At 33.4% G+C, this 72,089-nt stretch overlaps 3 protein-coding genes and 1 pseudogene across 3 annotated transcripts; 3 read left to right on the forward strand and 1 right to left on the reverse strand.

Annotated features, from left to right (window-relative positions):
* Window positions 1–12,475: 12,475 nt before the first annotated feature.
* LOC128196598 (mediator of RNA polymerase II transcription subunit 15a-like) lies at window positions 12,476–16,967 on the forward strand. The gene is made up of 12 exons (XM_052878076.1): window positions 12,476–12,582; window positions 13,132–13,235; window positions 13,350–13,452; window positions 13,640–13,763; window positions 13,910–13,959; window positions 14,105–14,179; window positions 14,273–15,227; window positions 15,344–15,537; window positions 15,636–15,917; window positions 16,093–16,293; window positions 16,379–16,467; window positions 16,672–16,967. Exons 2-12 carry the CDS (start codon window positions 13,162–13,164, stop codon window positions 16,886–16,888), a joined length of 2,364 nt encoding a protein of 787 aa, XP_052734036.1. The 5' UTR covers window positions 12,476–12,582; window positions 13,132–13,161; the 3' UTR covers window positions 16,889–16,967.
* Window positions 16,968–29,789: 12,822 nt separating this feature from the next.
* On the forward strand, window positions 29,790–33,192 carry LOC108338927 (uncharacterized). The gene is made up of 2 exons (XM_017576001.2): window positions 29,790–29,946; window positions 31,177–33,192. The coding sequence occupies exon 2, from the start codon at window positions 31,198–31,200 to the stop codon at window positions 33,106–33,108; it is 1,911 nt and encodes a 636-aa protein (XP_017431490.1). The 5' UTR covers window positions 29,790–29,946; window positions 31,177–31,197; the 3' UTR covers window positions 33,109–33,192.
* Window positions 33,193–37,761: 4,569 nt separating this feature from the next.
* Window positions 37,762–41,566, forward strand: LOC108339133 (putative disease resistance RPP13-like protein 1; annotated as a pseudogene).
* A 5,534-nt stretch (window positions 41,567–47,100) lies between these two features.
* Window positions 47,101–50,387, reverse strand: LOC108339853 (cysteine-rich receptor-like protein kinase 10). The gene is made up of 7 exons (XM_017577071.2): window positions 49,495–50,387; window positions 49,160–49,291; window positions 48,893–49,062; window positions 48,598–48,808; window positions 47,965–48,202; window positions 47,670–47,820; window positions 47,101–47,505 (listed from the first exon to the last, which is right to left on the reverse strand). The coding sequence occupies exons 1-7, from the start codon at window positions 50,297–50,299 to the stop codon at window positions 47,197–47,199; spliced, it is 2,016 nt and encodes a 671-aa protein (XP_017432560.1). The 5' UTR covers window positions 50,300–50,387; the 3' UTR covers window positions 47,101–47,196.
* Window positions 50,388–72,089: the final 21,702 nt, after the last annotated feature.

The raw sequence follows: 72,089 nt of genomic DNA on the forward strand, positions 1-72,089 counted from the left end.
TTGTAGGGATAGTAATAAACTTTAACGTGAGATTGTAGAAATTTTAATAATTTAGAGAAATATATAAATTTGGTTAAATATTTTAATTAAAAGATAAAATGGTTTGTTACTTATATTTAAAGGGTTTAATTTATTTTAAAAGATATATTTGAATATTGTTATATACTATATATATTTACAAATTTAAAAATTATCTCAAGATATTATCAGATATAATAGATATTATATAATAATAATAATAATAATAATAATAAAATATATTATTTAGGAATTTATTAGAATCAATTAGAATAAAAATATTTTTAGTTTAATATATTATGAAAATATTGACTTATAGAATATGCCGGTCGAGACGTCTATGATTCACTATGGGACGTTGATTGGTTGAGTTAACCGATCGATTGCACGACAAGTTAGGAGGTATAATTGGAAGACATTAATGTTAGTTTTTTTATTCTAAACTTTTCCTTGTTTTGTACTCTTTCACACACTTCTTTTAATTTATTTTTAAACCTTTTTGTGTTGTTCTATCTTTGGGAAGCTTAATTTTAAGCCTTCCTTTTATGTTAATGTACTTTTGGCTTTGTATGTTGCGTTTTTTAATGTGTTTTTTGTAATGTATGTTTAAATTTGATTATTTTTTAGTGTTTTAGTGTAACTTGCATCTGTTTAGTTGTGTTTAGTCTCTTGTTAGAATGTTTGGTGTATTTTCATGTGTTTTTGGAATTTCTTAGTGTGCTTCAGTGTGAGTAAGTATACTTTGATGTGTTTTCAAGTGCTTAAATATGTTTTGACATGTTATGGTGTGCTTTAGGATGTTTTGGTGTGATCTTAAATGCTTAAATATGATTTGAATGCATATGTGCAGTTTTGAGTTGTAGAGTAAAAAGCTTTACAAATGTGCATTCAACTTACCATTCATGCATTCAATTTCACTCCTTATGGTTTAGACAAGTTTCTATGATGCAAACATGATATTCTAGATTGATTTGAGTGTGAATGAAGGTTAGATACCAAAAGTCCTAGTGTGAGAGGCTTAATTTTGTGCTGCAGAATTCTGCAGAATCAGGCTCGAGCGCCCTTTTTTGAGGGGCGCCCAAGCGCCCGTGGATCAAGACAGTTTTTTCTCACTTTTGGCTGAGTGGCGCTCAAGCGCCCATGCCACAGGGGCGCCCAAGCGACAGATCCTGGTTTAAGCACTATTTGTTTTCGTTTTTAGCTTTCATTGCTTTATTTCTTTGCTTTCTTTTGCACATTTCTTTTAGTGTGTTTTTGGACCTTTCTCTTCAACTGTTGACTTTGAGATACTAATTAACTTTGAACTTTCTTGTTACAGGATAATATCTTCCTTAGGAATTTAAGAGTTCAAAACCACCATTGGTGAACCTTTGAGGCATGCGTGAGTTGAGCAACCATATGACTTGAAGATTTTGCTGCTCGTGTAGCATGGCCTAGGGGCCAGGCCCCTACTGATGGGGGGGAGGTGGAGTAGTTGCGGAGCATAAGCTATTGGGAGGAGGAAGATGTTTCAGATGAAAGTGAAGCTAGTGTTCTATAGTTGTGAAGCTGCAAAGTGTCCAACTTGATCGGTTTTTCAGTTTTAATTTCAAGTTTTATTTGCTTTCAGTTTTTAAATTTGGATTTCTTTTTTACTTGCCTAGTGGATAGTTCTTGTGCAATTGGTTTGGTGATTTGAGTGAATAATGTGTTATGCTGAAATTGAATGCAAATCTCTTGTGCTTGCTCTTTATCCATGATAATTGTTTTGAAAATCGGATTGAGATTATGTGGTTGAGCTTTTTGAACAGAGATTGTGGTTGCTTGTATCTGTTTAGATAGATGCTTGGTTTTAATTATGATCAATATTCTTGGCATGATGTTTATCAAATTTTGGAACCCTGAGTAAACCTATGAGATGTTGTGGGTCAGAGTTTATTGCTGAATGCTATTACTTTGGAATCACAGTTGATTTTGCCTAAGTTTCTCTATTTGAACTATCTACTTGTTTGTTACAAATGATCAAGGCCATCTTGTTTTTCAACCTCTTCTACATTTTTGAGCCTAAAAGCCAATGTTAAACCTTTGAACCTTAAAAAGAAAACTTTCACATTCTTGAAACCTTAAGCTTATTGAAAAATTCTTAACCTCCTTACTTTGAGTTGAGATGAACATATATGTTAGGATGAGGAGAATGGTTTAAGTTTGGGGGAGTTCTTATTATCAAAAGGGAGCATTGAGAAAATAATAAGTTGAGTTAAAAAGAAAGAAAACAAAGAAAGGAGAAGAAGAAAAACAAAAAAAATGAATTCGATGAACAAGAGTTGGAAAATAAGTTGAGAAGTGGTTTATTCAATTTTGAAGGAAAAAGAGAGATTAATGCTATATCATGAAGTAAAATGTTTTCTCTCTTAGCTCAAGGTGCTTTGTTTTCTAGAAAAACCAATTTTTCTTCTTAACCCAACCACAGTACAAGCCTAAAAAAGTCCTTGTGATGCTAACTTCCTTGTGAATGTGTTTGATATTATTGAAACGAAAGGCAAAGTTGATTTGTGTAACACTGTGATAATTAACAGTAAGACATGCATCCTTATACACCATTTTGCTTGAGTGAAACACTTTCCTTGGTGAGGATTGGTTCCATGTATTCAATGAAAACAACTTCCCATGCCTATTGATCTATCATTTGCATCTATGTTTTGTTTTTAATTTGTGAGCACCATGACTGAAGTTTATCTTGTTGAGACCATGTTATCTCTTGAATGTAATTTCTAGGTTGAGCAAGCATAATTGATTTTGTTTATTTGATTTAAATTGTTTCTTGGATTGCTATATCATTGCATTTTAATTGTTTGCTAGGTGAACTACTTTTGCTTGAGGACAAGCAAAGTTGTAAGTTTGACGGAGTTTGATAATGCTAATTCTTACCATTATCTAAGCATCATTTTAGTAGCAAAATCAACTCTTTTCTAGCTTGTAACTTGCTTATTCCTCTTCTTTTATCTTGTTTTCTAAACAAATGTGTTTTAGGCTACATTGATGTAACTTTATCACTAATCCCATTATTTTGTAGCTAAAACTATGCTTGGAAGAATCTCCAACAATATAGAGAACTGAATCAACCACAAAAGCAAGCAAATATGTAGAAAAAACCAGAAAAAGAAGCAGTGTAGCAGAGTCAAGCCCGGGCCCCCTTCTTCCATGGGCGCTTGAGCGCCAGTGCACTAGCTGCTGATTTTGATTGACGCGGTCCCCGGGCGCCCACTCTTTAGGGGCGCTTGAGCGCCATTTTTGCTGACATGGTAGATTTGCTCTATTTAACTCAGAAACGCGAAGAGCTTTGGGTCTTTGGTTCTTTGGTTCTTTGGAGGTGCGATTCTACTGCTGGAGCTCATGGAGGGCGCGAAGAGCTTGTGGGAACATCTCCTTCTCTTCATTTGGGTATCCTTCTTCTGCCATTTACCATGTTCGTAAGCTTTAGGATTCTCAATGGAAATAGAGAGCCAAACCCATCTTGTTGGGGATAGATGTAGCCTTTGAATTCTTGTGTATTTGTTGAATGATTTAATTATATATATGCATTTTCTATCAATTGCTAGTATTCTTGATTCCAATCTTAAAGCTTGCATGTAATAGCAATATTCGTGACTTGATTTTAGGGTTTCATGGATTATGGGGACGTAAGATGGAACCTAGAACTGAAACAAGAGTCCTTGTGGTCATTGATTCTAGGGATGGAAGATGATTCACATGTTGTCTTAAGATCCTAGCTCATTAATGCGGGTTTGCTTGTTAGATTTTCCAAGAGATTGGAGTTTAATAGGGAAAACCTAGGCTCTTTCACTTAAGAGATTAGGGCTAGAGTGTTTTTGTGAATTGACTTTAGTTAATTGAGGGAGAGGAGCTGAAATTGGGTAAGCACAAGAGTGAAATAGGTGAAAATTAACCTTACCAATGTCATTTCATACAATTTCTAGTCTTGTCCATATCTAAGTGCCTTTAATGACAAAAGTACAACAATCATTGTATATTTGTGAATTTATCTCTTTGTACATGCTTGCAAATGAATGTTGTTCTATTGAGTCTAGATGAGTTGTTAATCACACAATTCTCTAGTATTACGAGTCTCTTGGGAAAACGATACTTGGTCTTACCATGGTTTATTACTTGAAACGATTTGGTGCACTTGCCGAAATCACTCCCAACAAATGCATGTGTATATGTATGAATGTGTTATATGTATTGTTAAGACTTTTGTGAAGGAATCTAATTTTACTAGGTGATATAAGTTCTTGATTTTTCAAGATTTTGCTGGGTGATAATTAATGTTAAGGCTTATAAGTTGATTGGTATCATGTGTTCTGATCATAGAATAGGGTACTTTGGCATGGTTGTATTTTAGGTTTTATGTCATAGTTATATTTTGTTTGTAATGGTTGATATCCTAAGAAATGTTTGTGAATAAATGTGATTGATGATGTAGTAGCAGTTGCCATCACAGAGCTTTTTGTTTTGGCCGAAATATCAGCATAAACAGTATTTAAACCCATGCTTAGAAGGGTTAAAAATTGATCATGTAGTCAATTCAGATGTTGTATAGCGCGACAAATGGAATAAGAGAATTGGAGAATTTATGATTGTGTGAAAAAACTAATTGATATTGAGGTTTACTTTATAATTAATTTAGAATTTTGGTTCATTTTTCTTGAATTGTAAAGTCTTATTGAATTTGGATTTCCGCAATGGTATTATGATTTTAAAAATTTTAAATTTTCAATCATAATTGTGGCATCTCGGGGTGTGGCTTTTTTGTATCAGAGTTAGGTTTTTGAAAAACTTTTAGGGCTTTTGGTGAGTGAGTTCGTCTAACTTTTGTTGTAAGACTTTAAGGCATGTGTAAGTGTATGATTGTCTGGGATGCATGTGTATATGTATGACTGTGTGGATTGCATGCGTATATATGAACGTGTGGATTGTTGTTAAGACTTTTGTGAAGGAATCTAATGTTGTATACGATTTGGTAATCCATGTGTGAATTGTTCTAGAACTAATTCAATTTATTGTGAGTATCTGTAGTTTGTTGTTTGCACAATGAGAATATATGTAGAGTCTTTTTGCTATCTATAGTTGTGAATAGATTGTAGTTTTTGTTTTGTATGATACATTGGGCAATTAGTTGTGATGTTCTTTTGATCTGTTCAAAAATTAATGTTGTTATTGTATTATGAAAATTTATGTGATTTTTTTTGGAGAGTATTTGAAGTTTTGAATGGTGTATGCTTCCTTATAAGTGCAATAATAAGGTTTTAGAAATAAGGTAGTCTTGTAACATTGGTGTTTTTGTTCAGAGGTTAGTGTTATTTAGTGCACACCTTTTTTTTAGAACATGATTGCTATGTTATAGAAAAAAAAGGTCTTTTACCTTTTATTAATTAGGTGCAACAAGTTAAAATAGGGGGTGTAAAAAGAAAAAGAATACAAATTAAACAATGTGGGTATTTTATTTCGTCTATATTGTACAAATTTCGGTATTATAAAAGTTGATTTTCGTGATGGTATTATAATTTTAAATATTTTAAATTTTACTTGTAATTGGGACATCCCAAAAATTGGGATGTTATAGTGATGATGAAGCTTTAGGGGAATGTTATGTTGATAGTCATGGTATTAGGTGATGTAGTTAGTATAGGTGTTGATGAACGGGTAGACTACGGTCTAGGTGTGTGATGTTCGAGGATCAAGCCATTTAAAATGATTGATTTGTTGTGTTGAGAGGATTAGGAATCCTATTGTTATTACTTCTATGTTTGGTGTGTTTGATTAGGGTTGATATAATCAGTAGGTATGTATCTTGTTATGTGTTTGATTATGGTTGGTATAAGGTTAAACCACTTTCGTAGTCCCTATTTATGTGGTTTTTTTCCAGTTAGATCCTCGTATTAACAGTTTCCCCAATTTAGTCCTTAAAAGTGAAAAATTGACTCAATTGGGTCTCTACCGTTAAATTGGGTTAAGTTTTTTATGACCTGGCACCTTGACATGGTAAGTTTTTAATATGTGGTAATTACTGAAGGCTTTCGCCCTTCGGTAATTACCGAGGGTCTTTTCTCTTCGGTAATTACCGAAGGAGAAGGCCCTTGGTAATTACCGAAGGGGAAAAGTTGTTGATAATAGTTACTGACAACAAATTTACCGACATATAAGTAGTTGTTGCTAAGCCGTTGGTAATATGGCATTACCGATGGAATTTGGTTGTTTCCGATGGACGACGATCATCGGTAATGCCCTTCTTTTTTGTAGTACGAATCTGATACCAATTAATCAAAAACATCAGTCAAATGAACAATGCAGTTTGTAAGGGTCATATTCTGCCCTTATAAAAAATTATAGTATAAGCTTCGATTTCAAGCGAAACAATATCAACCGTAGAAGGCAACCCAAACATAATAGTTAAAATGGGAATACAATGTTAGACTCTAATGTTGTTGTGCCTAATGTGAAATAAGGACACAAAATCATGATAATGATGAAAATAATGATTACTATGTTTACTAATGTTATAGATTCAAAAAGAGAGAGCATTATACTAATGTTTACTAATTTTGACATTATTATTTGTAATTCTAACAAAGAAAATTACATAGTGGATGCAGACCACAATTTTAACAACCTGACATGGTCATTTGTATCCTTTTAATCTTTTAATAAATATGATATCTACTACAACAACTCTTTTAAGCTGTTTTAACTATAGAGTTCTTCACTTCCTAGTGTATTCACTTATTTTGTAACACTATAAAGCAAAATTGCAAGTGTTACACACTCAACCATTCCTATCCCAAAGTCTAGTTCTTCCTTAAACACCCTAATTTTCTCCCTTTTGTTGCACGAAATAACAACCATGCCTGTGAAATAAGGAGAAGTTCGATCCACTTGGGAGAACCTTTAATTCTCATTTCTAGAGTGAAAATTTTAGATTGTATTTAGGTAGTTGAAACCCTGGGGCTCCATCCACCAAGCCATCAAAGCTAAGGAGCGGATACGCGTCTTTTGGGCATGTCTTAATCAAATCAGTGAAGTTTGTGCACATCACTGCTCATTTGACTTTTTTACCATTATATACTACATTGTCTAGCCAAGTAGTATACTTTACTTCATGGATGAAACCAACTTCCATCAATTTTGACACCTCTTCATCCACAACATGCCTCTATTCTTTGCTCCCAACCTTCTCTTCTTCTAAGCAATTGGGCGGGCTTCCCTAAAGAGGGACAATTTGTGTGACATTATGCTGAGATGGATTCCCGGCATGTTAGATGTCGTCCATGCGAATAAATCGCTATTCACCCTCAATACTTTGTCAATCTCTCTCGCATCATCTTCATCGAGATCGCTCCTAATGGAGGTACTGTGTTCTATCGTCCTACCCAACACGAACGACTATATTTCACCAAGTGGTTCCATCCGATCGTTTGTATTGGTCCTTGGATCCAGGTCTATCATTGCTACCTCTGACCTTCTTATCTTCTGCCATGGAACCCAGGGCAGCACTTTTAATCTGATTGCGTACCATTCTCGAGCTACCTTCTGATTAGCTCGAACTATGCAAATGCTAGCATCCTCCGATGGATACTTCATCGTCAAGTGAGGGGTCAAAACTATCGCTCCAAAGGCATCAGATAGGGTCGGCCAAGTAGAACATTGTACGAGGTGTTAGCCTCTACAAGCAAGAATCTCACCTTTAACTCCTTCGCTCCCCGCTCGCTCCCAAGAACTGTCCTCAAATCAACATACCCTCTAGTATCTACTCGTTCTCCCGCAAATGCCAAAATTTGCTCATTATAATGGACCCCCAAGTCCTCAGACAAGTCCATTTGTTGAAAGGTTTTCCAATAGAGGATGTTAGCTGAACTCCCCTGATCAATGAGAACCTTTCCCACACTATAACGAGCTATCACTGTCGTTATTACCATGGGATCATCATGGTCAACGTCAATAATTAGATATGAATATTTATTAACAACAAATTGAAGACATTAATAATTAGGGACGACGAATATTTATTAAGAGATTTTTTGTTATTTGTAATTACCATTTATTTTCAATTTGTTAGTAAAATTTATTAACAATCCTTTTACTTACATATGTTTAACTTCAAGTAATTTGTGAAAAAAAAATTGCTAGGTTTCTTTGCTATGTTATTTAGTGCACACCTTTTTTTTAGAACATGATTGCTATGTTATAGAAAAAAAAAGGTCTTTTGCCTTTTATTAATTAGGTGCAACAAGTTAAAATAGGGGGTGTAAAGAGAAAAGGAATACAAATTAAACAATGTGGGAATATAATAAAAAGATATTATATAAATATTTTTAAAGATTTAGTTGTTGATATCTTAAAAAGTAGTTAAAAGAAAATAGGAGATATAATTTTAAGATTAGAAAAGATATTATTATTAGAAAAGGTTATTATTAGATATTGTTAGATATTCTAAAAGATATTATTGGATATTCTTATATAATTAATTAAAATATATATATATATATATATATATTGAGATATTATTATATATAATTAGATATTATGGGTAGATAATAATAATATATATTATTGATAGACTTATCATAATTAATTAGAAAAAAGATATTAAAATAGAAGATATTAGGGACTTGTCTAAGCCATAAGGAATGAAATTGAATGCATGAATGGTAAGTTGAATGGACATTTGTAAAGCTTTTTACTCTACAACTCAAAACTGCACATATGCATTCAAATCATATTTAAGCATTTAAGATCACACCAAAACATCCTAAAGCACACCATAACATGTCAAAACATATGTAAGCACTTGAAAACACATCAAAGTATACTTACTCACACCAAAGCACGCTAAGAAATTCCAAAAACACATGAAAATACACCAAACATTCTAACAAGAGACTAAACACAACTAAACAGATGCAAGTTACACTAAAACACTAAAAAATAATCAAATTTAAACATACATCACAAAAAACACATTAAAAAACGCAACATACAAAGCCAAAAGTACATTAACATAAAAGGAAGGCTTAAAATTAAGTTTCCCAAAGGTAGAACAACACAAAAAGGTTTAAAAACAAATTAAAAGAAGTGTGTGAAAGAGTACAAAACAAGGAAAAGTTTAGAATAAAAAAACTAACATTAATGTCTTCCAATTATACCTCCTAACTTGTCGTGCAATCGATCGGTTAACTCAACCAATCAACGTCCCATAGTGAATCATAGACGTCTCGACCGGCATATTCTATAAGTCAATATTTTCATAATATATTAAACTAAAAATATTTTTATTCTAATTGATTCTAATAAATTCCTAAATAATATATTTTATTATTATTATTATTATATAATATCTATTATATCTGATAATATCTTGAGATAATTTTTAAATTTGTAAATATATATAGTATATAACAATATTCAAATATATCTTTTAAAATAAATTAAACCCTTTAAATATAAGTAACAAACCATTTTATCTTTTAATTAAAATATTTAACCAAATTTATATATTTCTCTAAATTATTAAAATTTCTACAATCTCACGTTAAAGTTTATTACTATCCCTACAATTTATACATGTATAATATTTTAAATGAGCTTGGATGTAAATAATTTTACAAACTACTTTTTTATATTTGGATTTAATATAATATAATAAAATAAAGACATTCTTATTTTGTAAGTGTATATAATTTTGTTTCCTTTAATTTTATCATTTAAGTATCTACTTCTTAAACTTAAATAACCAGTCATAATAAAAAAAAACATCTGCATCATTAAATAATTATCTATATTAAAATGATAAAATTGATTTATCTTTAAAATTATCTTTTCACAAAAGATATTTTATAATTTAATAATACTCTATATTTTGATAATTTTTATAATAATAAATATTTTCACAAAAGATATGTTATGTAATATATCGCTTTGGGGACGCAGTGCCTATTTTCTGAGTGGCACGGTTGCATAAGAGACGTGACACACCATATTGCATGCTTTACAAATTACAGAACTGTTATTTCACTCTGTGTCAATAGTCCATTAACAAAGGTATGGTTTTTGAATTTAATTTTACTAGGTGATATAAGTTCTTTATTTTTCAAGATTTTGCTGGGTGATAATTAATGTTAAGGGTTATAAGTTGATTGGTATCATGTGTTGTGATCATAGAATAGGGTACTTTGGCATGGTTGTATTTTAGGTTTTATGTCACAGTTATATTCTGTTTGTAATGGTTGACATCCTAAGAATATTTTGTGAATAAATGTGATTGATGATATAATAGCAGTTGCCATCACATAGCTTTTTGTTTTGGCCGAAATATAAGCATAAACAGTATTTAAACCCATGCTTAGAAGGGTTAAGAATGAATGATGTAGTCGGTTCAGATGTTGTATAGCGCGGAAAATGGAATAAGAGAATTGGAGAATTTATGATTGTTTGAAAAAACTATTTTATATAGAGTTTTACTTTATAATTAATTTGGAGTTTTGGTTCATTTTTCTTGAATTGTACATACTTATTGAATTTGGATTTTCGCAACGATATTATGATTTTAAAAATTTTAAATTTTCAATCGTAATTGTGGCATCCTGGGATGTGACTTTTTTGTATTAGAGTCAGATTTTTGAAAAAACTTTTAGGACTTTTGATGAGTGAGTTCGTCTAACTTTTGTTGTAAGACTTTAAGGCATGTGTAAGTGTATGATTGTATGGAATACATGTGTATGTATATGTATGACTGTGTGGATTGCATGTGTATATATGAATGTGTGGATTGGTTTTAAGACTTTTGTGAAGGAATCTAATGTTGTATACGATTTGGTAATCCATGTGTGAATTGTTCTAGAACTAATTCAATTTATTGTGAATCTATGTAGTTTGTTGTTTGCACGATGAGAATATTTGTAGAGTCTTTCTTGCTATCTATAGTTGAGAATAGATTGTAGTTTTTGTTTTGTATGATACATTGGGCAATTTGTTGTGATGTTCTTTTGATCTGTTAAAAAATTAATGTTGTTATTGTATTATGAAAATTTGTAATTATTTTTGGAGAGTACTTCAAGTTTTGAATGGTGTATGTTTCCTTATAAGTGCAATTTTCGGGGTCAAAAATTCTTTAGAGAAGAAGTCTTAGAAATAAGGTAGTCTTGTAACTTTGGTGTTTTTGTTCAGAGGTTAGTGTTATTTAGTGCACACCTTTTTTTTAGAACATGATTGCTATGTTATAGAAAAAAAAAAGGTCTTTTGCCTTTTATTAATTAGGTGCAACAAGTTAAAATAGGGGGTGTAAAGAGAAAAGGAATACAAATTAACCAATGTGGGAATATAATAAAAAGATATTATATAAATATTTTTAAAGATTTAGTTGTTGATATCTTAAAAAGTAGTTAAAAGAAAATAGGAGATATAATTTTAAGATTAGAAAAGATATTATTATTAGAAAAGATATTATTAGATATTGTTAGATATTCTAAAAGATATTATTGGATATTCTTATATAATTAATTAAAAAAAAATATATATATATATAGATATATATATATATATATATATTGAGATATTATTATATATAATTAGATATTATGGGTAGATAATAATAATATATATTATTGATAGACTTATCATAATTAATTAGAAAAAAAAATATTAAAATAGAAGATATTAGAGACTTATCATAATTAATTAAGTTAAAGATAAATTTAATTTATGTTATCTATATCTTTTATCTTAGTTGGTTGTTATTTCTCCTTATGGGCTTTTATTATAAATATAGTCTTATGGACTTTTATTATAAATAGAGTCTTATGGGCCTTTATTATAAATAGAGTTATGTGTATATTCTACATAAGAAAAATTAATCTCATATATAGTTGTCATTATATTAGACACCTACTAACTATATAGAAATTCTGGCTATTAGGAAAATAAAGAGAGAGAGAGAAACGTTCTTAGAGAGAAGAAAAGGATTGACCGTAAAAAAACCCTTAGTGCAAAGGGAGATTTCTTATGATCCTTGAGAGTGTAGATAAAGCCTTAGTATTGGCTAAGGTAAGGAGAACTTATATTCTTGATTTGTTACGTTCTTGATTTGTTATGTTATTGATTTGTTAAGGTCTTGATTTGTTGTATAATATTTTTTTCATTAAATTTATTATTTAAGTAATTATTTTTTAAACTTAAATAACTAGTTATAATAAAAGAATCATCTCCATCATTAAATAATTATCTATATTAAAATGATAAAACTGATTTATCTTTAAAATTATCTTTTCACAAAAGATTTTTTATAATTTAATAATACTCTTTATTTTAATAATTTTTATAATAATAAATATTTTAGCTAAGAGAAAAAAAGTGACACAAGACTCACGCTTCCTCTTTAATATATAAAGAAAAACTTTCTGTCATGTAATATATCGCTTTGGGGACGCAGAGACTATTTTCTGAGTGGCCATAAGATACGTGACATACCATATTGGATGCATTATAAATTACAGAAGTGTTATTTCACTCCGTGTCAATAGTCCATTAACAAAGGTATGGTTTTTGAATTTAATTTTTCTAGGTGATATAATTGATTTTTCAAGATTTTGCTGGGTGATGATTACTGTTAAGACTTATAAGTGGATTGGTCTGTGATCATAGAATAGGATATTCTGGCGTGGTTGTATTTTAGGTTTTAAATTACAGTTACATTTTCTTTGTAATGGTTGACATCCTAAGAAACTTTTGTGAATAAATGTGATGGATGATGTAGTAGCAGTTGCCGCCTTTTGTTTTGGCCGAAATATCGGCATAAACAGTATTTAAACCCATGCTTAGAGGGGTTAAGAATTGAAGCGTGGTTGGGAAATTTCAGTGGGTATTTGCACTAGTGAGACGTGATCCAGAAGTTTATCTGGTATTTGTAAGTGAGTATTGGGTTGGATTGGCTTAGCCATCCAAATACCATATTGCTTTTGATGAATGCTGATGCCCTGAGCCATTGCGTATGCTAAGACTGTTGTAGAAAATACTAGACATTTCACATTATAAATGTTCCACCAATTCCTGTTTTCTAATGCATTTTATTTTATGGCTTTTCAGGGATATAGAGTACCTTTTGCCTGTGTTATTATGGACACCAACACCAATATGAAAACTCAAAGATGGAAATTGCCAGAGTTTCGTAAACGTTTTATGAAACAATGGTAAGATGCATACCAATACCAGAATATTATTGTAATTTCTCGTGTTACATTCAATTATTTTAGCCCTGTCTTGTGTGTCACGTTAACTGATTATCAAGTTGTTAATTGTTGTAGCTTGGAAGGTGTAGTGAATCAAAGTGATGAACCTTCGACATCTGGGCTTGTTCGACAACTGGAAAGATTTGAGCTGAAACTGAATGGTGCTGCGGACAATGAGGTATATATTTTGGGATTGTGGGAACAAAGTTACAATTTTTGTTATCTGGAAAGAATTCACTTTCAAATTGATAATTTCTTCATTGCATCTCATTCTCAACAAATTTATGTATTCTAATTCCATGTGAAGAATTCGTTTTGAAAACTATAATAGTCTTATCGAGTTCGTGATCTGCATCTATTTGCAGGCTGAGTACTGTCATTGGTTATCTAAAAAGACAAAGGAACTATTTTCACAACCACCAATGAATGCTGAATCCAAACCTTGTCTCTCAAACTCTAATGCCTCAGGGGAAGTCTTCCCTGCTCAAGGTATTGAGATGTGCAAAGCTTGTTCTCTTTGATGCTCCCATGGAAACTTTTCATGACCTACTCCCATCAACTCCCAATAATATACTTGCACCAACATGTGTGATTTTTTCTAGGTTTAATGATCATGTTTACCTATTCTATTTCAGAAACTGGAAAATCTGCAAATACGGATTGGAAGGAGCAGGTTTACCAAGAGGTAATGAAGAAGTTGTTTCTCTTCACTTTCTTTTCCTTCTACCTTGATATTGAATGCATATTCCATCATTTTTTTTAAATTTTCTAACGTGCACTGCAAAAGATATACATTTTTTGTAACTGTATATTGGTCCTTTTAATTGCAGATTCAAAAGATGAATAGTGCCTATTTTTCAAAAGTTTATGTCTCTTATCTAGAGATGAATAAGGCGCTTCAACAGGTTGGTGATTGATTCAAGCAAACTATGATCCTAGATTTACACATTTTTTTCTTGTTATCACTAATCTTTTATATTTATGTTAAATTTCTTCAGCTTGCGTCTTTTCCTCAAGGATCAAATACAAATCTTTTGGAAAAACTGATAAAGAAAATGAAACAAACAGAATGTGTTTTGGCACTCTTCAAATTGAAGAAATGCCAAATAACCACCGATACCAAGAAGATTCTAGATGAAGCAGAAAAGTTTGTAGAATCTAATTTTTCCCCAAAGAATGTTTCTTCCCATCATCAAGGTCCATCACATTCTGGTATTTCTCCATTGAAAATAATTGAAACGAAACCATCACAACAAGCATGGGAAACACAGAACTACTATATAAGGAAGGATGTTTCTGGGGAAAACAAGCCCTGCTTAAAAGAGAAGCAAGTGAAAATAATGGAAACGAAACCATCAACTCAAGTATTGGGAACACAGAATTTTCATATATGGAAGGATGTTTCTCAGCAAACCAAGCCGCAGCAAGCGAAAATAATAGAAACGAAATCATCAGCTCAAGTATTGGGAGCACAGAATTTTTATATATGGAAGGATGTTTCTCAGCAAACCAAGCCGCAGCAAGAAAAAATAATAGAAACCAATCCACCAACTCAAGTATTGGGAACACAGAATTTTCAAATATGGAAGGATGTTTCTCAGCAAATCAAGCCGCAGCAAGAGAAAATAATAGAAACGAAAACATCAACTCAAGTATTGGGCACACAGAATTCTCAGCAAGCGAAAATAATAGAAACGAATCCATTACCCCAACCATTGGGAACACAGAATTCCTGTATATGGAAGGATGTCTCTCATCAAAACAAGCCATGCTTAAAGGAGCAGCAATTAAAAATAGTAGAAGCGAAACCATCAACACAACAATTGGGACCACAGAACTCTAGTATATTGAACCTTGTTTCTCAGCAAAACAAGCCATGCTTAAAAGAGCAGCAAGTGGAAAAACAATATAGGAATTTCCCACAGCATGTAGATCAAGTGTCTAACATGAAAGGTACATCTATTAATTCAGGTTTTTTTTTAATCAGCTAGAGTTGTACATTTTTATGCTATATTTTCCATGTTATCTGTGCTTACTGGCAAATGTTTTTTACAATTTTTCAAACTCAGGTCCTGACAATGCCGTACAGAAGCAAGCCCAAGGTTCAGAGAAAGCAAGTGAAGCATTGAGGGTCAGTGTAAACAGTCTGGAGACTTCAGCTTCACCCTTGACAGAAAACTGCAATAAGCTTAAAGAATTTTCTGATAAATCTACGCTGAATTTTGATGAGCCAAGTGATGAAGTGAAGCGCATTCTTAAAGTGGTTGGTCTAAAACTTCTGGTTTCCATGCTTCTTATTTGCATTTCTTTAAATCATAAAAAGTGGTTGTCCTAAATTCTATTATTGTGATATACTTCTAGTTAGCCGTCATATCACCTGAAGCATTGAGCGCATCAGTTAATGAAATGAGAGACGCAGTCTATTTGAATGATGTGATGGCAACTTCAGAGTTCTTAGATGAACCACGAGAGATGGTTCAACAACAAAACCAACCGGACCTCATTGCACAAACTGGGAAAAGTGAGGCATTTTCACAAGCTGGTAGGAAAAGGTCTCGAAGCCACAGTTTCAACCAGTTGTCTGATGCTGAGGAACCTGACTGGACTTCAGTCGCATATAAAAAAAAGAAGCCAAGAATTTTGGTAATATACCTTCATTCTAGTTTTTTTCCACTAATTTTTTTTTCACAAATGCACTCTACTGAATAATAATATATCATTATTTTGTTTAGTAAATTCTGCAACTCTAAATGCACTACTTAGGTATCTGTTTCTTAATTTCTGCATTCCTTAACATTAGCATTGGTAACTCTAGCAGGAAAATTCTTCTCTTTTAGAAGAATTAAAGGAGATCAACCATCGATTGGTAGACAGTGTGATTGTTGTTGGAGAAAATGTCAGCTTTCTTAAAGCGCCGGGAGTAGCGGCTGAGGATAGTGAAGGGTTGGTTATCGAATTCCTTTTCAATGCAGTATCGTTCAATATGAACGTAGAATCTCATACTTTTGCAGATAAAAAGGTGAATACTTTATATTCTGTTATGAACTTTGCACACATTGATTTTTTGTGTTCTGTTATATTAACCATGAATATTTGTCATGCAGTCAATAATCAAACCATTAAGGTTGTTCGTTCCTACAAATTATCCAACTTCTTTGCCTGTTATTGTAGACAAAGAGCTGTCAGAAGTCAGGTTAGATATTAAGATGATTTTCTTCTATTTATATTCTTAAGCAGTTATTCATTATCAAGTCATGTTTGTAAAATTATGACTATGAAACTATTTGAATGTCAGAAATATTGGATCCTATAAATATTAAGTTTCATATTTCATCAACAAGAATTTTATCTCGATAGTTTAAATCTCCCTTGATTCCTTTTTATTCAACTTCAACAGTACTGAATGCCAGAAAGACCTATCAACAATAGCAAAATCAAAGCTGATTCGCTTTCTGAGATGCTTGGATCGGACATGGTCACTTGAGGATATAGCAATGTCATGGGAACGTTGTGCCAGAGAAACAGTTCTTGAGTGTGCAAAAACCTTTGGAGGAGAAACTTTTAGCTCAATATATGGAGAGTGGGAAAATTATCAAACTGAAGTCATGTCTTGAATAGATCAATCATATACTTTTTTATTTTGCAAGGCATGTCTTTAACAGCTCCACAGTAGAATATAGCTTTAGAGTCAAGTTGATACAAAACAATCAGTTTTGTCCGAATTTGATAATATGTATATACAAATTTTTTGACTGATTATTTCTGATAAACTCTTCCTTCAATTACTTTTTTTGCATTCACAAGATTCAAATAGCATAAAATCTTGCTTTAATAAGATGCAGTCCGGTACCACTCAGTCTAATACACAACTTTTCAAAGAAATTTTCTAAAAATCAATTGGTATATGGAAGATATTTGTTGTTTATAATTGCCAACAAGACTTAGGAGCCAAGATTAATTTATTAGAAGATTTAAAGTTTAAATAATTTGCCTATGGATGTCTTTCAAAGACAGTGTGCAAACCAACACAGTTTAAAATAATTTTGTTAACATTATAATATTGTACATGTTCTCTCATGTATTTTGAAGTTGTTATAAGAAAATTGCTAATTAACGACAACAAAATCTATTGGTGGTAGGGTACTAAGAGCATATGAGAGGAAAAAGAAAGAGTAAAGTTAATAATAGTTAGTTAGTAGGGATGGGAGTCTATATAAGAGGGTGAGGAACTCTTGTAAGAGTTTGGTTTTTGTTAATTCATTTACATAGACAGGACATTTTATATCCTTTGGAGGGGAGTACTCCCTTGGAGGTTTGGTGTGTACATTGTTACAGAAGAAATATACAATTTTCTTTCTTCTTTTACAGAACTGATTTGAGGACAGTTCTGGGGAGCGAGCGGGGAGCGAGCGGGGAGCGAAGGAGTTGAAGGTGAGATTCTTGCTTGTAGAGGCTAACACCTCGTACAATGTTCTACTTGGCCGACCCTATCTGATGCCTTTGGAGCGATAGTTTTGACCCCTCACTTGACGATGAAGTATCCATCGGAGGATGCTAGCATTTGCACAGTTCGAGCTGATCAGAAGGTAGCTCGAGAATGCTACGCGATCAGATTAAAAGTGCAGCCCTGGGTTCCATGGCAGAAGATAAGAAGGTCAGAGGTAGCAATGATAGACCTGGATCCAAGGACCAATACAGACGATCGGATGGAACCACTTGGTGAAATATAGTCGTTCGTGTTGGGTAGGACGGCAGAACACAGTACCTCCATTAGGAGCGATCTCGATGAAGATGATGCGAGAGAGATTGACAGAGTATTGAGGGTGAATAGCTATTTTATCCACACCATATTTGCCTCTTCATTATTTTCTTTCTCCTATGATTTATATTCTTTTTTCTCTTCTTCGACCTCTAACCACAGGTGTTGTTGTGGCCTACATGGCTGCTCTATGACTACATTGTTCACACTTTGTCGTTGACTTCAGTTACTCCTCATTCTCTTACCCACTTATGAAAAATCTCATCACCTAGGCAAATAATTTGATGTTCTTTTTACCAACTCATTTATTGATAGAAAATTTGTCAGACCTCATTTCAAACGCATCCAAAACCCCTCTGGGAATTTCAGACCTCATTAAAAACGCACCCAAAACCCCTTTGAGCGGATGCCAGGTGTCAAGCAACGAGGATCCAAAAATCAGATAGTGGAATGCAGGTGTCAGCAGAGGAGCGGACGTTCGTTTTAGGCAAAACAGAGTTTTGGAAAAATCACGTCACACTCTCTCTGCATGCACCTTCTTCTCCAAAACTCTGATCTTTCATTTCTCCTCCTTCTCTCTAAAAAGCTTTCCCTTCTCTCTACCGAAACTCACCATTTTTCTACTCCAATCTCCGTTCAGGCACCGTAGAAGCACCCCCGGTGTCCCAAGCTTCAGTTTGATCCGATCAGTTTCGAGTTCTGATCTGGTAAGTCTTCTTCTCCGTTAGTCGTTCGTTCCCTGGCACATGCAAACCAACTTCTGGTTGCATGGGTTCATAGTCTTCTTCTGAACCAGTTGGTTTGTTGTTTGTTTTGATTTGAAGAGTGGATTGAACGTTGAGGGTAGAAGGATTTTAGTCCGCATCCTATATCTAGTACGCTCGTTCACGCTAGAGGTAAGGGAAGCTTATTTAATTTAATTGTATGATCGTTGTACGTTCGTTGATAATGAATGCATGTTGCTGAGTGATTGGATGTATATAAAGTATGAATATGATTATTTACTATGTTATGGATTGTATGAAGTATGTAAATTGATTATGACATGTATGTATAAAGTTGTGAAACTATATGTTAATTGATTTGGAATATAAATGATCCTGATATGATTTCCTTACGAAAGTGTACGTTCGTTACTGAACGGTCTTCGACCGTTCGGTAATTCTAGTAAACTTGGTTAGAAGTGGATTCTTCCATTTGGGAAGAATCCAATTTGAGGACAAGCGTCTTCATTTCGAATCACTATGCTTGAGCGTTCGGCCAAGTATAGCTGTGTCTTGGTGTTCCGTTATAAAGTTAAGTGTATATATATATATATATATATATATATATATATATATATATATATATATATATATATATATATATATAGGTAATTGTATATTGTAGTTATTCTTAAACACTATCCCAATAGTATCTAGGTATAATTATCAAGCCGTTTCTCTTTAAGTTTAGTAGCATTTGGTCTCATACTAAGTGTTCGTCCTAAACAAGTGTTTGGTCTTACAATAGGCACTCGTTCCATCTCCTTAAGTTAAACTTCCTAATACGAGCGTTCGTTCAACCCTCTAGGGTTTGCTCACTATAGTGTTCAGTCTTTGACTGACATTTGGATTTCTTGATACTAAACCCAAATGAACTAAGTATTCACAAGCGTTCGGTTTCTTCATATGAATCATTTTAAGTATTAGTTTTGAATGCCTTGAAATATCCTTATTCATTGGTTTCATTCTGGAGTCTTCGTTCTTGGTTTGGTCTTTTTGATGTTCAATTAGAATTCTCAAGAGTTAGTTCATCTAATTGGCTCAATGTTGTAATTGACGTTCGTTCCATTAGTTTATGGCAATTTATGATTGTACTCGTTATCTTCCTCAACCCGATATCAACCCTTTAATCTTAAATCCATTCCTAAATTTGAGATCTCTCGGTCTCGCTCTGTGTTCGGTCTTGTTCTGAGTTCGGGTTGAACGTCCGTTATTTGGAATCCTCATGAATCTTGTACGAGTTGGTTCAATGAAATGTTTATTAATGAAAGATGAAGAAAATATGATATGGAAATGTTGTGGATTATGGACGAGCGTTCCGGGGAGGAACGACTCTTGTGTGAATATTGGAATTTGTAAAGTATGATTGTGGGTAAGCTAAGCTGGCTGTTCATCCTGATGTTCCGTGAGTACTCGTCTTCACGTAGAGGAGGGTAGGTCATGTGTGGGAACGATAGAAGGTCCTAGTCCTTAGGGTTAATTTGGACAGATAGGGCTAACCTCGGGTGGCAGCTTGATAATGCTAAATTTTACCATATTTTAAGCATCATTTTAGTAGCAAAATCAACTCCTTTCTAACTTATAACTTGCTTAATCCTCTTGTTTTGTCTTGTTTTCTATATATTTGTGTTTTTGGCTACTTTGATGTACTTTCATCAATAATCCCTTATTTTGTAGCTAAAAATGAGCTTGGAAGACTCTCCAACCATGTATAGAACTAAGAAACGCTCGCCACACATGCAGGACACTCGCACAATCAGGACGTTCGTCCAAGATTCAGAACGTTCATCCAAAAGAGAAGTGGACGTTCGTCCAGAAACAAGTGGACGCTCGTCCTCCATGCAGAGCGGACGCTCGTCCATGTGCGAAAGAGAGGGGGACGCTCGTCCAGAGGAAGCAGGCGCTCGTCCAAGAGAGGGGGACGCTCGTCCAGAAGCAGCAGGCGCTCGTCCAAGAAGCAGACGTTCGTCCATGCAGAAGGAGGACGTTCGTCCAGGAGAGGTCGTTCGTCCCAGGCAGAGAACGCTCGTCCAGCCAGGCAGAAGAGGACGCTCGTCCAGCCAGGCAGAGGACGCTCGTCCAGTACGCTCGTCCAGGAAAGAGGACGCTCGGCCAGATTGAAGGACGTTCGTCCAAATGCGAGAGGCTCGCGCTCGGGCGCGAAAACAGAGGGGCGCCCGGGCGCGACTTTTCGCCAGATTTGAATTTTTGCGAGAGCTTCGCGCTCGGGCGCGACTAACAGAGGGCGCCCGGGCGCGACTTTTACTGATGTGGCAGACAGCTTATTTAACCCTAAAACGCGAAGGGGAAAGGGTCTTTGGTCATTTGGAGGCGCGATTTCACTGAGAGGAGAGCTTGGAGGGCTGCTAGGGTTCGTGGGAACACTCCCTTCTTCCTCTTAGGTTCTTCATCTTCTTCCATGGCCATTTTGTAAGCTTTAGGGTTCTCCATGAAAATGGAGAACCAAACCCATCTTGTTGGGATTAGTTGTAGCCTTTGATTTCTTGTGTAATTGTTGAATGATTTGATTATATATATGCCTTTTCTATCAATTGCTAGTATTCTTGTTTCCAATCTTAAAGCTTGCATGTAATGGGAACGTTCATGGCTTGATTTTGGGGTTTTATGGATTATGGGAACGTAAGACGAAATCCGGAACTGAAATAGGAGTCCTTGTGGGTCATTGATTCTAGGAATGGAAGATGATTCACATGTTGTCTTAGATCCCAATTCTTTAATGCGGGTTTTGCTTGTTAGATTGCCAAGGAATTGGGGTTTGATAAGGAAAACCTAGGCTCTTTCACCTAAGGAATTAGGGCTAGAGTGTTTTAGTGGATTGACTTTAGTAAATTGATAGAGAGGAGACGAAATTGGTCATACACAAGAGTCCATTGGTGAAAACTAATCTTAACAATGTCATTTCATACCATTTCTTGTCTTTTCCATTTCCAAGTGCCTTCAATACCAAAGTCCAACCTTGTAATTATGTATCAATTTACATTCCTGCACTTGTTCTGTATATTGATGTTATGTTATTGAGTCTATATGAGTTGTTAATCGCACAATTCTCTAGTATTACGAGTCTCTTGGGAAAACGATACCCGGTCTTACCGGTTTATTACTTGAACGATTCGGTGCACTTGCCGAAATCGAGCCCAACAAGTATTTTTTGGCATCATCAAGTTTTTGGCGCCGTTGCCGGGGATTTGGGGGCTGAACCCGAGTCCTAGCAACGGCTATCAAAGTTTTGGGTCATCACAGCTGTTGAGGGCATCCTAGTTACTACACACCCGAGTGCACGAACGCCTGTAGCTACGCAAATTTCATACCGTCCGGACAGTCAGTCTAGTATTAGGATTTGTGTGAATGAACTATGAATTATCTTGTTTGAATAATGTTGTGAAATGTATGTTTATGCATGAATTAAATTGCATAAGCTTACCCTGTGTTTTTCTGTCGTGTCTTGTTTTGTACGTTCGTCTTGTCGTTGCAATGATCATCCGTGTGGATGTGAGCAGAAGGGGACGCGCTGTTGGAAGATACGCTGGAAGAAGAAAATTTGGTAGATGTTGAGGTTAAGACCGAATCTTAGGACGTTCGGTCAGTAGAGTAGTTTTTATTATAAGGTGGTCTGTCGCAACTTTCCTTTCTTTTGTATGTATGATCGTTCGGTAGTTGGTTTTTGTAAACCGTTCGGCCAGACTCGTATTTCTGTATTGTTTAATTATAGTAACTCTTTTTGTAAGGCCGTTTGGCCAAGATCGTACGTTCTCGTATAGTGTAAGACTGATCTGCTATATTATTAAATGTAATTATTCGATTATATGGTTTATTGCTGTATTTTTGGGGATGTTACAAAATTCATCGATAATAATAATTATAAATTTTCAACAAATTTTAGTAATAAATTTTAAGACATATAATAACCAATAGACAAATCTATCCGTAATAAGATATATAAATTATTTATAAAATTTACCAATGGATAAATTATTCATCAAAAATTCAAATTTTAATTTATTGAAGATGTTATTCACGAATATTTTTTTTAATAATAAAAATTATTAATAATTTTAGTTTTATTAATGATTTTTTTTTATAAAATTTCATCAATAATTATAAAAATTCTTATAACAATTCCATCAATAATTATGGAAATTCTTGTAACGGGTATATTATTAATCTTAATGTAAGTATCATGTAATGGTATTTTGTGTTGATTAATTAAACTTAAAAGATACATAAAAATGCATTAATGTCCAAAATAATATAAACAAATAACTTCACATAATTATACTCGTTATACATGTCTACTTAATATTTAAAACATTGTCACTTTAATTTCTTCCACTAAAAATAATATTTTTCAAAAGGAGTTTTTTTTATATTCAGTTTGCAAATTTTATCTAGACATTGGTTAATTTGGTGAGATATTTTTTAACAATAAACATTTATACTTTCATTGACTGATGTAAACTGTCAATGTCAATAAAGATGTTTACGTCAAATATACTAGGATCAAAAGTAAAAATATTTAAATTAGGGTTAAATATGTTTTTAGTCCCTAAACTATTGGCCGTTTCTGGTTTTTGTCCCTCTTTCAAAGTAAGGTACGATTTGGTCCTCAATCTTTTCGAAACTTTGGTTTTAGTCCTCGAAAACTAACACCGTTAAATATGTGCTGACGTGGCTAACGGTAGACTGACACACGATTTTTTTCAAGTGTTTCTCACTCTTTCTCCCCTTCTCTCTCTTCCTTCCATCTTCCACCCAACTTCATGCCTGGTTTCGTTTTTTTATATTTATTAGCAGTTATGTTAATTTCTTTGGAAAGTTACTGTTTTTAAAAGTATCCTTCTATTAAAAATCTTTGGATTCCTCTCCCTTCAACATGTTCTCATGGAAAATACAGGATATTACATTAGTTTTATAATCGTGGGATTCATAGTACCATTCAGATAATATTTGTATTTACAAGCATTTAAATAATTTACTTACTGAATCCACAGAAGCAACCAGAGATACTACGGCCATGATTATGCAAGTCCTGAAATGGAAAATCGGGAAACCCCATTGCAAAGGGTAAGGAATTCGGAGCCATGCAGAAGTTAACAACGCATTGGATACATCAGTCCTGCAATGTTTCATGGTATAAGCATGCTTTCTGCATGCATCACTCAGAATGTTTGAACTTGGGATTTTGGGATTGCATCCTTTGTAGGTTATGGTAAAATGCAGTAGAAGGCATTGGTCTCTTTATATAATTGGCCAGTGCTATATGAAGTTGCGTACTTCTTATTCCTAATGAGGAGTGGTTGGTCTCTTCATTCCAAGTGAGTGTCTAAATAAATAAATAGATTTTGGAAGCCTTATACCATATCAGAAGTTTTCCTTTGTCTGAATCTTTGTGAAATATGAGACCTTACTTTTGAGTATATCCATTTCAGAGTTCGTTTCTTTCTTTCAGAACCATAAATTGTTATATGGAGTAGTGTTAAAAGCCATCTGGGGAACTGGACAGTTGAAAATAATCCTTGGATACATGGGAATTTTCCCTCTCCTGCTTTAATTTTTTCTGCTTAATATAGCTGACTTCATTGTCCTGATTTAGGTGAAAAGTCTGGGCGCTAAAGCTGGAGTTGTAATATCCTGTATTAGCTTAATGGTACTATGAATCCCACGATTATAAAACTAATGTAATATCCTGTATTTTCCATGAGAACATGATCAGAAGGGAGAGGAATCCAAAGATTTTTAACAGAAGGATACTTTTAAAAACAGTAACTTTCCAAAGAAATTAACATAACTGCTAATAAATATCAGAAAAACGAAACCAGGGATGAAGTTGGGTGGAAGATGGAAGGAAGAGAGAGAAGGGGAGAAAGAGTGAGAAACACTTAAAAAAAAATCGTGTGTCAGTCTACCGTTAGCCACGTCAGCACATATTTAACGGTGTTAGTTTTCGAGGACTAAAACCAAAGTTTCGAAAAGATTGAGGACCAAATCGTACCTTACTTTGAAAGAGGGACGAAAACCAGAAACGACCAATAGTTTAGGGACTAAAAACATATTTAACCCTTTAAATTATTACATAATACTTTAAATTATGATATCTATATATTTACAAAAGTTCATGGTATAAATCATGATTAAGAGAATCGAATGGAATTATTTAAGATTATATTTTTTTACCTTAGTTTAATACAAAACTTTGTAATTAAAATGTGTAATGTATTCCATCTTTATCCTTTATTGTTTTATTTGACAAAAAGAACTTGAGTTAAGAAAATGATTAAGGAATCAACACACAAGTAAATTTAGGGAAAACATTCAAATTCTCACGGTAAGAAGCCCTAAAATCAAAATTGCAAATTTATTGAGAAAAATCTGATTCGTTCACAAAATAAAGGAATATGCACCATGATATTTAGAGAAGGGTTAAATATGTTTTTAGTCCCTAAACTATTGGTTGTTTCTGGTTTTAGTCCCTCTTTCAAAATAAGGTACAATTTGATCCTCATTCTTTTTTGAAACTTTGGTTTTAGTTCTCGAAAACTAACGCCGTTAAAAGTGTGCTGATGTGTCTAACGTTTCTGCCTAACTGATTGCACGTGTCAGCAAAAAAGCAATTACACGTGGACAGAGATGTTAGATACATCAATACATTTTTAACGGCGTTAGTTTTCGAGGACTAAAACCAAAGTTTTGAAAAGAATGAGGACCAAATTGCACCTTATTTTGAAAGAGGGACTAAAACCAGAAACGGCTAATAATTTAGGGACTAAAAACATATTTAACCCTTTAGAGAAAGACTATTTTCTCATCACATTCGTTAAATGAATTAAGACATCAGATTCTTTTGATTTCAAGTATAATGAAATAGCATTTTTAGAGTTAATTATCTTTTTGAAAAGATTGTTTATTTTGAAATTTGTAACACTTGTAACCTACATCAAGAAGGAGAAATATACATTTAAATTGTCGTTGGTCTTAAACAATGTGAGATTATTGGATATTGTTTAGGTCCTAAATCTGTTGAGATAATATCATTAATGTATCTAACGTATTGTCCATTATAGGGTCTGGATCTATTATCACAATTTTATCTTTAAAAAATATTTTAATATCAACATCCGACGACGGATATGGGTATTCATTGAAGACTCAACGAATATTTTCCTTAATTATTTTAATTTTTTTACAGTTATTCATAAAATATATTTTAACGTTTTAGTTTATTAATTTATTATTTTATAAAGTTTTCTATTTTTATTTTTGAAATGAATTGTTTAAGTTTTATATATTTAAATGAAGTACATATTTTATATATTTAAACTTTTTAAATTTATTGAATTAAATATTATTAATTTTATTATATTGAATGTTAACTGTTAGTAATTTTTTTTGTAATTATTTACGTAATTTTATTTAATTTAATTTTTTTATAGTTAATAAATTATGAAATTAATTTTTAAATTTTTTTAGAATTAATTAGCGTAATTGTTTATTTTATTTAATTTTATTGTAGTTAATAAATTAATTATTATTAGTTTAATTTTTTTAATTTGAATTTTTTTTATAGTTTACTAATTATATTTCAAACAATATTTTATGTGATTTTGCTTTATGTAATAATTTGACTTTTCAGAAATGGCAAGAACACGCAGTGCATCATTAATTAGTTCTCGAAATGCGAGTTCTCGAGGAAAGAGTTATGTGCAGGACGAAGCTAGGAGAGGACTTACCGTTTTTGCTCAGAGAAGCACGTAGTTTCTATTGAGGATGATCCTATTGCTGAGGAGCGAGCCTTTGAGGAGCAAACATATGAGTCCTATGAGGCTCCTGTTCATTGATGTCTCTGACGACGATGTTAAGGAGGAGGAAAATGCAGATGTTCCTAACATAGAGGAGGATGTCGGTGGATTTGCTGGAGGTTCACGTGATGCTTCATTGTTGGCGCACTATGTTCAACATGTCGCTTATGATATTTTGCAGGGTCGGGTGAGTGCAAAACTTAAATTTTAATTATTGTTTTTTCCAATAGAATTTATATTAAATATTGTTGTGTAGGATCAATGGGAGATGTTGAAGTTGATATCCCACGGTAAAAAAAGTAAATAAGTTAGGAGCATGTCACGAGAGAATTCAACACACTGTGTTGAATTCCACTTTTCTGCCTCTCACACAGATTTCCTATTATTACGCCGATAAGGGCTTATTCCCTGGATTCATAGAGATGGCATTTCGAGACCAATAGTTTCCATCTCTGTAGGAGAGATGTTGGTTACTCTTGATGAAGTCTCGAAATTACTTCACCTCCTGATGTTGAGATAGTTGTGTGATTTGGAGGAGTTGGAGTTTGAGGAGACTCGTATAACCCTTGTGGACTTGCTTGGCGTTGATCATGGCATGGCTCGTGCTGAGATGGAGGAGTCACGTGGTCCAAAAGTCAGGCTCAACTAGCTTAGAGAGATCTATGTTGAGAGGTGTGAGTCGTAGCAGTGGGACTATGATGTGAGAACATATCTATTACATTTAGTTGGATGCACTATATTTGCAAATAAGAGTGTCATTTCTATACGCGTGTCTTACTTACTATTATTTAGAGACATACACGCATGTGACAAATATGCCTGGGATGTTGCTGCACTCGTTTATTTATACGAGCAGCTTGGGGATGCGAGTCTGGCTTCCATGAGGTAGATGGCTAGAGATTTAACTATGTTACACGTATACTTATACCTTCCACATTTATTTCATGTACTTCTTTTTATGTTGGAAGATGGAAGATATTTAATTCAATAATTATTTTTTTAGAGTTGGATATACGCGCATTTCCCTAACATGGGAAGGAGGCGGTTGGTGTCTTCTTCCCTAATAAGTCGCTAAGTGACAGAGCCCTAGGTAGAGTTCCACTATTGCAGATATTCCGTCACAATTGGATGCTCTCACATAGAGTGCAGTTATTTGGCATTTGTATGAGGGACATCTGGGCATTTGTTCATTCTTCGACATATGTATGTATTTTGGATGGATTCGAATTGGTGATACCCTTTGCCATCATTTGCCTGAGCGTGTCTTAAGGGAGTTTGGGTTTCACCAAGACATTCCACGATCACCTACTACCGTTCCAAATGCAGATATAGTCGTCATTGATGATGCCTGGTTGCACTACACAAATCACGTTGTGAGTAATGTGAGACATGCAACATCCCCTTTTGACTGCGTCGATGGGTACATACAGTGGTTTAGGACGGTTTCACATCCTTATATTATTGTTGTTGCAGATGATGCGCATCCTTATATTATTGTCTTGGATGTATAAATACTTGGGAAAACAAATGACAGGACCCTGCATATAAACTACTTGGTCAACCTAGAGCTCGTCGACCGTGAGGAGCGATCTTCCACCGGATCATTTCTTTAGCCTAGGAAAGTCTCGAGACTCCTAGAGCTTATTGACCGATAAGGAGTAATTTGTCATTGGATCAATCCTTTAACCTATGAAAGTTCTAAGACTCCTAGAGCTCACTGATCAGTTATGAATTTCCAAAGAAAACTCTCATTGCATCGTCTTTTATATGGCCTAGGGAATGTTCCCAGTAAACTCATAGAGCTTATTGATCGAGCAAAACAAAGACGAACAAAGACTTAAAGCGCATAGAAAACAGACCCAATACAACGCGAACAACCTCTATTAAAGTTCACAATAATCCCGCACCTCGTCCAATAAAGAGCTTGCTTGAGCTTGGAGGCCTCGTGTACTGTATGGCCACTCGGTCAGCCAAGGACCGAGCGGTCGACCATCCAGCAAGAAAATGATTGACTGGTCCAGAACAATCATTAATTGATAATTAATCTGGACAATAATAGTAATTAATGGGCAATTAAATAAAATAATAGTCATTTATTGGTGATTAATGAACACTTTTTTTTTCCTTTCTGTGGGCTATATATAATATAATATTAATACAGCGAAACTTATAATATATGGATAAAATACACGTATTTGATTTATTTTGAAAATATATAATGTCTAATATATGTTTATTGAAAAACATATAATTTTTTTAAAAAGTATGATAAATATATATTATTGTTATATGAGTTTAAATTAATTATATCTATTAAAAATTATTAAAATAAAAAATTATAAATTATTAAAATAAAAAATTATAAATTATTATTATTATATTATTATAGATTAAATACTTTATTAATAAACATTGATAAAGAAATACAGATATATAACTCAAATTGACATATCGGTATTTAAATTGGTAAAACTATTGTATACAACTGAGTTATTGAATTAAAATTTTTAGTTTAATAACTAATGTAATCTAACTTCAATTAAAATATTATATACAAAAGTTGGTGATAGCTTGTTGAAAATGGACATGAAAGAGATAGTTAAGGTAAGGGTGTCATTGGAAAGAGGAACATAATCAAATAAAAAAAATTGATGACGTTAAACGTAAGTCATGTTCGTGGGATCCAAAACATTGAAAAACACTTGTTTGTCCCTTTCCTTTGTTAACGAAAGGGAAAGCACTTTTGTCTTTTTAGTTAAAGTTTAGTTCGCATGTTCATTCAGTCATTCTATTTTATTATCTCATAATCAATCATAAGAAGTTTAGTTTCTATCTCAATGAAAAAATTATTTTAAGAAAATGTCATTTTGACATTTAAAGTGTCTCTCAAATTAAATTCATTAGTTATGAACTAGTTTAATCAATTTAATGACAAGTAATCAACTGTAAGAAATATTATTATATTAACGGAATGATTACTTTAATCTAAAAGCAAAGTGCTATAAAGGGATGGAAAATTCTATTTTAATCTTTATTGTTTTAGTAATTTTCCTTTCTAACGATGAAAAAACTGTGATCCAAACATGGTAGTTAATTATACATTATTTTTCATCAAACATGGCCAGAAAGACACAGGGAAAGTGCCGTGTGGCTAAAATGAAAAAGAAAATAAATGATAAATATATTTTGTAAGAAGGAAAAAGGGGAAACTACTTTATATTATTAGAATACACAGCAAAATCAAAAACAGAAAAAAAGGGAGAGAAAGAATAAGGAGAAACAAACCAACACAGAAACGCCATTCATCTTCAGAGGCTCTGTTGTGTGGTTCATAGGTGAGTTTCTTTCTTCTATTCTTCCTCTTGAATCACCCATGGATGTGGGATGTTCTTTGTTTTCTGGGAATTTAACTTTTAATTGAGTTTCAGTAAATCTCGTTGGTTACTGGTTTAAAGTCTACAATCTGAATTTATATGGTTTTGAATGTTTTCTGTGATGATGGGTTGGGGTAAAGGTTGGATCTTTAGGATTTTATTCTGATGGGTCTGAAACCATTTCTTCTGTGAAAAGTTCCCAATTATGGAAGTGATGCTTGTTTTTGGTGGGGTGGAATAGGAAAATTGTTTGTGCCTACCTCATTTTGATAATTTTTTAGAGATTTTAAATTGTTTGAAAAGCTTGTGTTCAAGATTTCTGTTTTTGTTTTCCCTTATTGATTGGATTTGATTAATGCTTGGAATAATTTTATCCAAGCTGGTGAAATTGGTGTCTAAGAAATGGATGCAATTCCTATGATGTCGATTACACCCTTTATCCCCCTTAAGAACATGTTTTCATTTATTGTTGGCAAGGTTCCTTTGCCAAGTAGAAATGGGTTCTGACATTAGTTCTGGGAATTCTATGTTAGTTGTGATCTATCAATGGATTAGTTTTAATAACGATCTTGCATATTTTAACTTTCTCATGGCGTTCAATTCCCATGCTTTTTGTTCTCAAAGGTTCTTCAGTTTTTTGAAATATGTATGTTCATCTTTAATTTCATTATATCTGAATAAAAAATGGATGATTTTTTTGTGACTTTGAACAAGTTTTTTCCATAGGAAGTTCTGGCATACTATGTCATTGGGCATCGTCCATGGTGGTTGGGTTCAGGGACAGCTAATTTTTCATTCATTCATTTAGTTTGGAGATGAAATGTGTTGCAATTCTACCCGTTATTTTTTAATTTCAATTCATTAATTTGTGCTCAATTTTGCCTGTTAACTTGGTGCAACCATTTAGACACCACAAATGTGTTAACAAACAATGATAATTGCAAGAGGGTTATAGATCCATGTCGACATTGGAACTTCATGTAGAAATTTTTATTGAATGCCTGGTTAATTGCCATGATTAATTTGTCATCAGACTTCAATACCTTGCTGCTTTGATCCAACGATTCGTGATTTGCCTATTGAAATGATGAAATTTCCTACATAATTGTGTTATAATTGTAGTGTTTGATTGTTTTTGTTCATGTAAAATGAAGACTGAATCTATTTCATTTTTGTCTATATACAATGCAGACAAGTACATCAACCAATAGAATGTCTCCATCAGTGAAATCAAAATCCAAGTCCCAGGAGAAAGCATCTCAAAGGGCTGGTAAGGAACAACACAAGACTTCTCCACAGACTTCTGTGTCTCCTACTCATGGAAGTGGTGTTCCTGCTAGTCCACAAAATCCGATCTTGGGAACATTTCAAACACCAGAAACATTATTGGTTGCTTCCTCTATTCGAGTTCATGACACCGGTCATTTCACGAAAGTAGAGGATGCAGATGAGCATTCTAGTAGTCCCCAAGGAGCTGTGTCGGAGAGTGATTCAGTTTCTATCAATGGCAGCTGCTCTGGTGAGTCAGAAGAGTCTAAAGAGAAGGTAGCAGTAACGAACTCTTCTACACGGCCTGATAGTGTACCTGGTTGTGATAGTGACAGGAGGGAGAAAATCCGGTTGAAGAATGAGAGGAAGCACCAGAGACAGAGGGAAAGGAGAGCTCAAGAGTTGCATGACCGTTGTCGTGGTTACCTATTGTCAAGAAAGCTAGAATCACTTGCACAGCAATTAGTGGCAATGGGGTTCTCTTCTGAACGAGCAACACTGGCCTTAATGTTAAACGATGGAAAATTGGAGCAATCAGTATCTTGGCTATTTGAAGCAAATGAAGAACAATCACAAACCAAGGATACTACCAGCCTTGTGAGTGAGGGTAATCTGAAAATTGACATAACTGATGAGCTTGTTCAGATATCTGCCTTGGAAGTCAAGTACAATTGTTCAAAGCAAGAGGTTGAGAGAGCAATTGTTGCTTATGAAGGTGATCTTCAAAAGGCAGAAAATACCTTAAAAACACAGAAGCAGGAGCAGCATGGGACCCAATCAAAGTCTGAAGATTCTGGTCAGAACAGTATGAGATCACAAGGATTGCCAGCAGAGTCGGTTTCCATGCAGCAGAGAGAGAGTGAAAGTGACTTCAACCATTACAGCAAGGATGGTGGTTCTGACTCTATGTTCCCTGATCTTGAAACCGGGAATGTACAGTCTCTGCAACCGAATCATCCGAATTTCACCAGGGAGAGAAGGTGGAGTGGTGTTCCAGGATCAAGCCCTTCTTCTGCCATGTTAGCCATGGCACCATCCATGCAGGCAGTGTCTCCATTGATCAAAATGGAGGCTGGCATGCCTATTGGTGTTGCAAACGAAGGAAGAATGACTCAACAAGGACTAGGAAGGGAACCAGTAATGATGCAACATCCACAATTCACAAATGCCAAACAAAACTCCATGGTTTCTTTAAATTCCTTTCCTTCAGGAGCTGCAGGGTGGTATGTAAATAGTATTGCAGGTGTTGAAAATGTTAGGTCAAATGGGAAGTTACTACAAACTCAAAGTGTAAGAAGTATCAGTCCAAATCATTTGGAGCAATTTTGCCAAGCACCTTACAAAGAATATTCTCATTTCTTTGGACCAGTAGATTACTCATCTGCTGGGGTGGGTGGTTTCTGCAAGCCAATGGGTGCATCATCAACACCTCCACCTTCGATTCCTCCTCGGCATCACGGTTCATGGAGCATGAACGTGCCGCCGTTGCCTGCACTCACGGTGCCGACTTCCCTTGGACTGTTTTCCGGTCATCATAATGCAGCCAGAACATTCAGCTCACATCCACACATGGATTGGAACACTGGGGGGTTGATGCCAGAGTTTGACTATACCAGCATAGATTGGAGTTTGAATGTGCAATCTTCTTCAGGTGGAGCTTGTCTAGGGATCTCTTCATTGTTGAGAAACAGTTATGGAAATAGGAGAAGCAGTCCCTGCATGAGTGGATTGCAAAATGTTGGCATGAATAGGGAAAGTTCATCATCTGGTGGATTGAGAGAGTGGACCACTCCTTTTGCTGGGAAGGACTTGTTCAGTGTTCCTAGGCAGTTTGTTACATCTCCTCCTATGTAGTTTTTTGTCTTGAAAAAAAAAATGGTTGTGTTAATGCTTTTTTCTGGTTTTCCAGTGAAATGAATTCATCTTTTTTGTGGTCCATGATTTTTTTCAGTGGATGTGTTTCCATAAAAGGCTTAATTTAGTTCTTAATCAATAAACTCTTATAAGGATTTATGTCATAAATTTGATCAATAACTTGTTAGAAAAGACTAATAAAACAAAATTTAACTGGAATGCTTTGATAGAATAAAAGTTTCTTTTATACTTTCATGTCGTCTGGTTGAAAATTATTAATTTCTATAACTGTAAAGTCATATTTAAATAAAAGTTTCTTGCTTTTTTTAATAATATTGTTTTTGTAATTACAAATGATAAATGTCTTTTAGGATGTCAATTGAGATGTTTATAATTAACATAACTTTTTTTAATTATATTTAATAATAATATATCCCTGTTAGTTTGATTCTACAAAATAAAACAAACGGACATACATTCTAATTAATTTCACTGGTTCAAATGATCATAAGATAAAACATTATTCAGGTCCAAAAAGTTTAAATTACAATTATGAGTCTCTCCTGTTAAGAAAGTTAAAAATTAGTTCTTTTAGGGACAAAATTAGTAATTTTTTGTTATTATTACTCAATATGTATTATCACTTAAGTCATACTTTTTTATTTTAAAAGTAAAGCGATTGCCAAATTATAATTTTATGACATGAAAATTTATATAACCAAATTTATTATTTTTATTAATATATATATATATATATATAACATCCCAAATATACAGTCATAAACTATATAATTAGAATAATCACATGTAATAATAATTCAGTACAGTTTTCCACTAATGAACGAACGCACAAAGACGAACGTCCTTACATACGATTTACAAAAATTTAAGCCGAACATAAGTAGTACCTGACCGAACGGTTTACAGGAGAAAAATACTGAACGGTCGAACATAACAAAAGAAACGGATAAGGTGGTCGAACGACCACTCTATCAAACACCTATACTACTAGCCGAACGTCCTACTGTTCGGTCTTAACTTCAACATCCACCAAGTTCTCTTCGTCCAGCACATCTTCCAGCCGCTCGTTTCCTTCTGCTCACATCCACACGGATGATCATTGCAACGACAGGACGAACGTACAAAACGAGACAACACAAGGGAAACGCAGGGTAAGCTTATGTAATTTAATTCATGCGTCAACATACAAATTCATGTAAACAATTCAACACACAAGAACACATTTCAACGTACGCATTACATAAAGCTTAACACTAGACTGACCGTCCGGACTGTATGAATTCTGCGTAGCTACAGGCGTTCGTGCACCCGGGTGGTGTGGTAACTGGCATCCTCATCAGCTGCCACCCGAGGTTAGTCCGTTCCGTCCAAAGTACCCCTAAGGACGAGGACCTCCTGCCGTTCCCACGCATGACGTACCCCCTCTACTTGAGGACGAGCACTCACGGAACATCAGGATGGAACAGCCAGCACTAGCTTCCCACAGTCATACTTTACAAATTCCAACATTCATCCATGAGTCGTTCCTACCCGGAACGCTCGTTTAAAAGTCACAACTTTCTTTCCATCTCATATACTCTTCATCATTTATCATTCTTTATTCCATATTCATTTTCATCATTAATAGGGAGACCATCAAAAACCGAACGTTTTGTCCTCACTAAGACCGAGGACGAACACTGTGGACGGGACTAAGATGACGTCCGTTCCAGATCAGCGTACGAACGACTGAGTTACGACTTCGTTTGGGAATAACCGAGGAATGTCCTGTTTTATTGGACGAACGCTAATTACCATGTGAATCAGTTGAATGAACTGACTCTCGTGAATTTCAAACCAATACTCCGAGAATAATTTAAGTGTGGAGGCCCTAGGCCGAATACATCAAACGTGGACATCTCAAGACGTTAACGAACCATTTCTATAATAATTTTCATACCGAAATCCACTGTCAGTCAATGACCGAACGTGGTACAGGAAGTTCTTCTGAAGTTGGACGTAAGCTATTTCATTTAGACTAATTTTACAAGAATGAGTACGAGTGCTTAGTATACGACCGAGCACCACTTAGAGCGAGCGCTAGGTGTAAGACCGAGCACCATTTAACTTATAACAGTAGATTTGATAAATATACTAAGGGACTGCCAAGGTAGTGTTTACGAACGGGAAAGTATGCTATTACATATATATCAAAGAATGGAGTTTATCACAGGATACCATATGCAACTGTGTTTGGCCGAACGCTCAAGCATAGTGTTTTAACACGAGGACACTCGTCCTCAACTAGGGTTCTATCCAAATGAAAGAATCCCATTTTTAACCATGTTACAAAGGAAAACCAAACGGTCAAAGACCGTTCAGCAACGAATGTACATTATCGTGGGAAATTCTTATTCAATCCATTTTCATTCCAGTTCATTTCTCATTATGCAATCTCACAGTTTCATGCGTTCATATCAACATCAACTTCCAAATTCCATACAATCCATATCATGTAAATTCATGTATTTCGTTCCCACTCATAAATCAACAACGTTCATGCAATTCAATCTCATCAAACATCATACATTATACTCATGCAGTCAAATAACGAACGTTCATATAAAACATAACATACGAATTAAATCAAATAAGCTTCCCTTACCTGGATACGTGATGGAAATGGTCTAAGAGTGGGTTTTTGGTTCGTCCAATTCTACAACTTCTACCCTCAACGATCAACACTTCTCCAAACTAAACCGAACAATCACAAAGAACCAAAAATCACTTAAACTATACCCCCGCATGCAACCAGAACTTGGTTTGCATGTAATAAAAGAACGAACGACTAAGGGGAGAAAACTTACCGGCTCAAACTTGAAACTTGTTCGGTTCAAGATGAAGCTTGAGTTGCCGGGAGCACTTCTACGGTTTCTGAATGATGATCGGAGAAGAGGAAAGGTTAGTTTTCTTAGAGAGAAGGTAGGAATTCTAGTGAGAAGGAGGAGAAAAATGAAAGATCAGATTTTTGGAAGATGAAGGGTGCATGCAGAGAGAGTGGGAAGAAGGTTTTAGAAAAATCATTTTTCTTCCCATGTAAAACGAACGTCCGCTCTCCTGCTGACACCTGCATTCCACTATCTGATTTCAGATTCTCGTTTCTTGACACTTGGCATCAGCGTAGAGGGGTTTTGAGTGCGTTTTAATGAGATTAGACAGGTGGGTTCTGGGTGCATATTTACGAGGTCTGACAGGGTTCTTCAGAAACGAGAAAGGAAGGTGCGTGCAAAGAGTGGAGCGTTTTCTGAAAACTTCAGTTTTGCTTCCCCCGCTGAACGCACGTCCACTCTGCAGTCGACACCTACTTCCCACTACCGATTCCCGACTCCCCTCGGCAGGACACCTGGCGTCCGTTAATGAAGTGTCTCGTCCTGCGGTCGTCACGTGCGTTGCTGAGGTGTCTCGCTCTCCGACCGCCACGCGAACTCCAGCGAATGTACGTTATTTTCCAGGGTCTGACAATATATATAGGTTAATTTTAAAGACATTGATTATACTTTATTATTATTATAATAATAAATAATTCTAAAATAATAAATAAAATTATTACAATATCTCAGTTTTTTTTTTCAATCTTTTGGTCTGATTTTAAGTAATCACAATTTTTACTTTTTCTTTTCTCTTTCTGTCCTTTTCATCACTCCATCTGAGGCTAAAGGGAATAACTTTCTATAAATCTTCCTGAAAGTATCATTTTCTAAAACTTACAACTTAAGAACATCTTAAATGAAAGTTATTAAAAAAAGTAAAAATATTATTTTTAAATAAGTTTTTTAGGTTAAAATTTTTTAAGTTAAAGATAATTATTTACATGAGTAATTTTTTAATTTATGAACAATTCTAAAGCATATATTATAAACCAATCTAATCGAAGATATGAATGGATTTGAATAACACTATCTTTCTTCCAAATTTTGTTTTGCATCCACTTTTCTATGTACGGTCCATCACTTTTTGTAGAGTGGTCCTTTGTCTCTGCCTTCTTCGCAACAGAGCCATTGAAGATATTACACGATTAATTTTTTTAAAAAAATATATGTATTTAAAATTATATTTAACTTTATAAATATTTTTTAATTTTGATTAATTAAGTAATTTTTCTGATCAGATAAAATCATTAATTGATAAGTATTTAGGATTTAAATTATATATGGATGGAATTACAATTTGAACAAGTATCCTATGATCCAATATTTTATTCCCCATTCTAATCAAATCCTGAATATAGTTGCAATTATCAATCTTGATTAATATATCTTTTTTATCCAGAAATCACGCTTGTTAATAATAAATCCTAAAAATGATTGCAATATGATTTGTTATAAATATTTTTTTAAATTATATTTTTTTTAAAACAAAAAATACTATGAAGCTTTTATTAAGATATTTAATTATTTATCATGTTAAATAGTTAATAAAAGTATCATCATAATTTTATTGTTGTTGAGTTCTCTAATTTTGTTTTCTTGTATGTAAGCGATTTATGATATGTATTCAAATATATCTCAGAGTTAAGATATTAGGTTCCTTTGATTTAATATAACAGAGAACATTATCTAAACTGAACTCATTTATGCACGTTATCGTATTTGTGTTGTTAAGAAGAGTGAGCGAAATGAAGAAAAGTCATTGCGAAGAAAATAGATCTCACGTTAACTCTGCTTTACCTTCACTCCAATTTTTCACAATCCTTTCTTCTCTTTGATTTGGCCACTTTCCTTTCAACCATGCCAGTCCTTGAAACACTTGGCGGTGCTCTTTTTGGTGCTGTTCTTCAGGTGCTATTTGACAAGCTGGATTCTCATCAAGTTCTCGGCTACTTTCGTGGGGGAGATATCGATGAGAAGCTGCTGAAGAAGTTGAAGAGGAAGCTGATGGACGTCAATGCTGTGATTGATGATGCAGAACAAAAGCAGTTCACTAATTCATTGGTCAAAGAATGGCTTGATGAGGTCAGAGACGCCTTGTATGATGCAGAGGATCTGTTGGAGCAAATAGATTATGAATTCTCCAAAAGTGAGTTGAAAGCGAACATTCAGACGAGTGCTAGCAAGGTAAGCAGTTTCGAATCCAAGATGAAAGAAGTCCTATATGATGTAAAATCTCTTTTGAAACAGAAGATCGTTCAAGATTTCAAAATTTCTAATGGTGTTGGATCCGAATTGCTTAGTAGAGTGTTAGAGAGAAAAAATGAATCCTCATCGTTGGTGGCTGCTGATGATGTTTTTTATGGTAGAGATGAGGACAAAGAAATGATCCTTCGTTGGCTGACATCAGACAATAATAATAAGCTGTCGATACTTTCTATTGTGGGTATGGGCGGGATGGGTAAAACCACACTGGCTCAACATTTATACAACGACCCAAGGATAGAGGATAAATTTGCTATCAAATCTTGGGTCTGCGTTTCTGATGAATTTGAGGTTTTCAAGTTAACCAGAGCAATTCTTGAGGCAATCCAAGGGTCAACCGATGATAGCAGAAACCTAAATATGGTTCAGGGACGATTGAAAGAAAAGTTGACTGGAAGGAAATTTCTCCTCGTTCTGGATGATGTGTGGAATGAAGATCGAGACCATTGGAAATCATTGCAAACTCCTCTTAAATATGGGGCTGTGGGAAGTAAAATTCTTATCACAACACGCAGTAGTAAAGTTGCTTCTACTATGGAGTCAAACAATATACACCAACTAAAACAATTATCAGAAGATCAAAGCTGGCGAGTTTTTGCTAAACATGCAGTGCCAGATGATAGCTCTATGTTGAAGTCTGAGATGAAGGAGCTTGGCATGAAGATAGTTGAAAAGTGCAAAGGATTACCTCTAGCCCTTGAAACGGTAGATCTCTTTTACTCTCAAAGTCATCTGTTTCAGATTGGGAAGGTGTATTGAGAAGCAACATATGGGACTTACCTATAGAAGATAGTAAAATCATCCCGGCTTTGTTGTTGAGCTATTACCATCTTCCTTCTCATCTCAAGAGATGTTTCGCTTATTGTGCATTATTCCCCAAAGACCATAAGTTTAACAAGGAGAGCTTAATTCTGTTGTGGATGGCTGAAAACTTTTTACAATGCTCTCAACAGAGTAGGTCTCCAGAAGAAGTAGGCGAACAGTACTTCAATGATCTATTATTGAGGTCATTCTTTCAACAGTTAATTATAGACAACAAAACATATTTTATCATGCACGACCTTCTCAATGATTTGGCCAAATATGTTTCTGGTGAACTGTGTTTGAGGTTGGGAGTTGATAAAGCAGAACGAATACCAAAGACAACCCGCCACTTATCAACTACGAAGACACTTGTTAAATATCATGAATTTAGGAGTTTATGTGATGCTAAAGGGCTTCGGACATTTCTGTCCATATATGGGGATATTGATATGTCAATACAAGAGTTGATCTCCAACTGTAAGTTCTTAAGAGTCCTATCATTACCTCCGTCTTCTACAGTGCCTGACACTATAGGCGATCTGATACATCTCCGTTCATTAGACCTTTCAAAATTAAACATAGAAGTGGTGCCTGACACTATAGGCAATCTTATAAATCTCCGTTTATTAGACCTTTCAAAATCAAAAATAGAAGAGCTGCCTGACACTATAGGCAATCTGATACATCTCCGTTCATTAAACCTTTCATATACAAAGATAGGGAGACTTCCCGACTCAACGTGTTCACTCTATAACTTGCAAGTGTTGAAGCTAAACAAATGTTTCTGTTTGAAGGAGCTTCCCTCGACTTTGCACGAGCTCACCGATTTGCGCCGCCTTGAACTTATGGAAACTTATTTAAGAAAGGTTCCATTGCTTGTAGGAAAGTTGAAGAATCTTGAAGTATGGATGGGTGGATTTGAGGTTGGCGAAAGTAGTGAGTCCAGTATTCAACAAGTAGAAGAACTTGATCTTCATGGAGAGCTGTCAATTAGAAATCTTGAAAATATTGTGAATCCTTGTGATGCATTGACAGCAGATTTGAAGAATAAAACACATATTGTGGGGCTGAGTTTACAATGGAATTTGAAGCGGAACAGTGGCGATTCAATAAAAGAAAGAGAAGTACTTGAGAATCTGCAACCTTCCACATATTTGAAGCAATTGTCAATCAATGGATATTGTGGCACACAATTTCCCCGTTGGTTATCTGATAACTCTCTATCAAATGTGGTGTCCTTAATCTTGAAGGGCTGTAAGTTTTGCCTATGGTTGCCTTCCCTTGGACTTCTAACATTTCTCAAGAACTTAATAATTGACAGCCTTGATAGCATAGGGAGGATAGATGCTAATTTTTACGGGAGTAGCTCTTCTTCATTTGCATTCTTGGAAACGTTGAAGATCTCTAATATGATGGAATGGGAAGAATGGGAATGCATGACGGGTGCTTTTCCGAGTCTTCAAAGTCTTTTTGTGATGGATTGTCCCAAGTTGAAAGGACACTTGCCAGAACAACTTCCTCATTTAAAGAATCTAATTATTGCGCGCTGCGAACAACTTGTGGCTTCGATTCCCAAAGCCGTAGAAATCGAAGGTGTGAAGATGGAGCCATCTTCATTTGATATGATAGGGCCCCTAGTATCTCATACTCCTCTTCAACACTTGCGTATTAATTATTATACGGGCATGAATATTCCCACGAAGCATAGGTACCATTCCCTTGTAAGATTGGATATCAGTCATGGTTGTGACTCTCTCACGACTTTCCCTCTAGATTTCTTCCCAAAACTTTGCCATCTTCACTTACGTAACTGTCGTAACCTACAGACGATATCACAGGAGCACTCTCACAGTCATTTGAGGACTCTGACAATTGACAAATGCTCTGAATTTGAATCGTTTTCCAGTGATGGATTATTTGCACCTCAGCTAGAGACATTTTATATTATAGGATTGGAGAAATTGAAATCAATGCCTAAACACATGTCTGCCCTCCTTCCATCTCTTGATGAGCTGACGATATGGGACTGCGCAAGAGTGGAGTTGTCTGAGGGATGTTTGCCATCAAATATGGAAGACATGAATATTATGAATTGCTCCAAACTTGTTGCCACGCTAAAGGGAGCTTGGGGAACCAACCCTTCCTTAAAATCCTTCTCTATTGTCAATGTGGATGTGGAGTGTTGTAGTAACTTATTTCCTTTGAAAGTTGTACAGACGTTGAAATCATGGAACCTTGAAAGGGACTTGATATTGATGACATTGTTTCCAAAGATGGAATTCTACCACAACACTCATCCTAGGGCCTGTAGGAATATGCAAGTTGCATTACTCTACTGGGAAAGAGAAAATGCACGGTTCACTCAACATTTTTTTAAGGATATTGCTGCAACCACTTATGATTGTGATTTTAAATCAAATCCTTGGAAATTGATAGAGAAGTTCATTCAATACCATGGTTAACATTTGAACAAATTAATTAATTCTATAAAACCTCTTAATGATGGTACTATGAAATACTTGGCAATGAGTAGAGAAGTTCATACGATACAATGATTAACCTTTGAACAAATTAATTAATTCTATACTCCTCTTAATGATGGTACTATGAAATACTAATGTGAACTGTAGGACTTTATTAGGATGGCAACATTACAAATGTTACCCACCTAGCATCTACGAAGTCATTGGATGTCCTCCCTTTTGTGACCTACATTGGGACTTTTTATACAACTTTAACAAAATTTAATCAATCCAAGATTTATATAACAACCAATGATATGTTCTTCCTATCTATCATAAACATCGTCACAATTACCATATCAAAAGAGAAACCGGCTAAATTGGGTGACTGTTTTACAAAAGAAATTGAAAAACCAAGACTGAAACATAAGTGGCAAGCAGTGAATAAATAAGTAGGTAGTTGCGTTAGACTTTTTGTACAGCTTTAACAGAATTTAATCCAACCAAGCTTTATACAACAACCAACGATATGTTCTTCCTATCTACCACAAACATCATCACAATTACCATATCATAATAGAAATCGGAATTGGGTGACTATTTTGTAAAAAAAAATTGAAAAATAAGTACTGAAACATAAAGTGAGGAGTAGGGAACAAATAAGTGAGTAGCAACATTGAATTTTTTTTTATAGTTTTAACAGAATTTAATCTACCATAAACATTATCACAATTATCGTATCATAACAAAATCTACAATTGGGTGATTGTTTTGCAAAAATAAAAAATAAAAAATAACAACATTAAGTACTTTCATTAGACTTGTTCTTCCCAAAATTAAACCATATCACGTTTGATACATAAATGGGGAGCACCACACAAATAATTGAGGAGCAACACAACTTTTTGTACGATTTTTTAAAAGTTCATTTCACCAAAAGTTTTAAGTTCTTTTTCATCAATATGGTTAATGCAAAAAGAGTTTAATACACAACAAATTAAAATTAATAGTAATAGTTATATTGTCAAGGTTAACAACATCAATGTTCACAACAAGATGTACTTCTACTAAAGCTTACAACAATGTTAACAACATGTAACTATTAGGGTCCCTTTTCCTCCAATAACCAGCAAATGGAGTTCTAATGGCATGACTCTTGAAGTGTTTTCGTGGTCCAACCTCCATACGCACATACATATTGCTTTGGTCTCTATCAACCACATTTTAAACCTGGGTGTTGTCATCCATATGTTGAACCAACGTCTCATCACGACAAAAAATCTTGTCTCCTGCAGCATAATCATGATCATCCACCCTTGCACCAAGATTTCTATCGTTATCGTCCTTAGCCTACTGTTTCATCCTTTCTTAACCCATTTCTTCTAACTTATAAACAAAACCTTCAAGTTCACATGTAACTTGTGTTGGGAATCCAAGTGTGAGTCTAAGTCTCACATTGAATAGAAATGAGAAAGTAGAGCACTATATAAAGATGAAAGACTCATTAATCCATTACCTTAAGGTTTTGGATAGAGAGTAGTGTCAATCTTTTATATGGCTGGGCTCATATCTCATTTGGTATTGTGTTTCCCTAGTGAACCTCCTCCTCGATAGATCCAACAATGGTATCAGAGTCGATGGTTTGTGTTGGTGACCGGCTCAGACGAGTATAATAGTCCTTATACCGAAAGTCTTCCTAGTAAGGTATTTAGCTAAGTAAGTCCCGAGTACCTACATGGAAGGGACTCACCCTTGAGGGGGAGATTGTTGGGAATCCAAATGTGAGTCTAAGTCTCACATTTCATAGAAATGAGAAAGTAGAACACTATATAAAGATGAAAGACCCATTAACCCGTTGCCTTAAGGTTTTGGGTACAGAGTGGTGTTAATCCTTGATATAACTATTACAACGACTATATTTTTAAATGTGTTGACCAAACATTAAATGCTATCTGACTGCATTAATTGTGAATTCAATTAATTGCTTTGACTGCTACTATCTGTTAAAACTGAATTGGTGTATTCGACTGCATTAGTAGCAAAGTCAATTATGTTGAGTCTGATATGAGTTCATCTATATATTGACGCGAATTTGATTTCTATAAAGACTTTTGTGATTCTAACATTTTCATATTCTTTTGCAAAAAAGTGTAAAGCTTACAGAAAGAGAAAAAACTCCAATAAAGTAGTTTGATCGTGGTGATCAACTAATTGTGATTTCTTGAAGAGAAAGAATGACTGAGTTTTCAAAGTTTGATCTATCTGCACATTTGGGTGTCTACTACAAGATCAGGTTCTAAAATTTGTTGAAGATTGGGTTGAGTTCCCTGTTGTGATTACAGGAAGAAGGACGTGTTGCGTTCTTGTCTTTGAGGGTGCCTCAAAGGGGTTGGACTATAGGAGAGGGGATTCTTGCTGCTAGTCTGTTTGTGTACTGCCTATATTTTGATTAGAGGGTTAGAGAAGAGTTTTATATTTTTTATGTGAGGTCTCTATAAAAACCTTGTTGTAAAAACCTTGATCATTATAATGCATTGGCTTCTTGTGGTTGGAAGGACACTGGATACGTAGTCTTGGCCGAACCAGTATAAAAACTCAGCGTTTAATCTTTCTTATCCCTACTCTGTTACATTCAATCGATTATACTTTACACGCATTCGATTAAATTTCCGCTGCATTCAAAATATTTTAACTTACGTTTCAAGAAAAGTATAAAGGCATCTCTTTTGGTGAAAAAGATTTTGAAAGTTTTAAATTTTATACTTCACCAATTCACCCCCCCCCCCCCCCCCCCCCCCCCCCCCCCCCCCCCCTCCTTCTTGGTGTGAGAAATTGAGCCATTCTATTTTAACAATTATAAAGCATTCTTGGTTCCAAATATTCTAACCACTCCTGGTATGCAAGTGTTCTAACCACTCGTGGTTTACATGTATTTTCTTACAAGTTAGAAATAACTCTCTTAGAGAGGATATTTAAGTAAAACAAAGTATTTATGAATTCTTGTAATCGTTCTCTCTCTCTTTTTGATTGAAAGCATTAGACAATGTGAGCTCATAGCAAAGTGCTTATTCTACAATTGCTTTCTTGTTTTCTCTCTTCTCACTTTTTGGATATGAGCGTTGGACGCTATGAGGTCGAAGATAACCCTTTAGAGTAGATATTCAATGATATCTCTTTTGTTCATTTCTCTGAATGGAAGCTTTTGACATTATGATCTTGAAGATAAAGAAGCAAGGTAAGTATGCAATGATAGCTCTATTTTATTTTCTCCTTTTCTGTTTGCCCATCTTTCTTGTTCTAGCTTGCACAATCTTCTATCTCTTTTCTTCAACTTTTGTGAAACATCTTTTATAGACTTCCACGAGAGATGATCATTGGACATAGATTTAACTTCCATATAGGCTTCATAACCTTTTTAGGCAACATGGTCAGACTTAAGTCTATGTTGTAGAGTGACAGTGCTCTCTCACACCAATAGCTTGTACGATCTTTCTAAGTTAGAAGCTTTGAGGAAACATTCCAGGAATATCTTCTTATCTCTCAAAGTCTTTTTGATCTTTGTGAAAAGCTTCTGAATAAAGTTTGGTATTGTCATTTCTTGCACTGAAAAAAGAGAACAAGGTCTGTAAGCAAGGAAACACTTTTCCATACAAAATTAATTGTTTTAAACGTTGATGATCATTAAGCACGTTGCATGTTCAAGGCACTCTTGCACATGTCAACATCATTTTATTAAAGCGTCGTTTAATGGAAACTCGATGTAGATGACATGTTCTACCCTTGTTTCATAAAGTTGTCTACGTAATGTTACATCGTTTATGTATGAGCAAGTTTAACATTTAAACGCTTTATCATGTGATTAGGTGTATGTCTTGCATTTCAGACACTATCTATTTTAACCTATTTAGTGTTTCGGATAGAGGATTATATTGAAAAACATTTACTTCATTCAATATTATCTTTTACCATATTCAATCATTATTAGATGTTACTTTTTGTAAGCAATATTTATTTTAGTATTATTTGATAAATTTCAGAACATGGATTGTTAGACAATCTAGTTTCTCTAGATGATTTTGTCTCAACAATGATTTGTCAAATAAATTTCCATGATCATTGATCACAATTGAAACAAGGCTTATGTTTGGACAAATGAAAGCAAACATAACTTATGCTCCCACAACTAACCACCATCTCAAGCATATCTTCAAAGTAGTTCACATTTTGATCAAGGGTAGGCACAAAAGATTTTTATTCAAATCATGCACAATTATAATCCAATCAAGTTACTATATGCATTAGAAATATCCGACTAGACAAGTTAAAAATTTCCACAACTAGAAACTAGAAAATAAAACTAGAATTTAAAGACTAAAAGAAAATAAAAACTTGAATTTAAAACTCAAGACATCCACCAAAAGAGTCATACGAAAGAGTCTTCACTGCTGCTCATAATATACTATGCTTACTCTCATCCTCGTCATCTTTGTTATCATCATCATCATCTCCATCATCTACAATTGTTGCTTCACCTCTTCCAACAAAATTACCCTGGTCCAGGCCGTGCCACTCTAGCATCAAAGTCTTTAGAAGATAAGGTATTCAACTCTAGCATGCTAGAGATATGTGCCGGTTGTGCATCCAAACCATAATCTGCAACATTATCTACTCATGTATAATACAAGTCATATGATCATGGGAAAAACCTTAATCACAAACATACAAATGTGAATTAACTTAAAATAAACATACTAACTAAAATTTATAGATGAATAATAATAACACATCATAATTTGCCTCGCTCAATCTTTCCATGAATCATAAAGAATAAATAATCAAATAAAAGTAATTGTCTAGTCAACCAACAACAATGAATCTATACATAATTTCGAAGAGGTTCAATTATCATTGATGGAATTACAATTTGAATAAGATCCAATATTTTATTACTCTAATCAAATCAGGAATATAGTTGAAATTATCAATCTAGATCAATATACTTTTTTTTCCGAAATCATGCTTATTAATAATAAATCCTAAAAATGACTTCAATTTGAATTGTTAAAAATATTTTTTTAATAACATACTTTTTTAAAAAAACAAAAAATAGTAAGAGGCTTTTATTAAAATACTTAATTATTTATCATGTTAAATAAGTTAATAAAAGTATGATCAAAATTTTATTGTATTAAAACTTTTTCTTAATTTACTAAGTTAGATTCTTATTTTCTTTCACATAAACAATTTGGTAAAAGACCTGAAACTAAAAACTTCGTTATTTTTTAACACATTAACCAAACATATATGTAAACATTCCCACCTTTATACTTCTAACATTAAATTTTTCTTGAGGCAAATGTGATACCAGAATACATCAAAATGGAGAACTGTCTGATTTGCCTCATAGAACACCTGAGATATATATGGGTTTAACACTATATATATATATATATATATATATATATATATATATATATATATATATATATATATATATATATATATATATATATATATATATTACAAAAAGGAGGTGATGCTTTTTGTTTTCATCTGCAAATTATTTGTCTTCAATTTCTTATTGCTTTTGAAAGCATCGATGGAAAGAGGTTTGTGTATGAAAGTTTCCATTATCTTGGAAAAATGTTAGAGACAGTTACATCATTAATGGAAAGATTCTTGGAACTTTTTGAAGTAGATGCATCATCTAATGTCATTCTTCCTACTGAAAATGCTGGTTGGTTAGGTTTTGGAAGAGACATCATGTCACTAGCTAGCATTACAACTACAGTGGACATTGTTGGTCTATCGGCTGCATCTTCTTGAACACACAACAGACCAATGTGCATGCACTTCACAAATTCACTCTCTACAAAACTTTCCTCCAACACTGGATCCATTAGTTCCAAGCATTTTCCTTCACACCAAACTTTCCAAGCCTGCAAATAATTGCAATTTTTTTAAATTCATAAGCTTTAGTTAACATGCTAATAATTAGTTTCTTGATTTGCACAAGATGAAAGAAAATTTAGAAAAAGATGAGAGGAAAGATTGAGTTTATATTTTATTCTAAAGCCTTGATCGGGTAACACTGAATACTCACATATAATGTAAGACTTTGACCACATTCAGATAGATAGAATCCACTGTTCTTCTTCCCACAAATGATTTCCAGAACAAGAACTCCATAGCTGAAAACATCAGATTTCACTGAAAACAATCCTTCCATAGCGTATTCTGGAGCCATGTATCCACTAAAGGAAATAAAAAAAAATTGTTTAATTTTATATTGAAGTATATGTAACAAACTATTGAAGTATATCTGTAAAACTTTGCTAAATTTTATATTGAAGTATATGTTTAAATTTACAGATATGTTTGGTAAAAATAGAACTTACTATGTGCCCATTACTCGTCTTGTATTTGCTTGGTTCTGGCCTTTCTCAAATGATCTTGCCAATCCAAAGTCTGATATTTTAGGATTCATTTCATCATCTAATAAAACATTACTAGCTTTGAGATCTCTGTGAATAACTTTGAGTCTAGAATCCTCGTGAAGGTATAAAAGTCCTTTTGCTATGCCATTAATGATGCTTAATCTTAGTTGCCAATCCAACTGTCTTTTCTTTCTCTCATCTGAAAAAATATATACACATCATGAACAGCTAAAAGATATGCAAATTTTGTTGAGTATTAACTATAATAATTGGTGCTACCTACTACATATGTACAATAAATATCCTTTATACTTCCTAACTACTTTTAGTCCCACGATAGCTGCACCATTTGACTTATTTCCATAGACAAGACTAATTATGAATCAAAATATTGAAGAAACAATTGAAGCAACGGATGCCACATAAACACTGTTATTCAATGACGCTACACAAGAAGCAATTTTTTAACAAATATTTGACCAGTTTTACTCATTTTTTTACTGTTTTATCTGAAAGCTTTTCTTTATGTTAGTTACGTGGTCTATTTTTGAACCAAACGGGATATGGTTTTCTAAACCAAAGATAATAACATACCAAAGAGGTGAAAGTCGAGACTTGCGTTCGTCATATACTCATATACTAGTATCTTCTCTTTTTCCTCCAAACAGCATGCCAAAAGTCTTACAAGGTTGCGATGTTGCAATTTAGCTATGAACATTACTTCATTCTTGAATTCTTCTGACCCTTGACCAGAAGATTCTGAGAGTCTTTTGACTGCAATATGTCTTCCATCTGGTAGAACTCCCTGATAAAAGATCGGATAAATATAAGGTTAAAGAACATTGAAAATGATAGAAGTAAAATTCTGTGCCATAAATTCCTAGTCTACCTTGTACACGGGGCCAAATCCACCTTCCCCTAGCTTAGATGCTTCTGAAAAGTTATCAGTACTTTGTAGAATTGTGATTAATGGGATTGTAGAGATGTCTGGATTCAGTGTTTCCTCAGTTTGAACATTGTGATATGATGATAGACGAATGGTCTCAGGGATACCTCCACCTACGGTGAAGACAAGTTTTTGATTTCATATTTGAGTATATGTGAAAATTAAGATAACATCAAACAAAATATAGCATGTTTTGTTAGAGGAAATTACCAGTTCTTCTTCCAGTTCTAGTTCTTTTTCTGAACCAGAAGCAATAAACACTGAAACATAGCAAAGCTACTGCGCCCAGCACGCTTAAGCCAATCATCAATAGTTTTGCCTTACTACCACCCCTTTGTTTGGCTGTAACGACAATATAAAACAAGCACACTAGTTTTTAAGACAGATTTTCAAGATTTGATAACCAGACTTATATATATACAAAATAGCAAACTGACTCATGTAATAATCTGAGGAAATCATACATTATTCATAGGTTAGAAGAGAGTAATATATTATTAGTAGTAGTATATTATGGAAGAAAAAGCTATTGAATTTAGCGTCACCTATTTGAGTATCAGGCACAGAAACAGAAGATGCTTGATTGGGAGGAAGGTAGAAAATATAGTCGTCATACTTTATGAGACAACTTGCAGTGGAAACTTGCCACCCCAACTTATGCTCACAGCATTTGGGAACTTTTGCTAACATGGTCTCCAAACACTCTCTGCAACCTTCACTTGTGAGATCTCTACTGCATTGAACCAAGCCATACCTTCTCTCAGTGGAACTCAAATTGAAGCCATCCATATAGTACAACTGGTTGGTCTCCACAGTAGCTTTTCTGATCAAACTTTTCATAAAACCCTCACCCTTTTGAATCTCTTCCGAACTAGAGACATTTTTTGATCCAGTATGATTCCATGATGGGTCTACTGTAACATTACCAAAGAAGTTTTCATTTGAGTACCTTAAGATGCAGAAATCATACCATGTAATAACAGATACCCTGTCCGGGCAGCGCTGAAGAACTTCTCTGGCAGCAGTGGAAACACAGAACTGACAAAAGTATCCAGAAACATCACCACGGCAATCATAGAGGCCATACACAGCAGCATCTGCACCAGAGGTGCTGTTGCCAAAGCTGTTATGGTTATAGCCTTTGCTTGTGGCTGCATCTGAGGATAACCATGTCAGAACACTTTTAAGGTTGTCTTTGTATTCACTGCTGAGAGATTTTGGGGTGGTGGAGCTGCAGTCATCTCCCACATAGTTTGGTGATTGAGCCTCTGTAACAAGTAGTTTGAAGCCAAGAAAAAACATAAAAACAAAGGAATATATTGATCTCACAATCAATTGTTTTCCTTCCATGGAAAGTATGTGGATTTGGTTTACTCAATATATGATAAATGATAGATACGTCAAATGAAGTATTTGGATTTACACATCACACGAAGTGTGAAGTTTGAAAGGTATTTGGTCACACAAATATATATATATATATATATATATATATATATATATATATATATATATATATATATATATATATATAATATATATATATATATATATATATATATTAATTGTGGATGTCCTAAGGAAAAAGTCTTCTGAATAAAAAAGTTGTCTTTAGATGTTGAATGTTCCGTGATTGTAGGTAAATGAAAGAGAAAATACACTGCTATAATGTATACTCTCTACCACACTTATATCATCAAGCTAAACCATATATAAGTTAGCCCACTTTATGATGCCTAACAAAAGAAAAGTCAAAAGACTTCTTCTATCTCAGAAAACTAGTATATTTAAGGTGTTTCTTTCCAGTATATTAATAACAACAACTATGTTATTTATCAAAATAATTTCACTCTCTAAATAAATAAATGTATTATGTTAACTGCACAATGTAAGTATTTCAGCATGATTTACTTTTACATACTGAGGAGTATTACCATGATTTGAATACTAGACAACTTGAACAAGTGAAATTTCTATGACTTTTGTCTTTTAGTTAAAAATTATTTTTCAACTGCAAATATACTAACATTGATGTAATAATTACTTAAGAGTGTTTGGCTATCTTACTAAAATCGTGAGAAAAAGAATGAAGAAAAGTTATATCGAAATATTTAAATTTGTTTTTATTATAAAATGTTTATCCACACACTACTTATCAACATTTAAATTGAAAGCCAGAACTTGAAAATTATATTTAAAAAAGCAAGAAGAAATTCAAAGAGGAAAAAAAAATAAAAACAATAGTGTTACTATGGGCTCATAGCCGACCGAACGGTAAAAGTGCAGAAGAGTCAGCCCGACCGATGATACCTCTCAGGTCAGTGAACCGATCGGTTAAATCAGCCGTTAAGGTAATTAATAGTAATAACTGTCGGGAAGTTAATGAAAATAATTGTCATTTATTGACAATTAATATTGTCATTCATTGGTGGTTAATGAGTCAGATCTAACGGTAAGAACTTTTAACTGGAACTGAATTTAGAGTTCAGATAACTAATCTTGATTACAAGATTATTACGCAAAGTCACTTACTTGAGCGTCGGAGTGTCTTTTGCAGGCACCCTCCCCGCGGCGGACAAGGAGAAGAGAGAAAACATCACAACCGCACATCAGAGCAGACAACTTTGAATGTTTTGGATTAGGATTCTAAATCCTGCCGAAACATTTTGGCGTCCACCATGGAGCCGAACGACATTCTCTTTTGGCCACTAGGAGTCAGACGAGTGTTCGGTTTCAACATTAGTACTTCGACTAGACTGTTGCCTATAGATCCAGATCAAAGTCACCAGCTTCCGGCATTTGCGTGCACTAAGCGCCATTCAAACATACTCAATAGTTTGATAACCATTTTTATATATCCATTTCAAATTTATTTTATTATCTTTGTCGAAAAATTCAATTTATAATTGAACTCAATATATGATCAGTGGCTTTTTTCCAGCAAAGGCGGGTTTACATTTTAAGTCGAAAGGACTTATACTTGACCAACCTCTTGAAAGGGTCACAGCGTAGCAAGTTTGTTGGCCCGATCGTATCCTTAATCGTCCTCCAGACCTGCTTCAGCAGCAAACAATTTTTCTCCAAGTAGAGGTGGTGGTAACTTAAGTCTATCGCGTCTCCAAGAGGACCAAACCTGACGCCGGTTCTGGCCCGACCCATGGCCACTTTAAGGCCATCTCCCATCTTCCTCTACGCATTTAATCTGGGGGCAATATCCTTAATCTGTGTCAACCGACCATAATGTGTACATCTTATTGGATTTTGTTTTCTTTGTGCTTTTCTCGATTCATGTGAATAATGATTATATGCACAAAACAAGTACTTGTTGATCCAATTGATAATGATTTCAAAGAACTAAAAGTATTATTTTATCTAGGATTACCTTCATCACGTGGGTATACTGTTTAACCATTTTTTGTGTTTATTTAATGCATAATCCTTTCTTTATCATTCTGCGGAAGGAAGAAAGAAGGAGAAACAACCCTCTGACACATCGTGATTTGGCATTATTATGAGAACGAGAAAAATGATCTTGGTGCCTTATTGATTCCAAGTGCAATGCCAAATTCCGAGTGGATGAATGTCTGGACGGACGATAACTCCTCTGTTATGGAGACTTGTACGTTCTCTGACAACCTCGCCATGGTGCCCGACGACTCCCAGAAGCACGCCGTCAATGGCCGCACCGCCACCACGACAGCCACGACGCCCGTTCAACACGGCCAGGGTTTCGGTGTCTTTGTCACCGCTGATCACGAGCCCAAGAGACCACTACATTGTTGTTTCTTCCCGCTTAAAATTGTTTTTAACTGAAACATTTGACTAGGTTGCAGGGGAAGATCAACCCTCAGCAGTGGCGATAGCAGCAACAAGGCCATTTGCCTTCGTTCAAACCCTAAAGGGCAAGGCACCGCTCGCTATCCCAAGCAGTTCTGTCTCCTCGATGATGATCACCGCGCGACCGGTTTCAACATCAATTTTCAAATCAACATGATTTATTTTATGATATTTTACTCGATTTTAAGAGTTTCTCTGGTTTCATTACTTGGAATTTTCAGCTGGATACCTCAACTCTTATTTAACACCTCTCGAGCGGTGATGATTCATACAATCATAGTTAACATTTATTCTTTTGCACAGATTGGAAGTGCAGGTGAGGGACCGGACACTTGCTCACTAACCCGAACGCGAGTTTATCTTGACATGAGTAAAGAGCCGCCGCTCGGTAACCCGAATTAGGCTCGTTTATTTACACCGATCGGCGATGACAAGGAGTCTCACCACCAACTTCGGTACTTACACTGTGGTCGTTAAGTCATCTTATACACCAATTCAGGTTAAAGAAGTGTCCTCGATGTGCACTTTCCTTTATAAGGAGAAAAGTAAATGCCTAGCGGAAAATCAAGTCATAAGACTCTAAAGCATTTACATCCGAACGGTTTTACTTGCTCGTTTGTCTCGTCTCGACATCTTTGACCGAGCGGTCACGTCCGGCCTCATCATTTTTGACCGAGCGGTCGCATTTACATCAAGGCTGAACGGTTTCACTTGCTCGTTCGTCTCGCCTCGACATCTTTGACCGAGCGGTCACGTTTACATCAAGGCCGAACGGTTTCACTTGCTCGTTCATCTCGCCTCAACATTGTTGACCGAGCGGTCACGACCGGTCTCAACTCAAACTAAATTCAACTACATTTTTCTGACCGTTCGAAATTTGTATGTTGTTTTTTCTTCGGTGTAGATAACAGGACTCTGTATACAAACTACTTGGCCAACTTTGAGCAACCGATCGGCAAAGAGCATTTTTCAACTGGGTGAGGCAGATTTCTTTTGTGAACTCTCACCTTGGTCTTAGGGCACGCTTCTAGAGAGCTCCTAAGACCTAAACCGAGTGGGTGAGGTAGATTAAATTCGTGAACTCTCACCTTGGTCTTAGGGCACGCTTCTAGAGAGCTCCTAAGACCTAAACCGAGCGGGTGAGGCAGATTTCTTTCGTGAACTCTCACCTTGGTCTTAGGGCACGCTTCTAGAGAGCTCCTAAGACCTAAACCGAGCAGGTAAGGCAGATTTCTTTTGTGAACTCTCACCTTGGTCTTAGGGCACGCTTCTAGAGAGCTCCTAAGACCTAAACCGAGCGGGTGAGGCAGATTTCTTTTGTGAACTCTCACCTTGGTCTTAGGGCACGCTTCTAGAGAGCTCCTAAGACCTAAATCAAGCGGCGAAGCAAGCTCTTTCGTGAACTCTAGCCTTGGACTGAGGAACACTTCAAAGGAAGTCTTAGCGCAAAACCCGATCGGACGATAAAGAACGCATGCTAGTATGAATTGAAACTCAGGTAAAAATCCTCTACCGATCGATATAACTTTATAAACCCAACGCAACATCAAAATTTTTGCTAGGGCTTGGGAGGCTTATGTTACTATGGGCTCACAGCCGACCGAACGGTAAAAGTGCAGAAGAGTCAACCCGACCGATGATACCTCTCAAGTCAGTGAACCGATCGGTTAAATCAGCCGTTAAGGTAATTAATAGTAATAACTGTCGGGGAGTTAATGAAAATAATTGTCATTTATTGACAATTAATATTGTCATTCATTGGTGGTTAATGAGTCAGATCTAACAGTAAGCTCATTAGAATTTATAAATATTTGTTTGGCAAAGGAGAGAGGTAACTTTTAACTGGAACTGAATTTAGAGTTCTGATAACTAATCTTGATTACAAGATTATTACGCAAAGTCACTGACTTGAGCGTCGGAGTGTCTTTTGCAGGCACCCTCCCCCGCGGCTTGGACAAGGAGAAGAGAGAAGACATCACAACCGGACATCAGAGTAGACAACTTTGAATGTTTTGGATTAGTGTTCTAAATCCTGCCGAAACAAATAGAGAAAAAGGTTATAAACTTAAAAGAAAAATTGTAAAATTTAAATGTATGCTATAGTGTTATATTGGGAAAATAATTCTTCTATTAAAATTATTTATATTCGTAATATTTTCTATGCTTTTTGACCATTATTTTTTATTTTCCCTTAGATATTTATAATATCCAAATTAGAGTGAAGATTTAATAGATAAAAAGAGAATCAAAGTATCTCAATATATTTCCCGTTCTCTATTTATATAAAAGAGTTTTTAGGGTATGCATTTGTTAGTATTTTGAAGTTAAGAAAGGAATAGTTGATGAGACACAGAAAATAGGAATAGTAAAATATGAAAGTAGTAGTTAGAAGAAATATATTTTATAGTTGGAATGTGTTGTCTTATATTCTAGAATTTTTTTTATTTCTTGAAATTTCCCCTCTAGTTTTATTTTCTTCATATTCTTCATTTTGATACGGTAATTTTACTTTTGATTCAAAATCATTTTTGACCAAGTCTTCTTCACTCATGTTCAATATTTATTCATAAGCTTCAAGAGAATCCATTAGTTTTGTTACTGACAATGTAGTCAAATCTTTTGTTTATTCAATCACAGTTGCGATTGCATCATATTTTTAGGAAATAGAAATTAATTTTTTTTCTCGACAATATTTGTTAAGAATATGTTACGCATATAGGTTCTCATCTGATTAAGTATTTCTTTTATTCTAGAATGGTAGTCTTTAATGTTCTTAGATTATTTCATTCTTCTTAATTCAAACTCTCATATCAGATAATGAAGTTTAACATTTCATACATCATCACTTCATTGAAGCTCCTCTTATATTGTTTCAAGCTTACTTTTCACTTGTGACACCTATTATTCTTGAAAAGATTGTTTCATCAACTATTTGTTCAAAAACAAACAAACCCTTGAATCCTTTTGTTTGTTTTCCTTCAATTCCTAGTTTTGAGTTATAGTAAGGGTGGAGATGTCTTTTTGGAATAGTGAATCCCTCATCTATAATGTTCCATAAATCTTGGGAGCAAAAGAATGTCTTTATTTTTACACTTCAAAAATCATAATTTTCTCCTACGAAAATAGGTACTGGAAATGATGATATTTGATTGATAGTGGCCATAGGTTGAGAAAATATTTTGGAAGTAGTGTAGAATGGAGTTATAGTTTTTTTTAAGTAGTTGAAAATTTTATTTACACCTAGTAGATGATCGAATGTAGCTCTGATACCACTGTTAGTATTTTGAAAGGAATAGTTGATAAAAAAATGAAAATAATAGAACGTGAAAGTTGTAGTTGGAAGAAAACATTTTGTAGTTGGGATGTGTTGTGTCTTAGATGTTTTCTTACATACTGTACATATGTATTTATAGATCCAATTTCACCCACATGATTATTTTAAAAAATCATAACTACAATAACTTGTGTAGAATGTCTAGATTTTACCTCCTATCTTAGCTTTTTTTTTTCATAGATTTTCTATATTCTTCTGGAACTTTCATTATACTTTAATAGCATGAAGAAAATTGTCTAAGTGGTCAAAATCTATTGTAGAGAACAAGAGAACAAGTTAAAGCTTGAGAGGATCACTAAAGTATAAATTTCAAAATAAAGTTTTGTAAAAATAATTAGAAAGTCGCTTTTAAACTTAGAAACTTGATATTCGAGTAAGCATTCCATGTATAAACATGACATGTTAACTAACTTAACTAAGATTGAATGTGACAATATAAATTGACTTTCGAGAAAAAAAAATGTAGATGTTAATAGATTTTCCTTTATAGGTAAGTTGAATAAAAATTTGAAGTCAAACGTTCTTCAAGGGAAATGATGGTGAGAAGAAAAAAGAATCCAACATTAGAAGAAGAAAAAAAAATGAGATGGAGCTTTTTCAAGAAAGAATGACAAGATAAAGAATGAAGAAGCAGGGGTTTCGAAATAATATAATATAAATCAAAATCTCATTTGTAAACTTTGTTAAATATGTCAAAAATATATTTTTATTTATTTTTAGAATATTCAAAAGATACTCTCATAATATTGTTAACTTTTTTCAAAGAAATATTTCATTTAGAGCATTCTAGAAACATGCAGCAAATTTGAGAATGATGTGATTACGAAATCTTAGTTATCTTTAACTACTTAGTTTCGCTAATTCATGATTATCTCATTTATAAAAGAGAGTTGTAACTTCTCTCCATTCAAGCATGAGTCATTTTTTATTATTGTCCCCTAATTTTATAGTTTCATAACTTCTTTTACACATGTTAAGAATGTTCTTGAATACATTAGTAGTGTTTTAGATATTATTATTATTTTGTAATACTCACACTTAATACATTAGAATTAATTTTCTTTGTGAAATTTAAGTATCTCACAAGTTTGATATTTTTAACCCAATACTAAAATAAAGTATAATTTTATTGAAGAAATTTTATGAAAATAAAAATCATTGTAATGACAATTTTGTTGATAAAAAACTACTTGTAGGCTACAAAATTTGTTGACAAATTTTATTAAAGAATTTTAAAATTTTAATTATCGACAAATATTTTATCAATAGATCCAACAATAAAATTTATCAATAATGTAACATTTTTATTATCGATGAAAATTTTGATTAGTAATTGTTTTTTGGAATGGAGCCAAAATATTCATTAGTAAATTTTGTAAATAAAATGGAAACGAAAATTTTGCTTTAGTGTTGATCTAGTAAAATTTGTTGATAATGAAATTTGTTCATAAATTTGATGTAATGATCTTTTAGAAAATTCATTAATAAATCCATCAATAACTAAATTTTTGAGAATTTGTTAATAAATTTATTGGTAGTTATATTTTTTAGATCAATCGATAAAATAGGAGTCAATTTTACTATTAAAATTGATGAAATATGTGTTATAATTGAAATAGAGATGGGTGAGAAGAAAAAAAAACGAGGAGAAAGAAAAATAGGAAAAGAAGAAAGATAAGAAGGAAGTAGTGACAATAACAAAAATGATGGTACTGATTATTATTGTGATGAACAAAAAAAAAAGGAGCCAAAGGTGGAGGAAGAAAAAGATAGAGAAAAAGAAGAATAAAAAGAAAAGAAAAAAGAAAAATAGGCTAAGGAAGAGAGGAAATAAAAAAATGGTAATATTTATCACTGTAAAGAATTATCAGATAAACATATAATTATTGACAAAATTTTCACCGTTAAAAATTACTAATTAATAAATTTTTTGAACTATCAATAAAATTTTATAGACAAACATTTTACTAATAAAATTTTTTATTGTCAGCAAACTATTGATAGTTTTACATCTACCAAAAGATATTTGTACGTATATACCGACAACTTTTATCCATAAATAAATTCTATTTTTTGCAATGTAAATGTTTTTGTTATAAAGTTCATTCAACTAACAAATTAATAACGTATTAATATTAATACATTTTAAAGTGAAATATTATGTATTATTTTTGAAGATTTAAAATGTAAAAGTATAAAGATGACAAACTACAAAATGTTTGGGTTAAAAAATTGTTTCAATTTTGAAAATGTTATAGGATAGCAACATGCTATTTTATCTAAAGTAATCGCAGAAGATAATTGTTACATAATAACAAATATTAATTAACCCTTTGTTCCATAAGGGAGTTTGCTTTGTGCACAATTGAACATTTGATTCAAATAATTTTCAAAATGTATAGATCCATCTATTCCTAGTGAGTACCAAGTCAAATATCAACTACATTACTGTCATAATTGCTTGTCGATGTGCTCTATTCACATCATCTTTTCTCCATTCCATTTCTTATACAAATGAATTCGAACTTCATATTTAATTCGTTTAATTAAGAAATTTAAGAAACCCATTATCATCATAAATCACTAATCTATATCTAAAATTATTTTTTGCTATGGATAAAAATAGGACTATTTATCACTTCTCAAGAAGAATTTTTACTCTATAAAATTAATTTATAATCCAATATCACTGTTCTTCTAATTTTTTCTTTGTAATTTTGTTTTTCCTTCCATACTCTAAATGAGTAAGATATTTTGCGGAGGCTCATGAGTGTGGACCATACCATTTCTCTATTGCATGCATTCATTAGCAGAACTGCAACATTTATGTGAGTAGGTGTTCTCATAGGTGTGTGGTCTCTATTATCTATAAGTATAGATAGCCAATTATATATATATATATATATATATATATATATATATATATATATATATATATTAATTATTGAAGTAAAGGATAATCCGTTGTTGTTAAGAGAAGTATCATACTTTGTTAGACCTATAAAACCATTCATTTATGTGTTACGTCCTTTACATATATGTATCTAGTTTTATAAACTTTAAACTAAATGTGTATAGCTCAAGGATTGTGTACAAATCAATGCGAATATATGATGTAACAATACAATATGATATATTTTTTATTTATTTTACAAAATAATTTTATATGATTGAATTTCATCACATCCCAAATTCTAAAATTAGATATCTTATTATGATATTATTGTGAAGACATAAGTCATTACAAAATTGTTTACAGGTGAGAAATCATTCAGTCATAAGTAGCATATATATGTAAGTGGATTTTGTGATTACGTATAAATATAAGGGAAATTATTTACTTTTAAACCTATTAGACATACACGTTGTTGGAGTTTGCTGGATTCTAATGAATGATTTAATTTAGCTTAAAATAGAAAAAAAATTACCAAAAAATATCAAATATTTGGTAATTTTTATTATCTGCAAGTTATTATTATTTAGCTAATAGTTGTGTAACGAGAATATTTTTAGGTGTTTTTTCCTTTAATAATAAGACGATTTTGTTTAAAGATTTTTGTTAACCTTTTATCTCTCATTCACTTTATCACTTCCAATATTTTTAGTTTTAACTTGAATTTCTATGTTTTTAAAAATTATAAAGAAATTGTATAATCATATATATATGATTATATATATATAGTATAAAACTAAAACATGTTGAAAAATATTTATTTATTCTAAATTTTAATTACAATATAATTTGTATTTTTAAATTATATGCTTTTATAATTTTAGTTGTACATGTGTACTTTCTCTTGAATTCAGTTTAATTCAATAAATTGTGTTGACTAATTCAATATTTTTTTTCTTTTTTGTATTGAATCGGTCTGCGTCCTTTTTGCTTGCTTGGTTGTCGAAAATGTCAAACTTTGTAATTGGTGATGTGAGTTATTTTCAAGAAATTTAATAGGCCATTAATATTAAAGCAACATGGCACCATGTCATATAATTGTATATTCATGAGACTGTTTTCCAATCCACTTGTTTATTTGGTTAGTCTTATATTTTGTAATTAACTAAGTCAATTATATGCAATTCATGTATAAAAAAACATGTATAAAATCAAGTAAAAATCACACACTCATTATCATGTACAAATAAAATCAAATGAACTATTGATCACACACACTACAAAAATAATTAATTTTAGGAGGGGTTATTTTCCGGCGGTTCTAGAAACCCCGAATAATTCCCGGCGGTTTATGGAAAACCGCCCCTAAATTTTTTTTTTTTAATTTTATAATACTTACACACCCATATCGCGCCTTTGGTAATTTGTTTTAGTAACATCTGTTCTAGTTTTAGATACTTTTGAACCCTAAAAGCTTCTCCTCGTGTTCATCAAAATTTCCCCCAAACCCTACCCCGTACCACAATCTTCTCCTGCTTGGCTTCTTCTTTGGCTTGGCTTCGTGTTCGTCTTCTCTTCTTGCTTGGCTTCGTGTTCGTCTTCTTCTGCGAGGTGGAGCGTCGAGGTTGAGGCATTGGAGGCGTCGAGGCATTTGTGGGTTGAGCGAGTTCGAGGTGCTCTGGTGGGCTCCCGCACTGACCGTCAAGGTAAGACTGTGTTCGATCTTGGCTGTCCGGTTTTGGTTGTCCGGTGATCTGGAGTGCTTGTTGCAGTACTGTTAAGGCTAGATAAAAATTTTCGTTTGTCCGTAGAGAAGTAGTTTTGTTCTCAAACACTGGCACTCAAATTCTGAAGTGCAAACCAATAACACATAGACAACAGTTTCAAGTTTATCAGAAAAACAATGAACATCTCTAAGGCTTAAGTTGTATCAAGGTTATCAGCATAGTTGAGAAAGATTGAAGATATAGAAATGATTAGTCATAGAAATTGAACTTTCATCCCAGCCAGAGACAATTAAGTAAGATCCACGAAGGATGACTGCAATGCAAGGAGAAAAAAAATTCTAACATACAATGAGAAATTGCTAGGTAGACAAAGTGACAACGAACAACTCTGTAAAATCCTTTCGGAAATGGAGTAGATTACTACGGACATTTTGCAAAAGCACAATTATCTTCCTTTCCTTTTCTTACTTTCTCTTGTTCACATAACATGCAAATGAATGGAGATTGGGTTGACTCTTCTGATAAAGATGATTTAGAACAACAGATGTTTTTCTTATTGATGTGGCATGATGATTTAGAACAACAGATGATTTAGAACAACAAATGGGACTAAATTATCCCATTTGTTTAAGTGATGTGGCATGATGATACCCATTGAAAGTAAAATAAGACTTCATGAGAGTTTATTATAAGATCCTGGCATTGTAGTTGTTGTAATGCAATCTTTATAAAGGCCTACATATTGATGTTCAAAGTTGTTCTTTAACAATTTAGATGAGGCAAGGTAGTATCACTCTTGGTTAGGTGTGTTTGTTCATTATTCTAGCACTAATGCATTGGATCTTGTTAGAATTCTGGGTGTTTTGACGCGATAGCATATCTTGTTCATCCTTGTTGAGTTCTTCTCTTCTTGGGAGAAAACCAACCTGTTTGCTTATTTATTTTATGCAGTGGGTTTTTCCTGGTTTCCTCTATCTAGGAACCTAACAATCAGTCATCATGCTATTCTATTAGGATCGATAACTATGAATTTAATTGACGCTAAAAGTGTGTTCTAAAAGAATAATGTGACTTTCTATGGAGTTGTTACCAGAGCTAGTTTTTGTATTTCTGTATCTGTAATGTGACACTGAAAACAACCTATTTTTTTCATCATGAAACAACACCATCCACTATCTGCTTTATCTGAAATGTTAATTGATTGTCAAATATTGATTTATTCAAGATAGTCCTGCTTAATAATTATGAATCTGTGGCTGGCAGTAAGTCTTGGATTCTTTGATGATATTTATGTCCCTGCACATCATATGCCCTACCCAAACCACTTTGTTGAGGAATACTTTTGTTATTAAACTTACTTATAATTTAAGCATTTTCAGAAGATATCTTGTGTTGTTTCTAGTTCTACTTGCCATTTCTTATTTGTGAGTTTGGTTTTTCCCATATAGGCAGCAGAGTTCAATGTTCAAGCAGCTCAACAAGGGATTGTTTACATTGATGAAGTGGACAAGATAACTAAGAAGGTTCTTTTCTAATTTTAATGGCTAAGTTCATAAATGCAATATATAACCAAAAACTGTATATTCTTTTTGCTTGTTGAGAACTTAGTTTTTAGATTCAAAGTGCTGTTTATGGGGACTATTCATTTAGAGGATGCTGACTTTTTTTATTAAGGGAAACTTGTACTGCAGAGATTTAAGATCGACAATGTTGTAATGATACTAAATGTTGAGTGTAAAAGGGCAACAAGAGAATATAATGTAGTGGATATCATCTATAAATAACAGAGGTTGAGAGAGAGATCTGTTTGTCATTTTAATAGATGATTATACTTTCAGAAAATAGAGACCGGTAGGGAACATGGTCTCTTTTATACTCAGTGTCTGTTAGTGATAAAATTGTTGTATTGTCACCAAAGCATAAGTATTAGATGTTGAGCAATAAAATGAAATGACAGAAAGCAGTAATGGGTTACTGGTAAAACAAAGCTTAAATATAACAATATTAAAAAAACATTGATGATAAAAATAATAATGTAAACAATATTAAAAATATTAATATCCATATATTACAGATTTATTTAAGATGGAGTGAATAGGTAGGTGCAGAAAAAGGTAGGAAACGAAAGATTAAGGCGAGTGGATAAGCAAAGTGGAAGAGACATGGATGGTAGAAACGTTTTGGAGAGTAGGTGGGAAAAGTAGAGGGAGAATTTAGAAGGGAGATTGTGTTGAAGAAGGTGGTTGAAAAAGAAAAAGTAGTAGAACAGAATGGATTTGTAGGTTAGCGAAAAGCTAGTATGTGGTTTTGGAAGATAGGAACCAGTTGAAGAAGTTTGGCAGAGTAGCTTGGTCTGCTCTGTGGTGGTTTTGCGTGAATAAATGTTTTCTCTTTTATATATATTTTCAATGTGATTTGATCCTTGGTTTGTTTTAAACAATTCAAATTTTAAGACCTAAGAACAATATATTGAAATATTCAAATATGAAAGTCTCTGATTCAATGTAACTCATTCTGATTCAATGTATTTTTTAAATTTATAGGCTAGTTTAATATGTAAAAAACTACTTTATTTTAAGTTTAATAGTAATTTCGGTTCTTATATTTTACAAATTATATTAGTTTCTAAGTTTTTACTTTATTTATAATGTTGGTTCTTGAATTTCTTTAAAAGCATTTCTTTTTTATTATCATAACTTACTTTACTTATAGTTAACTGCCTATAATCTTTTTATTACTTTTAACATGATACTGTGAGATTGGAGAACACGACTGATACTAAAGACTTGAACCAATGTAACTCATTCTGATTCAATGTATTTTTAAAATTGAAAGTTAAATAAAGTTAAGATAACCAAAACTTAAGGAATAAAAATTGTGTAGAAAGAAATCCAGAGACTAATAATTAAAAATTAAGCACTAAAATTTAAAATAAAATAATGACCAAAATTGTGATTTATAATATGATTTATAATATGATTTATGTAGATAAAAAGTGAATGGTAGATATCTTCCTGGTATATATACGTTGTCAAATGTAAATAAGGATATATTTCTAAAAACTTTGAAGAATATAACTGTACCTGATGGTTACTCAAGTAACATCAGTAGATGTGTTGATGTTAAACAACGTAAGATTGGAGGACTAAAAAGTCATGACTCACATGTGTTGATGGAGCAAATTCTTCCTTTGGCAATAAGAAAGACACTCCCTAAAGAAGTGTCCTCTATTTTGATTGATCTATGCTCTTTTTTTAAACAATTATGTAATAAAGTTTTGAAGATAGATCAACTTGTCCAATTACAAGATAGAGTTGTCCTCACATTATGTCACATGGAGATGTTATTCCCTCCTTCTTTTTTCACAGTGATGGTTCATTTGATTGTGCATTTAGTAGAAGATGCCAAGCGTGGAGGACCTGTCCAATATCGATGGATGTATCCTATTGAGAGGTACTTGGGAAAATTGAAGTCTTATGTGCGTAATAAGGCACAAGCTGAAGGCTCAATAGCTGAAGGGTACTTGGCTGAAGAGTGCTTAACTTTTTGTTCTAGATACTTAGATGGAATTGAGACTGTGTTCAATAGATTGCGTCGTGTTGATGATGAACCGAGTATTGGCTCTTGTACTGTAAGCACTTTATTCCCATCGATCGGAAAAGCAGTTGGAGGTTTCACTTATTTCACTTTATCTGAAAAGGAAAAGTTACAGGCACATCGTCATATCTTAACAAACAGTGCCATAGTTGATCCATTTCTTCAGTAAGTATTTTCACTTGATCAGTTGTATTAATTAGTCTTTTATTAGAAAGTAACTATGTATAATTTGGACACTTCGTGTAGGGAATTTAGAGACACTATACGGAGACAATTGAGAAATCGGAGTCGACAATCATCTTTGATAGACAAGAGAGTTCATAGGGAATTTGTAGATTGGTTTTCACGTCGTGTACGTATATTGGGTCCATTACTGATTGGTTTCATTCTATGTTATAATTAATAATTGACTTGGACATGTTATTTCTTTTTTCCTTTTAGATAAGGAATGACTCAACTAGCCTTCACTCAACTGATTTCAAATTCTTAGCCATGGGTCCAATTGATATTGCAAAACGATATAGTGCCTACAATGTTAACGGATTCAAGTTTAGGATCTTGGACCGTGATTTATGGCTTAAAACACAAAATAGTGGAGTGTTTGGTACATTTGGGACAAGGAGTTATGCAAGTACTAATGATAATCAAATGCAATTTGGAGGTGTGCCTTATTATGGTCGATTAGTGGACATAATTGAAATAAACTACCATGGTCGTTTCTCAGTTGTTTTGTTCAAATGTATGTGGGCTAATACAACTACTTCTAGGGGGATTGTGACTGATGAGTTGGGATTTACAAGTGTATGTTTTGGACGCTTGATTCATACTGGTGATAATGATGATGATGAACCATACATTCAGGCATCAGAAGCACAAATGGTATATTATGTAGATGATGAGTTTGATAAAAATTGGTGCATCCCTGTACATATAAAGCCTAGAGACTTGTACAACATGGGTGAAGATGATGTTGACAAATTTCATGAATGTGAACCGTTTCAACAACAAAACTTAGAAACATTATTTCCCGATGATGGAAGAAATATACCATTAACAAGGTTTTAATTTTAATTTTAATTTAGTTATTCTGTTTGTTTTCTTCTTTATTATATCTTATGTAGGTGGTTTAATTTTTATTTATGTAATTGTTTGTAGACCATTTGAAGATGAAGAAAATAACATATAAGAAGAAGGAGACAAAACATCATACACAGCAAAGTGTCTCTCATACATGGGGTCACACAACTAACCATCCACCAGCTCCTCAAGTCCAATCCTCACCCTCTCTTTCTGCCCCTCAAAGAAGTAAGTTCCCTTTTTTTTAAATGTCTAATACTTGTTTTATTCATGTTATCATTTTTTGACATTCATTTAATTATAAGAACATACAAACTAAAGCTACCTTCGACAAGCCAAAGCACATGCACTCCTACTCATATTGAGTCCCCAAATGCATTTGCTTTTCAATCAGCATGGACTCCTGCACCTATTCAGTCCCCAGATGCATTTTTTCAGTCATCAGTTCAAGTTAATGTAAGTGTTTCAATTACATTAGTAAAAACAGTAAACGTAAAATTTTATTTAAAGACAAAAATTGTGGAATCTCTAATCAGTAGCAACAACAAGGGAATTTAGTGTCATACCAATAAGAGAAGGCAAAACTTTTAGAAATGTGGGCAATTGCTGTATCAGAATTTTAGTAGTGATTGTTTGCTGTTTTATGTAATGTTGTTGGATGTTTCAGCATTATTTCCTTGCTGTTTTATACCAGTAAATTTTTCTGTATTGGACTGTAAATATGCCACATTAAAATCTTTGCTGGCTGTTTTGACTGCTGTTATGTAGTAAAATCCTGACTGTTTTGATTGGTGTTACTGCATTAAAATCCTTGTTGTATTAGACTGTTCTGACTGTTGTGTCTGCACTAAAACATTGTTGTTTTGTAACTTTATTGGGCTGTTTTACTCATATTAAAGCGCTTCTGTTTTTATCTCATATGCTGGTTGGTTACATATGCTTGATATAACTTATATGGAATGGTCAAACTAATTGTTGATTGTGCTGTTATGAAGTATGTTAAGAGGATTGGTTGCTGTGATCTTATTTTTTTTATCTCTCAAAAGTACATTAGATGTGTTATATGTATTATTTGTTGCTAGTCACGTTGAGAAATCTTTTGTATTATACAAAGTGATATTTGGACCTTAAAGGTTAGGACAATTATGTTAAAAGTCTTCTGTCATTTGTGAGATGGCTAGAGAATTACTCTTGAATTATCCAAGAAGGTTTTGTATGATAAAAAACTAGAAGTAGTTCTGTATTAGAATCTTTTAGAAGAAGTACATATGATAAAAAAAATGCTCTGAAAATGCAAAATCAAAGCTGAACTAAGAATTGGAAATCAAATGAAGTGCACTCACCTTGGCTAGAAAGTGCCCAATGCATAGGTCATAGTCAATTGGTACCGTCATGCCTTTGTTATGAACTATCTCTCCAAGGATACGATCAATAGCTGCTCCCTGTTCCAAAATACCAAGTAGGAAGAAAATGCAAAGTAGAGATGAATTGATTGCCATGGCTCCAGAAGGCATAGATAGAGATCATTGGGCTTCTTTTGTTGACTATCGACTTGATGAAAGAACAAAGGTAAAACCTACATTTCTTTTCATAAAATTCTGTTATGATTTAATAACTTTTTTTATCACAATGTTAGGAGATTGCCCTAAAAAATAAGCATAATAGGACAAAACAAACTCTTGCTCACACAGGGGGATCCAAGAGCATTGCAAGGAAGAGGGAAGAAATGGTGAAGTGTTATTTATCTTCAATTTTCTGTTTCTCATAATATTTATGATATACCTAATAAGAATTTGTTAATTTTCATAGGAAAACGAGTGTGGGCACAAAGTTAGCAGAGGAGAAGTTTGGATAGCTACTCATAAGAAGACCAATGGAGCTTTTATCAATGATGAGGCAAGGGAAATTGGTGTAAGTTCCAATCTTTTTTTTGTGATTGGTTTAGTTATATATCTCTTTATAGTCTCGTTCAAATGATATTACTTAAATGAAGAACTCAATGTCATGTGTACTATATACCTGTCTATAGATGTCATGTAATAGATACATTATAGGAAAAAAGAACCTTTTTACTATAAGTAGTTGGTTGTTCATGTGTTTTGTGTTTTCTGAATTATTGATGGTTAAAAGCATTGATTCTAGTAGAAATTGACACTTACACATGATTGCTATTGGTATTAAGATTTAAGTTCCTTAATATGATTGTCATTACAGACTTCAATTTGAAGAATGAGTATTAATTGGTCCCATCCATGATGTCACGTGGATACCCTTCTTTCAATCAATCTTATATGGATTTCCAGTTTTATTGAAATGATGGATTTCTTTTCTGAGATCTATTGACCTTTTACTGGTTATACAACTTTCTTCAAATGACTAGTACCTTGTATCCTGACTTAGTTAAAGGTTTATATGCGAATGCTAGATTAGAAGATGGAATTATTGTATCAGAGTGAGAGGGATAGATTTGGTCCTGAATAATGATGTATGGACTATTGTTGGTTTTGGGTTAGGCGGGATGAAATCTCATAACCCAAGTATAGACTTTGCACTTTTGACCCTGGAAAATATAATAACCCAAAGATCAGATTTTGAAGATAGTGAAAGTATACTACTGTCTTTGCTACTGTTTTTGCACACATCTTAAGTTTAAATATAAGTATACTACTGCCAACTCAATAGTTTGTCTCTTTATACAAATGCAATGTTTTTAATGTTAGCATCATTGATTATGTTGTATGTAGGAAAAAATTCAAACATATGAATCTACAACATCGTCTCAATCAAAAGAAATATCAAGTTTAGATTCATTAGCTCATGTTTTAGGAAGCCAAGAGCATTGTGGTCGTGTTCGCGGTCTAGGTTTGGGTCCTTGCCCATCTAAAGTCTTTGGAGTCCATGCTCGTTCTCATTTTGGATCATCTTCATCTACTCCTTCTAATGTTGAATTACAAGCTCAGGTTAATGAATATTTAAATATTTATTTGGTTTGTTCCCTTTAAGATTAACATGTTAGGTATCATATTTCTCACTTTTTAAATAAATTTTTTTGTTATAGGTATCTTCATTGACTTCTTCTAATGTTAAATTAGAATCTCAGGTTAATGAATATTTACTTGGTTTATTCCTTTTAAGATTAACATGTTAGGTATCATATTTCTCACTTTTTAAATAAATATTTCTGTTATAGGTATCTTCATTGACATCACAAGTCAATGAAATGAAGGCAATGATGACACTTTTGTTGCAAAATCATCAAGGTTCATTGCCTTCACAGTTTGTAGTATTTCAACGATCATCGGTAATAATTATTAAATTTATTTGTATGATTTTTTTAATTAAATATATTATCGACTAACTATTATGTTATATTGTAGGTATCTGATCAAGGGAGTGGGCCAAACAATAGATGTAATGAAGAAGAAAATTAGATATTGTTATTGAATATTTTTATGAGTCATACTTTTAGTATTGAACATTTGTATTGAACATCTATATTGAACATATGTAATGAACATCTTTATTTTTAATTTTTATGCATGAACAATTAGTTGTATGAATGATATTAGGTTGAACAATATAGTTTATTTTATACAATATTATTCAATTTTAGTTCATATTAATTTATTGTTTGTTTTGTCAATAAAATCATTTTTATCATAATCTAATTTTATCACAATAAAAAAAGAATGAACTGTATAAATTCCCGGCGGTTTTAACCCCAGTAAACTACACATGCAAAATAGGGACGGTTTTGAGATAACCCTAGTTAGTTCCGGCGGTTTTTGAGTAACCCCGTAATTCCCGGCGGTTTTCACAGAACCCCCGCTAATTCCGGCGGTTTCGACAAAACCTTTGGTAATTCCGGCGGTTTCCGGAAACCCCCGCTAGTACCGGCGGTTTTTTCCAGAACCGCCGGTACTTACTTGGCGACGGCCGTGTTCCCAACGGTTGGTCCAACCGCGGGAAATGTGATTTGCGGGGGTTAAAACCGCCGGTAATATTGAAAAAAACCCCCGGTAAAATTACATATTTTTGTAGTGACAATAGGATATATACACTAAAAAACACTCTAATCACTTAAAGAAAAAATATAAAAGAAGGAAAGAATGAAATTAATAAATTGTCCTTAATTTTATCAAATTAATACCACTTAACTAAAATAATTTTAATATTGTCAAATCAGTAGTTAACTAATTAGTTTGAGAAAAGTTAACCCTAAATCACTTTCCACCACAAATATCGAATGGATTTTCAACAAGTTAATTCTTATAAAAATCTACCTGAAATGTTAGTAAAATACAATTTTAATAATAAAAGATAAAAATAAAGAACTAACCTAATGGAATTAAAATTAAAACACAAGACTAATATGCAAAATTATGCAAAAGATATTATGCTTAAAAATGAATTTAAAATAATTAACATGTAAATGCTTATTATATGTTAACATGAAAGCGTCCAATACTATAAAGAAAAGATTGGTTTTATGCAAAAATAATTTAAATAGTAATAAAGTAAAAAAAAACAAGTAAATAAATTCAAAAAGCAATGTATTTTAAAATAGATTCATCATTAATTATTTAAAGATTATTGTTAAAGATTATTGTTAAGTTAATTATTATTATAGATATAAAATCAATCAATGTAAAATGTCAAATTTATTGATTAAGGTTACCGATTTTAATTAAAGTACAATATCAATAAAAATTTTAAATGTTTAATCATTCCTTTAATTTTCCACCAAATAAAAAGCTTAATCAATAAAAGTAAAGTCTTGATTAATTTTAGTTAAAATAATTAGCTTTAATCAAAATAAAATCTTAATTATTGGTAAAAAGTACATTTAATCACATGAAAACTTCTAAATTAAATTAAAATAAAGTTTTACTTGAATTAAAAATCCCTGTAACATCGTCATGCATATACATTTAAACATCTCACTAATTAATTAAAAGGAAAAATTGCTTTTTATTTGATTTAGAAGCAATAATAACAGATAATTTTAAACCTCAACCATAATAAAAAACAAAAAAATATTTTAATCTAATCTCCAAATCCATTATAAAATTTAAATGAAATCATCCTATTAGCTCCACACTCCATTGAATACATTATGAACGAAAGAAAATATAATAAGGGGTGGAAAGGTGAGATGTGGTGGATGACAGTACAAAATTAAAGTTGCTAATGCTTCTCTTTTTGCTTCTCGTGGAACTTTCTATATAAAACTTTTTTTTTTTTTTTCATCTTTGCGTGCTTGCAGAAGCGGATATGGTTCGTCGTCGTTGATATGTAACTTTGAAGATGTGCGTTGGCGCGACACTAGTTCGTCACTAGCAAGGTTCGTCGCACGTCCTGGTGGCTCGCGGTTTAGATCTAGGTCGTGATGGAAAACACTGATGCTGCTTCGAGGATGTTTGTGGCTGGTTTTGCGTGTAGGTCGTGGAGATGGGAGGTTGAAGATGATGAGGTGGCAAGTTCATATTGGTCAGCTTGTGAGTACAAGGATAGTCACACATGGCAGCTTCTGGATGAATAAAATGAGAGTGAGGATTACGATATGACATGTTCAGGCTCATTTAAGAGGGTAGGAGCTGTAAACTTACCAAAGAACTAACACACAAACAACGCATTATATTTATCACCATTCGTAAGCTAAAATATAGATAGAAGAATATGTTATCTTACAACAAATAAATAGGTTAAATATTAATACAACATTATATCAAACATAAGAAAAATACATCAAACATAAAAGAAACATACTTTAGCATAAATATACAAAAAAAAATAATATTAAAAATATATTTATAAAAATTTAAAATTTTTCATGAACCAAGTAGAACAAAACAAGTTGGAACTGAAAGTCTCAAATCTTCAAAGTACCAAGTAACAAATATGTCTAGTATGAAAAACCTAGAAAAAAAAGTCATTGTTTAACCTTTCAAATAAAAATATAAAAAAAAAACTTGAGTGAATCTCTCGTAATTTCAAAATGAAAGCAAAGTGAAGGTTATCGAGTTGGACATGGAATGAAAAGGAAGAGAGGAGAATGGAGGAGAGGAGGAGTGGTAGTAATAGTGAAGCAATGACCTAGTGACGTTTGAAAACGAAAGCAATGGAAGATATTCGTAAAGAACCAGAACAGTAGAGAGAGATAGAAAGTAGTGGTGCCTTAAAAAAATTTCATTGAAAATAGCCTTAGAAAACATATTATACTTCGGTTATAAAAAAAACGAAAGCCAAATGATAAAATAATTTAAAATAAAAAAGTAAAAATTTTGTAAAATTTTAAAAAAATTTGTGTAACTTTTGACCTGTGCTCTTTAAAAACCAAAGCAGAAAAGGATATATGACTACCGTTCGTATAATAACTGAGGCTAAATAGGATATTTGGCATAGGTTCTTAAAAGAACTGAAAGCAAAAATTCTTAAAATTTTAAAAATTTTCTCATACCTTTCCACCTTAGTTCCTAGGAAACCGAATATAAAAGGATGCGTGACTTTAGTTATTGTATAATTCAAGCCAAATTCTTTCTGTTCAGATAAAATAATTAAAATAATGATGAAAATTTTTGTGCATTTGTCAGCTTCGGTTGTTAGGTAATCAAAGCAAAAAAAGATACAGGTTATTGTATAATCGAAACTAAATCTCCTCGTTCAGATAAAATA

The sequence above is a fragment of the Vigna angularis genome, chromosome 5, assembly GCF_016808095.1.
Source record: "Vigna angularis cultivar LongXiaoDou No.4 chromosome 5, ASM1680809v1, whole genome shotgun sequence".
Classification (NCBI taxonomy): domain Eukaryota; kingdom Viridiplantae; phylum Streptophyta; class Magnoliopsida; order Fabales; family Fabaceae; genus Vigna; species Vigna angularis.

Coding starts and splice junctions, on each gene's coding strand:
- LOC128196598 (XM_052878076.1), top strand. CDS start 13,162: ATGGACACCAACACCAATATGAAAACTCAAAGATGGAAATTGCCAGAG. Junction 13,236..13,349: donor AAACGTTTTATGAAACAATG/GTAAGATGCATA, acceptor TAATTGTTGTAG/CTTGGAAGGTGTAGTGAATC. Junction 15,228..15,343: donor TCAAGTGTCTAACATGAAAG/GTACATCTATTA, acceptor TTTCAAACTCAG/GTCCTGACAATGCCGTACAG.
- LOC108338927 (XM_017576001.2), top strand. CDS start 31,198: ATGTCTCCATCAGTGAAATCAAAATCCAAGTCCCAGGAGAAAGCATCT.
- LOC108339853 (XM_017577071.2), bottom strand. CDS start 50,299: ATGGAAGGAAAACAATTGATTGTGAGATCAATATATTCCTTTGTTTTT. Junction 49,292..49,494: donor TGTGCCTGATACTCAAATAG/GTGACGCTAAAT, acceptor TTGTCGTTACAG/CCAAACAAAGGGGTGGTAGT. Junction 48,809..48,892: donor GATTTGGCCCCGTGTACAAG/GTAGACTAGGAA, acceptor ATCTTTTATCAG/GGAGTTCTACCAGATGGAAG.